This window comes from Hyposmocoma kahamanoa, unplaced genomic scaffold (genome assembly GCF_003589595.1).
Source record: "Hyposmocoma kahamanoa isolate Upper Pololo Valley unplaced genomic scaffold, ASM358959v1 244, whole genome shotgun sequence".
Classification (NCBI taxonomy): Eukaryota; Metazoa; Arthropoda; class Insecta; order Lepidoptera; family Cosmopterigidae; genus Hyposmocoma; species Hyposmocoma kahamanoa.
In genome coordinates, this window is record NW_020653761.1 from 961,238 (window position 1) to 1,012,454 (window position 51,217).

The 51,217-nt window shown below is 36.3% G+C and overlaps 2 protein-coding genes across 6 annotated transcripts in view; both read left to right on the forward strand.

Moving 5' to 3' along the window:
* Window positions 1-6,114: 6,114 nt before the first annotated feature.
* On the forward strand, window positions 6,115-23,972 carry LOC113228816 (probable protein phosphatase 2C T23F11.1). 4 transcript variants are annotated; one of them, XM_026462217.1, is made up of 9 exons: window positions 6,118-6,185; window positions 9,166-9,356; window positions 10,493-10,590; window positions 14,984-15,136; window positions 15,576-15,756; window positions 16,055-16,146; window positions 17,166-17,339; window positions 18,474-18,568; window positions 18,692-19,567. In XM_026462217.1, the coding sequence occupies exons 1-8, from the start codon at window positions 6,160-6,162 to the stop codon at window positions 18,546-18,548; spliced, it is 990 nt and encodes a 329-aa protein (XP_026318002.1). In that variant the 5' UTR covers window positions 6,118-6,159; the 3' UTR covers window positions 18,549-18,568; window positions 18,692-19,567. The 4 variants fall into 4 exon arrangements, with proteins under 4 accessions (XP_026318000.1, XP_026318002.1, XP_026318001.1 ...); XM_026462215.1 differs by lacking the exons at window positions 18,474-18,568; window positions 18,692-19,567 and adding an exon at window positions 22,986-23,972 and having other exon boundaries at window positions 6,115-6,185; XM_026462216.1 differs by having other exon boundaries at window positions 6,121-6,185; window positions 18,474-19,567.
* A 22,144-nt stretch (window positions 23,973-46,116) lies between these two features.
* LOC113228807 (transient-receptor-potential-like protein) overlaps window positions 46,117-51,217 on the forward strand; it is a 41,844-nt gene continuing 36,743 nt past the window's right edge. For both annotated transcript variants that reach the window (XM_026462203.1, XM_026462204.1), the window contains exons 1-5: window positions 46,117-46,208; window positions 47,184-47,305; window positions 48,872-49,109; window positions 49,893-50,035; window positions 50,419-50,599. In XM_026462203.1, coding sequence (XP_026317988.1) covers window positions 46,182-46,208; window positions 47,184-47,305; window positions 48,872-49,109; window positions 49,893-50,035; window positions 50,419-50,599 — 711 coding nt within the window. In that variant the 5' untranslated portion in view covers window positions 46,117-46,181. The remainder of the gene's footprint in view (window positions 46,209-47,183; window positions 47,306-48,871; window positions 49,110-49,892; window positions 50,036-50,418; window positions 50,600-51,217) is intronic.

Consider the following 51,217-nt stretch of genomic DNA (forward strand, 5'->3'; position numbering starts at 1 on the left):
TCGAAATTTAATTTGTGGGTATTATATGGCAGACCAAGGAGTGGTTTTATTTATAATGAAATGTATGAAAGTCGGAAATTATTTAAGTCAAAATTGAAGTGGTGTCAAAATCACGAAGAACAATTAAAAATGGATATGTTGGCAAAAACCTATTCCGAGAAAAATTTCAAAAAATTCTGGAAATTAACTAGTAATTTTAATGGAAAACCTGGAAGACCTGTGAGCATTAACGGTGTCACTGAAAAGGCTGACATTGCTAATCTTTTTAAAAATCATTTTAAAGTTTTATCACCATTGAGTGCTAATGAATCGTCGGAAAGTAACTGCTGTATTAAGTCTAATCCAAAGGACATTATTATTAGAATTTCAGCCAAGGATGTTGAAAAAGCTATTAGGGATATAACCCGGGGCAAATCACCGGGACATGATAGTCTGAGCATAGAGCATTTGCAACACGCTGGGGTGCATTTGTTTAGAGTGCTTGGTATGTTCTATTCATTGTGTATAAGTCATTGTTATTTGCCACATGAACTAATGAAAACTGTTGTTGTGCCCATACTCAAAAATAGAACCGGTGATATTTCAGACTTAAAGAACTACAGACCCATATCATTGGCGACTATCACAGCTAAAGTATTGGACAGTGTGCTTGAGAAGCACCTTAGAAAACATGTCATCATACATGATTCCCAATTTGGTTTCCAGGCCGGCCTGTCCACTGAGTCCGCGATTCTAGCTCTCAAGCACACTGTGCGTTACTACACGGACAGACGTACAAATGTGTACGCATGTTTCCTGGACATATCTAGAGCCTTTGATATGGTATCATATGATCTGTTGTGGTCTAAATTACGAAATACTGGTATGCCACCTGAATTAGTTTCTGTTTTTGAGTATTGGTATGGTAATCAAAGTAACGTTGTAAAGTGGGACGGTACTTTTTCTGTGGCGTACAGGTTGGAGTGCGGGGTGAGGCAAGGTGGTTTGACATCGCCGACGCTCTTCAACCTGTATGTTAATGATTTGATTTGCCGATTGAGCAGTGCCCGAGTAGGATGCCATATCGATTCCGTCAGCGTGAACAACATAAGCTACGCCGACGATATGGTGCTGCTCGCCCCGTCTGTCAGTGCGTTGAGAAAACTTTTAAAGTTATGTGAAGAGTATGCGGTCTCGCATGGACTATGTTATAACGTAAAAAAGAGTGAATTTATGGTTTTCAAAGCGGGTTTTAAAACCTCAAATTATGTACCTCCAATACGGCTTAATGGAGTAGACCTCAAAAGAGTCACTGAGTTTAAATATTTGGGACACATTGTGAATGAACGCCTTAAAGACGACAGTGACATTGAAAGAGAGCGTAGAGCGCTGGTGGTAAGGGGAAATATGCTGATCCGCAGATTTGCTCGCAGTACTAAAGAAATAAAGATTTTACTTTTTAAGACATATTGCCAGTCGTTTTACACGAGCAGTCTGTGGATCTCATATAGCAAATGTGCTTACAGTGCTCTGCGCGTTCAGTTTAATAACATCTTCAGGGCTTTGTTGGGGAGGCCGCGCTTCTGCAGTGCGTCGGGGATGTTTGCCGAAGCCCGTATTGACGATTTCTATGCGATCATGCGTAAAAAGGCGAACTCCCTGAGATGCAGATTGCGTTGCAGCACCAACGGAGTCCTGAAGATGATAGCTGATAGGTGTGAGGGCCCCATCCTCAAATATTGGATGGACCTACAGAGGGGGGTATATGTCCATATCCGAAATTAGATGTGTAGGAGTTGTATATGTGCCCTTCCTTCTTGTAGCATTTTATTATAAATTTATAGATTAATTACTTATGTACTAACCTAATTTTAAGTCAAATTGTTACTAACTAACTAACAATACTATGGACGAAGTCTGAAATAAACAATATTTTATTTTATTTTTTTATTTTTATTTTATTTATTTAATACAAATATGGGACTCATTTCTAAATCCAAGATGGCAAACACGACAGTTCAAATAAAAGCAATATTCGTAATGAGCACCCCCAAATACCTCGAAAAAGATACCCAACTTGCCATTATTTGAAAAATCGTGCCCGCCATCTTGGATTTACAAATAGTGCCATATTCGCATTGAGCATCCCCAAATACCTCGAAAATGATACCCACATAGCATTTTTTTGAAAAAATCGTGCCCGCCATCTTGGATTTACAAAATTTTCTTTTCTTTTTTCTTGTTTTGTGAAAATGAGTGCCATATTCGTAATGAGCACCCCCAAGTACCTCGAAAATGATACCCATATTGCATTTATTTGAAAACTCGTGTCCGCCATCTTGGATTTAGAAATGAGTGCCATATTCGTAATGAGCATCCCCAAATACCTCGAAAATGATACCCGTATAGCATATTTTGAAAAATCGTGTCCGCCATCTTGGATTTACAAATAAGTGCTATATTCGTTTTTCATCGACAAAACCGAGCATATCTGTAGGCACCTGATCGACAATGTCGGGCAAATCTGTAGGCACCTTTAACTTAATGATGAGTTAAGCAAGATACAATTTCCCCACTTTTGAGGGAAATGTTATTCCATGGCATCATTATTTGTATATTTGTGTGCGTGCCGACGAGCGTAGTTACAAGTTGCTTACGCCTACATGAATTTGGTTTTTGCCTCACTTGTGACAGTTCGTTTGATATGAAACTATCATTCTATGCGTTATTATTCTAAGTTTTTTAGTAATTTTTTTTTTAATAAAAATTTTTTAATAAAAAAAAAGTCTGTTACAAAATGGAAACTCGAAGTGTAAACAGTCAATTACTAATAATACCTCGTTATAATAATAAATACGGTAAAAATCGACTGAGTTATCAGATACCTAAAATAATTAATTCACTACCACCAGAAATAAAAATTAACCTTACAACTAACAGCATAAAAATAAATCTTAAATCATATCTATTTATTAAATAAACTCTGAACGTTCTGTATACGTGAGTGACTGTTTTTATTGTAACACCACTCCGAGGGTATTTATCTGTTTCGCTATAACTTATTATTTTCGTTCACAGGTCTTTTACTCGAGTAGTGGTTGTTTTTATGGTAGTGGGTAGGTAAGCGTACGTAAGCAAACGGGTTACGGAGCCAGTTTTGTTACGAGCTCACGTCAATGAATCGCGGTGTACGGATAAACCTATTCAGGTTTTTGTTGTAGGTACCGCTAAGTTTTAATTTATAAGTTTTCTTTTTGTAAAATTTTTTTTTTAATAAACAAATAAATAAATAATCCTAAATTCGAAACAAACAAGTTTAGCAAAAACCACAACTTTCAAATTTTCATTTTAGACTAGTTTTATATCGATTTTTTTTTGTTTTCATGTGTATGACCATGATTCGAAATAAATTAGTTTGACTTTTTCTTTATTTTAAATTTTTATTGAATTGATATTCAATTATTTTTTGTGAAATTACTCCACTAGTTTGTTATAATTATTAATACAAAGTTAATAAAATAATAAAAAAGTAATTAATTATAATAATCATTATTTTTCTCTTTACAAAGGGTACAAAGTTTTATAATGTAATTTTTAACACCCTTGCTCGTAAAGCTGATGTAATGTAATGTAAAGCGGGTCATAAAAAACGCGTGTGTTACCAAAGCAAATAGTTAAGTTATAGTGCATACAAATTCCATAACAGTATTATTTGTGTTGCCATTTCAAATATGGAACTGATCGCCGCCGCACGACTCCAGCTAGTGAGCAGCGCGCTGTTGCTATTCAAACAAATCGCCGCGCGGCACCAGTCAGTAGGCAGCGCTAGCGCGCTGTTAAAATGGCGGGAAAGCAACAGTGTGCATTCACACATTGAGTTTATTTTAAAAAAAAAAACAGTTTATTTGGTAATTTAAAAACTTGGCTGCATGCTCTAGCGTCTTTGCCAACATTTTCACGCAGCCACGGTAGAAAATAATCCTCGCGCCATTTTTCTAAAATTTTCTTTTCTTTGTACTTGTATTGTGAATATCTAAAAATGACAACTTTCAATAATGAAGATGAGCAATATATAAAATGTTTTTTTTCTGTTTCCTCGCAAATGTGTTAAAAAACGTCGTACGATATACATGCGTATTGATTATAACATGCGAGGGGGAGTTTTAGCCCGAGCTTGGGCTTAATTGAGCCGAGCATTACAAACATCAAGTTTTACAAATATTGTAAGCTATTACAGAAACTGATAATATAATAATACAAATAAAATGATGATAATTTAGTGACGTAAGTACAACCAGTAAAATGAAAGAATAAGTACATATGACACATAAAAAATAAATAATAATAAAAAATAAAACAGTAAAACAGAGATGCGGGTATGTGCATGTAATAGCATACTCTCAGGATGTGTGTGTGTGTGTGCGCGCGCGTGTGCATGCACGCGGGGTACATAAATTCCAAATAAATATAGAAGATCTTCTGTAGTCTGATAATCGAGATTGAGTACTTAACCAATTTGTTATTTTATTCTTACACTCATGTCTAGAGGGTAAAAGGCCAGTGCATTATTTATTTTATTATATAAGTAGCTTCCCAGAAAGCAAAAAAATTCCCAGCGAATTTTGTTCGAAAGGTCACTGTTGGGTAGACGGTATGATTTCTTCTTTTTACAGTCATTGTAAAGCGTAATTGTTGGATACAAGCGTCGGAGAAAGTGACTAACTTTCGGTATTGACCTTTGAGCTCTTTCAAGAGGCAGTAAAGTTGATGTGGGCGCTCCACCCCATATTTCAACACAATATGTCAATATTGATTGGCAGAGTGTGAGATATACCATCTTGACAATATTAGGATAACTCACATGTCTCAAATTTTTGAAGATAAACGTTGAATATCAATTCAATAAAAATTTGATATACAGTGAATAGCGACATCTCTCGCCAGGACTGGTAGCTGTTAAGGTATTAACTGGGTGATAAATCTTTCATAGATTTCTCATAAATGGCGCTACGACTAAAAAGTCGTTAAAACCTCAATAACTTGATGTAATATTTTTGACATAAACTCAAACGACATAAGTACAGAATCAAAACAATATATAAATTCAATGAGTTTTTAGTTATTACCTACAGAAAAAAACTTACTTGAGTAAAAATTACACACTCTGATACTATATTATATGTATGATATGATAATACTATTATTATTGGTTCGTACGGACCCGTAAAGTATTTAAGGGCTAGTAAGCGTCTAGTACTATTTTGCGTAGGTATCTTTAAGTAACTTTCGAGCATTTTTTTGCTTAGCAATCCTATAGTTCGGTAACCACAAGACATCGTTTGTTAAACCTCAGTTTATTTGATGTTAAAATCTTAGTTTTCTCATTTTCAACCGTGTGTGATTTGCATTTAATGCAGGGCGCACAGAGGGCGCCGGGACGCGCGGCCGACGCGCGTTTCATTATGGTAGGGTTCATATGAACTCGTACATTACAAAAATTCCTGCGCCCGGAATGCTTCCGCGACAGCTTCTGTGTGGCCAGAGCATTAATATCAAAGAATCAATTTTCTTTTAATTTTATTTTCTTCTCATTAAGGGTTAAGGACGGCTTTATAAAGTCAAGTTAGTTATTCAAAGATGTTAATTTAATGGCGACAAATATATTTTGTCTTCTCATTTTTTTGTTACGTATGCTAAAATGTGCCAGTGTGTGCAATTTTATTCACTTTGTTACGCATAGCACGTCACTATCATCATTTTATAATCATAACATATAATCAATATCAATTGATAACACATAAATCGTTTCTGATGTGTTGTTAAACGGCTGTTACTGTAATTGGTTAGTTACATTTTGACTTGCAAACATTTTAGACCAAAAAGTCGTTTGCGATAAATGAGAATCAAAATCAAGTATCAAAGGTTTGTATTTATTATGAAACTTTTACACAAATCAAAATTAATAATAGGCTGGAAAGTTTATTGACGGCCATTAAGGAAAAATAATAATTTTTTTTTATGACAGCAATCAATCAAAATATTGACTTACTTCACTGTTCATCTCAATAAGATCTATCTCAGTTTTTTTTACTTATTTTTATTTGTTTTGTACAAATTTACGCGTTTTCTTCGATTTTAATAGTTTTTACAGATGACAATACAATTATTTCAATCTGAATAATGTATCCAGTTCCAAAACTGATACGGTTAGTGTAAAGTTTTCATATTTCGGAAGAACCTAAACTTATCACTTATACATTAGGTATGTTACAGTTTGTTTTTACATAATATATGTATATTAAGGAGATTTGTGTGACGTCCAACACAACTGAAGCCAAGTATTTAATATAGAAAGAAATGTCAATGTTACAAAGTAACAAACAAGTTGCACCAAGTGGCTACTTATTAAAAAAACGAGTATTTTTAAGCGAAATCATCGAATATTTATTTAATTGTAAAGAGAAGGGTATGCCTTTAATACTGGAAAACAATATCAGTCAAATGGCCGCTACGGGTGCGCTTGCAGGACATTTTCTTTTCATGAAATTTTCTATCACTAATTCGCACATTTGCGGCTGTATATTCTCAATAACATCACGAATTCCATCGTTGAGGCCTTGAATCGATTGTTGGCCATTGGCATAGACTTTATCTTTCACGTAACCCTAAAAAAAAAACTTCAAAGGTGTTTAATAACAAGATTTCGGTGGTCAATTGTGATCGTCTCTTCGAGAAATCACCCGGTAAAGAAACTTCACGCAAAAGAGCGATGATATCATTACTTGTGTGACCTTACTTTTTCGAAAATGAAGCTGGATTTTTTTTTACATATCAAAACGAAACCTGTTACTGGAAGACCTATTAATTATACACCGTACACACAGTCGGTATTTCATTATAATATTGGGAATATAACCAAATGCCTCGGTCCTATAGCTGTATAAAAAAAAAAAAATTAATTGTCTATAGTTTCTGTCACTTTGACTTTTGCGTCTTTATTTTACGCATTTCTATTTGAAGGAATTTGTTAGAAAATAATAGTACTATTTTGTTTGCTTGAGAGTAGTATTGTTGTCGAAATATCTAAATAACAAAAAAACTGTTTGGAATTGCTGTAAGTATGTTTTGCTATTTATATACAATCTCATTGCCTAGAAATCCGGGAAAAGTAAATAATGAAACGTTATCATGTTTATATTTGATAATTGGCTCAATTGCTGTGATTATCAGCATTTGAGACGTGAAAAATTATAATATATAAGCATAATATAGTACTTACACAACTTAAAATGTTACAAAACACTTAAGGATTATTTCCCTAGAATGACATCAGAAGTTACTAATTTTTTATGATATTAGACGCTGTTTGGTGTTGCATTTCAATATAAGACACTAGTAGTTTATTTGTAACGTTCTAGTTCTAAAGCTGTATTCTCATTCTTTGCAAAAGTACATCAGAATATCAATGCTCCAGTTGTTATATAAACATATTATGTACAAAGGTCGAGATAAATTGTAATAGTATTTTTTGATATAATCTGTGACTCAGCAATTAGGAAGTAAAAACGTTACATTAAATTTTAAATAGTCTTTTATACTTATCTAAAACTTGTCTAAAAACTGCCTCAGTGGTCGAACGGTTACCATGCTGCACTGCAGGCTGCTGGCCTTGCAGAGGTACAAGGTTCGATTCCCGGGCCAGGAGAAATATTTGTATGATCTACATTTATTTCTCTCGTGAGTTTGGGTCTAATTTGTGGTTGTTTATGTGTATGTCCATGGCACCAGCAACATATGGTTTCCCTAGTGTGGGGCTATCAGTGTGTGCACGTTATTATTATTATTATTATTCAATTGAATAAAGGATTTGATACTCAAAACATATGTGGTGCAAAAACAACAATAAGGTCTTCCTGCGAGTTTGATCATCAGTTTACATGCGTCTCTTGCGGTACATAAGCATTGCTAGCTGGACGCAAAATCTGAATGCAATATTTTGCAGATTTACAATTGATTGCCAACTTACCTGCCAAGTGACCCTTGACAGTAAAGCTACAACAACAATTTTCTACTTGTAATGTTGTTTGGCCCCTTTTACATTTTATCTGTTGATATATGAAAGGCATGTCATTTCCATTCAAGACCATGCTATATATTTTAGGCACTTTCTCTTAAGTCTTTGCTACTCCTGCTCTGAACATAATTTGGGACATAACATATGGTCAAGATTTCAATTTAGGAAATTCAAGGACTATTCACGTATCTTCATTGAGGACTATTCACGCATTGAAACAAAAACAGATAATGAATAATTTTATCCCGTCTCTTTCAATGAATTTGTCTCAATTGTGTTCAGTTCCGTGAAATCAAAACATATTTATAAAATGGATTTAGCAGTTGTTCAGGTAGGATAAATTATTCATAGAAACGAACAAAAACTACCATTATAAAAATTGTAAGTCAAAATGTGAGTTTTTGTTCTGATGCTCTTCAATTTTCTTTTAAATTTAGTGATCGTTAATTTTAAGATTTGTGTGGTTATTTTTTTATAATTAACTTATTACCACTAGACTAAAACCTGCAACGTTTTTTAACACCGTCTGATTTTATATTTCTAGAAGATGTGATAAATGTTTAAATGACGATAGTTTTAGTTAAATTTTGACACACACTGTAAAATATTGAAGAACATATCTGTCAGTAGACTTTTAATCACATAAGTGAAAAAAAATCAACAAAATTTATGTGTTCTTTGTTGTGTGTAATGTCAGAAGTAAAGAAAACAATATGGTTGAAGAAAATATCACTAGAATTGAAGTTGTAACAAATTGATTTGGCTTATGTCATTTGTCGGTCAATGTATTGATTTAAATGAATGAATTTTGACTAGATATAGTAATATATAACTTGAGAAATTATTATCATTCTGGGCTCATAAATATCCTTAAACTAATTGTAAGGCAAAGCAATGTTCCTAAATTAAAAAAAAATAGAGTAAATCCTCCTTCCTCACTAGAACATATAATTTGAAGTGCCATCCAGGGTCCATAATGCGCTGTTAACTTAGCTTTAATCCATTTCCATTGAGCGTAACGTTATGGTAAATGCAATAAAGAATTTAATGTAATAGAAAACAACTTGTATAATAATTTGTTATAATTTTATAATGTGTAATGATATTTTCAGAGTGATGGGGCAAACCCTTTCAGAGCCCGTGACTGAGAAGCAGTCTGCAACATGTCAGGACCACCGGTATCTAGTTGGGTCATCTTGCATGCAAGGCTGGCGTGTTTCAATGGACGACTCACATACGCACATTTTGTCGCTGCCGGATGATCCTGGCACGGCCTTTTTTGCTGTCTATGATGGGCATGGTGGTTGGTATCCTTGCTAGTTTATTTGAATACTTGAAGGTGTAACAGTTGTCAATTGCTGCGCAATCTTTTTGTGCCACTAACAGGAATTGAATGCAGGTCTTTTTCTTTCTGTACTGAATGTTGAATACTTAAAAGTAAATAAATAACAATGTTTTTAATCTGTTTATTTCATGATAACAAGTTTTGTTATCTGAAATGTAAGCGCATTTATTTCCTTATATACTAAGATAACAATATTGAATTGTATTGTTTAAATGTAGCTTTTATTCCATGTAATGTTTCATGTTATAGACTATAAACTTGAGTGAATAATGGAAAAGGCCAATATGCTAACTTGTCTGAAGTAAATAATTCATTTTCGTTAAAACACTTTGTTATGTCCATTATTGTTATAAGGAACAATACTGCATGAACTAAGTTTTTAAGTAATGACGGATAATGATTGATTTCAAACTAAAAACAGGACCAAAGTAGTAATTGTCAACAGTTCTGCTCGCCTTGTTGTAACTTAACGCATTTACATTTCAGTAACTTTCGAGTTATAATAAATAAAACACCTATGTTTTATTGTCACCTAAAAATGTCAAGTACGCTAGTTTTGCTTAACAATAAAACTGAAACTAAATAAGGTATAAAAATTAGAGGAGGTTGTAAATCTTGTTTTGCTGATCCCAGATATGTTAATAGCTCAGAGGGCCTAGACAACGTGTCTTTTTGTTAGCGATATAGCCAATGGAATAGAAAGACAATCTATGGGATTGACATAAGCGTATGAAATGTCACGTGATGTAGCGTAACGAACGATAAATTGGTAGCCAATGTTAATCACTTTCTATTCCATCAAACGGAACGTCCAACTCGTACGTACTCGTACTTAACTTTCCTTATGATAAAGAAGGCAGAGCTATTAACTCTGCCTTCTGTCTGTCTATTAGACAACATTTAAACAGGGCTTAGTTAATACAATATTTATTTCTATGGAACTACACAGAGCGGCTATTAGACATTTCTTTATATGTATAGGGACTATTATACTTTTTTTACACAATTGTTGGTTTTCATTGTCCAGTTGTCACAGATACATTAGCATATTGAATTTTCATTGGAAGAGGGCTCACAATATTTTAATATTCCAGGCTCTAACATAGCAGAGTATGCAGGCAAGCATCTCCACAAATTCATAACAGCTAGACCAGAATACCATCTTGGTAATATTGAAGAGGCTTTAAAACAGGTAATTAGTACTTAAACGGTAACCTTAGACGTGATGGAATGTGCATGGGAGTGGGGTATAGGTTGACTTTGACGTCCGTCCGCAACAAGAGTCCTTAGGGCGCATTTATTTGACACGAATTTCATCGCGGTCACCCCGCGCGGTCGCCGAGCGGAGTCTGCGTTGGAGCCGCACAGCTGCAACTGTCAGGGCAAAATACGCTCTATTTTTAGCTTTTACGTTTTAACTTAAATGAGCGTCCCGGACACGCGGGCGAGTCTGGCTTGAATTTGGTCCACGCGGCGGCCGCGGCGCGGTTGTATTATTTACATTAATTTAAATGTTATTTCCTAGTAAATAGAATTCAGATTCGCCTTTAATGTACACGAAGGCGTGGTAACTGGGCGGTCGCCGCGCGTAAACTTTTTCCACGTGTAACTGGGCGCTTAAAGGGCTGATTTAAAACTACTTACAACAGGCAAGCAAGCAAGGTATGGAGAAAGTTTTAAATAGCTGAGAAACACAGATCTCCTAATGAGAGGGCTTCGGCCATAGCCTGTCCCGCTGGCCCAATGTGTTTTTCAAGGGTTGTGAACAGTCGAATGTTCAGGTTGTGACAATGCGGCCTCCTTCATCGCCATCCCACCTTTTTATTAACCTCTCTTCTCGTTCCTGGCCACTTTTGAAATTTTGAATCGTTTTCTAATTCCTTTTCTTCGTAATTCTTACTTTGGTTCGTTCCGTCAAAATTTTTGAAAAGAAAGGACACATTTTAACTGCTTGTAAAGCATGGGATACATCTACGAATACAGACCCTTTTGGGGTAAGTGTCTACTTTATGTTAATCCATTGTAAGGGAGTGTTTTATACTATTGTACCTGTTTTTTATCACTGTATTTTATTCCCCTTTTACCCTTTCCTTTAATACATTTTTGTGGACCGAGTCTTCATTCTTTAATTTCGCCAAGCCTGGGCTGCAAGGTTTGAACACTTGTTTTCCTTTACCGTGAGAGGTATTGTTGCTAATTATTCACCATCGAGTAATAACCAGAAATAGAGACGAAATGTCATTTAATTTGTTTGAAACTTCTGCCAAATCATTACGACAACTGTGCTCCTATTGGCCAGGCCGAATTCGAAACAATTGACGGGGTCATCAATTATTTCACTTCAAATAGACCAGTTTAACTTGAGCTTTGCTGTAATGGACGTAAATTGAAAAATTACATAATTAATAATTAATTACCGATGAAATGTGATTCCGGTTGTTATGTAATTCGAGTTTTGCTGTTTCACACCACCACCGAATGGAACAGCTCCCCATAGTTAGAGATATTGTCTTTATAACAATAAATACAGAATATTCTATATATTATATATATATATATAATATATATATATATATACATCTCTACGTAGACGTACACACAGGTCAGTTGTTGCCGCTGTATTATTTCAGCTTTCTAATTTGTGATTTCAGCGCATACGAGAGTTGATGTTTAAAAGTAATATAAGGCCCATTTGCCTGATGAGTTGTCAGATATGGATGGCCCTTATTTCGTCTCTATTTCTGCTTATATACTCGATGGTTTTCGCAAATAACGTACAGAAATTACTTAAGTAAACGTAGGGATTTGAACTTGCTACCTCTCAATTGGCAAGCACATGTTCTTCCACTAGGCTTCCACGGCCTGCCTATATTTGTATATGAGAACAATGTCCATTGATAACTTCTATTTAAAAACAACATACAGGCTCTAATATAACTACAAATCATATTCAAAGCTAATTGACCAATTATTTCTGTACTCAATTAGGACAGTGTAATTTTAGATTGAATGTATTGCAAATACCACAATAAAATAATTTATATTCTGCGTATAAACTGCCCCTTGTAACACGAGTAATATAATTACTGATACATAAATCTAACAACAACATAGAAATATTCCTTCGATCAGTGGCAGTAGAGCTCCTTGAGAAGGGGTTCGTCCACGGTAATACTGCCAACTTACCTATTTCTGCCGCCAAGCTGTAATGTGAACATTACTGCGTTTTGGATTTGCAGGATAAGAGTGTTAGTGAAATTACAGGCACACGGGATGTTTCAACTTATATCTCAGTGTGACTGGCGCAGTGGCAGTGTCCCCTCAGGTCTTTGTGATTGGCATTGCAATTGTTAGGGCGCACTTATTGCGCGGTCTAACTGTCATAGCAAAATACGCTCTATTTATTTAGCTTTTACGTTTTAACTTAAATGAGCATCCCGGTCACCCGGACGAATCTGGCTCGAATTTGATCTACGCTGCGGCCGGGCGGTAGGCGACCGCGAGTATTATTCAGAGGAATTTAAATGTTGTTGCCTAGTAAATATAATTCAGATTCGCCATTAGTGTACATGAAGGCATGGTAACTGGGCGGCCGCGCGGAAACTTTCTCCTCGTGTAACTGAGTCTGAACTCACCACCGGGTCAGGTGCTCGACTTCTTTAACCCGTCATTTGGTACCATAAAAAAAGACTGGACTCGAAGTCTCGAACTAGTGTCTGTTGCATCAACGGGTTCGATTCCACTGGGATAGAAGGAATTTGAATTTGTGTTTAGTAGAGTATTTCTAAAAAAAATATATGAATTAGACGAAAATTATGTTTTTTTACACAAGTCAAGTAACTCTGAATCGAGCGAGCAAAGTGACATGATGTTTTCATAAAGAAAAATGGTGTCATTTTTTGAATAAAAGTATAAATTAAAATAAAATTTATTTGCTGTATAATGTAAAGGGTACATTACAAATGTTGGTGGTAAAATGAAATTGTAGAGGTTAATCCTACTTAGCCTTAAATAAGAGCATGCAAATATACAATACATTAAGAAATTTATTGAAATAATCAAAAGATGAATATATGCATCGATTTGGGATCAAGCATCTATATATTTGAAAAAATCGTCAACGGAGCAGAATAGATGTTCCAAAAGATATGTGTGCAGATCCCTTTTAAATCTAGCCAAAGGAAGAGATTTTATTAAAAACTTTTCCACATATTATATAAAAGTTAGTAAGTGAATTTAACGTTTAAAATGGCATTTGAACTATTGCCAAATACCAACATTGCATGGTGGAGAACAATGACATTAAAAATAGATCTTAGTAATAACTTAAGATGAATATGAATCATGTATGTTGTAGTAAATACGCTTTATGAGAAAAACGTGATCGTTTATTTTAAATGTTACGCGGAAATCTTTTGATACACCCACCAGTGCAAATTGATCACGAGGTATACAATAACATCGAGAAATTCACCTCATTTAAGCTTTGGGTTTGAATTTAAAACACTATTCTATGATTATTAATTTTTTTCACGTTTTTTTTTGTTCGTTTACGTTGTGGTAACAGACGCAAGTTTGGAGCTCAGTCGAATCGAAGGCATTTTTCTTTCTGTTTGTAAGATCTTTGTAACAATAATAATAATAAACTAGTGCAGTATTAGATTAAACTACCCCCGCACTAGGGAAACCCTGTGCCGCGGGTGCCATGGACAACACACATAGACAACCACATATTACACCCAAACTCACGAGAGAAATAAATGTAGGTCATACAAATATTTCTCCCGGTCCGGGAATCGAACCTGGGACCTCTGTGTGGCAGTGGTAACAAATCTAGAAAACTCTGACCCACTTCGTATGTCGCTTGTGTATTTCTCGGACTCGGAACGAATTTGAATCGACACTGTGCGTAAATGCTCTTATGTATAGGTGAAGTATATTCTTTAAAGAAGTATGGCGAAAGCTGACCCAAAATCAACGAAGTGCCGTTCATGGACTTTGCTAGTATAAATTTTACGTTTTAGTTTATGCCTAATTATTAATTTATCTATTTTTGTATATTTTTAGAAGTCGGGAATAAAGAAATTGCAAAACAATGTATTTTAGAATACTGCCCTCTTGACGAAAAATGGCACAACTATGCGTACTTTACACAGCAGTTGTGCCTTTTTTCGTTCCGAGGGCAGAATAGATGCAAGAGCACAACGCAATTGATTCATTTCGACCATAGATGCTCTTGCCAATGTCAATGGCAATTGCCTCTGATTGTTGGCCGTATCTCGTTTTTATATTATAATGCCAATGACTTGAAATGTCATTCTACAAAGTTGGGTTCTAAATATAATTAACCACGATTGAGTTATTGTAATTTATGTTTTCATTACTTTTTGAAAATATTGATATACGCCTGTATAAATATTATAGTTTCACTTATTGTATTTGGAAGCAATTTTCAGACTATTACTTATTTTTGGGGTAGCACTTTCTGAATGGCACTTAACTGAAGACAGCAGTGTTGATCCACCTGACAGAAAGCGGTTACTGCCACCTATAGACGCTTCTTTGTCAATACAAAAACGTTGCAGGGTTTCCTAGATCTCGATCAAGCGATGTTAGAGGAAGATATGCTGCAAGAGAAGGTAGCGGGAAGCACAGCCGTGGTTGTTCTTATCAAAGACCACACACTATACTGCTCAAACGTCGGAGATTCCCGTGCTATTGCCAGTGTTAGAGGAGCGGTGAGTGAATCAGATAACTCTTAGGATACCTTATACTGTGTTGAGTCAGCTCAATATTTATTGGTTGGCCTTTAACAAATAAGAAAATTGGTGTCTGATGTTCAAGTTATTGTCGACATTACTTTGGAAACAGTACTAACTTCAAAATTACCAGCTGACAAGACGAAACCAGCGTTTACTTAGGTCTTTTTTTTGTAATATCAAGTGACGAGACGAACTACTAATTCATTAGCTAATATGGCAGGTCTTCAAATCCCACCATTTGACTTTAATACCTAAGTTACTTCGTTTTTCCTCGATTAGAGGGTTGTTATATAAAAAAGAAATAAATAAAAATAAAACACAAAATGTTACGAAGCCTATGGATTATTCGGTCATCGTTGATATTGTGCCATAGTCCTTAGTACTTAAAAACACACGAAAATTATTGTTTTACTAGGTGGAGGTATTATCATACGACCACAAACCTAACAATGAAGAAGAGTTACGCAGGATAACGGCGGGAGGTGGATGGGTACAGCTGAACAGGGTTAACGGAAATTTAGCTCTATCGAGGGCACTCGGCGACTACGTATTTAAGAGGAATTACCGACTCTCGCCACAGGAACAGATTGTAACGGGTAATTTATATTAAAATACTAGATAAAATATCTAAAATCTATATTTATCATTTTTTATGTTCTTAATTGGAAATACTATGTAAATGAAATAATAGTGGAACAAACCATGTACCCTATGGGACACCTACTCATATTAAAATTGTACTTTTTGTAAGTTTTCGCTCTACAATAGTTTTGATAATAAACGTGATTAACATAACTTGTAAGATTTATGTAAAGAAAAAGATTTTACTATTTGAATTTTTTTTCTCTTTTATTACCTTGGCCGATGTTGTCAAAAGCCTTGTTGTATTTGCAGCGTATCCCGATGTTCAAGTGCGACAACTGAATGATGACTGGGAATTCATTGTGATTGCTTGTGATGGTATTTGGGAAGTATTATCAAATGAGGTAAGCAGGAAATAGAATTAAGATGAACATTGACTTAACATTTAATGAAGATAATACTTAACATTTAATAATGATAAAGATGTGTTATCTTCGCATAGTTGCAAAACTGAACAGATTTAAAGTATTTTTTTTCATAGACTTTGAAAGTTACGAACTTTTAAGACATGCCGATTAAAGCGACCACTAATGACTAAAGTAAACTGCTCGAAATGATACAGGTTCTCATTCGTGATCGAATTGGGGCCTTCTGCAGACACAGCATGGCTTTGCAAACACTATCTACTTCTTTCTCTTAATTCTCTTCATTTTTCTTTCACGGCAACAATAAGTAATTTAGCATATCTAACAACTACAGGTATCTAAATAGACTTAAAGTTATGGTCAAACACAATGTGACATCGAAATCGAAATTCCTTGAAATACAATATAGTTACGGGCGTTCACAAATCAGGCTGTATTTATTCGTAACGTCACACTGAAGAGGGGCTAAACAAACTTCATATTAACTAAGAAGCGTTTTGCTAAAAAAGACGAAGTATTACTTGGGTTCACCTCTGAATTTATCATTATATTACTGGTGTTATTTTTAGGACTAGCAGACTTGAGCGCGTAAATAAAAAATAAATAAAAAATAAATAAACAGTTTGTTATTTTGAGTTCTTTGTAATATCGGATGATACGAAGAGAAATTATAAGGTTGAATGAGACGCCACTAACAGTTCAAACAAATGAATTTGACTTGTGCATTTATCTGTTGATGTAGTGATTTTAATGAATGATTTTGCCTATAGATTTGACTCGATTTTTGACGATAGACAAGTGTTATCAAACAAAACGAGTGGCTTGTACACCGGTTTTCATGGTGTCGCCTGAGGTCCCGCGTTCGATCCCCGGCCGGGTCAGTGTAGAAAACTGACTTTTCTATATTGTATCGGGTCTGAATTTACAGCAAGCTTACATAAGTTTAGTAGCGTTCAAATGGGACATTGACCTACTTTCTTCATCCTTGTTTTTCACAGGAGGTGATATCATTTTGCCGTGTACGTTTGTTAAGTGGGTGGGAGCCAGCGACTGTTTGTGAGGCGTTGATGCAAAGGTGCTTAGCACCAAACTGCGCGACAGGCGGCCTCGGCTGCGACAACATGACTGTGTTAATTATATGTCTACATCCCTTCCCACGGCCCGCGCCTTCGGTGAGTACTGACCCTTTTTCATACCTTGGTACCTCAAACCCTAACTCTAGATCCTTTTACTATGCTGGTACCCCCAATTCTAAGTCTTAAGTGATTGTTTTGGTCGGTTTGCATGTTTTTATTTGTTGAATTTTGTTGTTTCTGAAATGTGCTAGTTTTTTTTCATTAAAATCATAAGTAATGGGGGCTACTATTATCACTGAATGTCACTGTTGACAAGTATCTTGCGGTTTCGTCAAGTTGTTTGTGAAAAGGATAACAGTAACAAAAGCTTCTACATCAAATGTACTGTCAATGCCACCCTTTTTTATCACAAAAAAGTTGCGTGGTAATCTAATCAAAGAGCTTCACTTTGATTTTTAGTAAAATACTAAATTCTAGTTAAGTTGGCTTGGTTCCAATGCTTGCAGGAATTACAAGTGCGGAAATTTGCTCAACAGTGGTAAGTAAAAGTATATCGTATTTACCGCCTAAATACGGCGCTTTCAATGAGTTTTATCGATTATACAACCAGAATAAAGACGAAATGTCATTTAATTTGTTTGAAAACTATTTTTCCAAACCATTACGGTGACAACTGCGCTCCGATTGGCCAGCCCCCGAATTCGAAAATGTTTCACTTCAAATAGACCAGTTTAACTTGAGCTTGGTATAATGCACGACAATTGAAAAATTACATATTTAATATTTAATTACCGATGAAATGTGATTCCGTTTGTTTTGTAATTAGATATTTTGCTGTTTTTCTCACACCACCGAATGGAACAGCCCCCCCATAGTTAGAGATATTATCTTTATTACAATAAATACATAATATTTTTGGAATATATGGAGACGTACACACAGGTCAGTTGTTGGCGCTGTACTATTTTGGCTTTCTAATTTGTGATTTCAGTGCAAACGAGAGTTGATATTTAAAAGTAATATAAGGCCTATTTGTTTAATGAGTTGCCAGGGATGGATGGCCTTTAACTTTTGACAATCCCGCGCAATTGCGCGCATGTAAGTTCACCCGCGTATTTGCGTTACATTTTTAATGGTAGCCCTCTTTAGCGTGTACTGCATGTGGCTATTTTATATGCATGGATGTCTTGTATATGTGTCGCTTTGCTTGATATTGCATGTTTTCCACAGTCGGCGTTCAAAATGATCGACTCTTCACGGCCCAACAAGTATTGGACGCTGACGCCTTCTCGGCGATTCTCTTAAACCTTCGACTTATGTGATCCTGAATGACAATACACTTGACCACTTAACACAGACTATTGGGCCATTTTGGTTAATTTTACCGTTCTATACTCGTAGAAGTCGTAAAAATTTATTAAATCCCAAATTTATTTCATATTCTGTGTTAAATGGTCAAGTTAAAATTCAAATATAACTTGACTACACAAAAAAGTTTCGGTTTACTTGTACGCACTGCGTTAGAGCACATGATAATGTAAATTAAAATTTTTCGATCAAACGTGTGAAGAGTCGAGTTTTAATTGAATTTTTTAATTGCTATGGTTTCTGTGATTGTTAACTCTTCAATATTTAAGTTTTTACTTGTATATGGAACATTAAAAGATACTAAAAATGTAAGACTGACTTTGTGCCATGGATTTGCTTGTTCAAAAATATAATGCATGTAAAGCTTACTGTGCTATGCATCAAAGGTACTGGTTGTAAGGCTATTTTTTCGCTTTGACAATTGAATATGGTTTCCAAAAGACGGTATTAATACTGCCATCGTAGTGTTCCGTGTTTGCTTCTATAGTACTTTTGGAAGTTTTATTTTTGATGATAGATAATAAAACGTTATCAGAGAAAAAAATTGTGAAAATTATGCTAAGCAAAAAAACGACTGACGACATATAACATACAACGCCAAGGTGTTGACTCTGCCTCTTTCATCGCGACATCAAACGCAGTTGCAAAAGAGAGAGACAGATAATGTTCAGTGTAACCCGCAGATGTTAACTTGAGACTTCGCTTTAGCTCTATATCTTTTACCGTACCGTCAAACGCAATTGCAATAGAAAGAGAAAGATAAAACACAGTCGTGCAGTACTTCTTCTGTCAGCCGTTCGCTGATTTCTTTAAAACAATTTTAAGTATATGTTTCTTACCTTTAATAAAAATCTCACAAGTTTGTTCTTTTTACTAATTATGAAGAAAAATATTATGGTTTGTATTTTTACGCTACGATACTAACAATGTTGAGAGCAGATTCTACTTCTCTGTACGCAGATTGTGATCTGTAAAAACTTCCGCCTGATGTGGCGGTAATAATATTTATAATAAAAAAATTATAAAAAAAATCTTTTTTGACAGTTCGTGATCGATCTGAATAAAAAGGGGCAAGTGATTTTGGAGCACGGAAGGAAAATGTAACAATAGTAGCCCCGTGCCGTTTGGCATACTCTCTATCTCTTCATTGCGCACATTAATGAATATGTATTTACTAAATAATATTTTACAAATTGCGCCAAATTGTTATTGAAACCAGATTACTTACAGATCACAATTTTCCGATATCTAACATTTTGCATGACAATCATTTTTGCATGTGTATATTATTAAAAAAGTATGGTTGTAATGACAATATCGATTGGTTTTCTAGAATAGTGACGTATATCAAAAGCACCTAATTCGTGAAGACAGTTAAAAAAAACAAAAGAATATGATGGGCACAGCCGATTAATTGTATACTGGCTTTATGTTGTCACGTAATTATTTTAACAATAGAAACCTCGGTGTATTATTTAAAATATCATTTTGAATACATCTGTGTAATATGTAAAAAAAATCATTATTTGGTTTTGGCTACTATTCTTGAAAAGCAGTTGTTGTTAATTTATATGGAAATGAATTGTGAACAATCGTAAAGAAAATAGTGATAACTCCGCCACAGACTTACGTATGCGATAGATAGAACAAGGAAACAGACGTTCAACATCAAATGACTTCCGACGCGGTCGTCACGACTGCCGACATGTGTGTTCAGTAATACTTGGAAATAAAAGTGATTGCGACTGTGGTCTTATTAAATAGGTATTTAAAAAAGTGCAAATGTAAGTCGGTTTTTAATGTTGGCAATATTTTTGTAATACAATATTTAAAGGGAGAATAATTAACTCACTTTATTTCAATGTATTATAACATTTATGTAATAAATAAGCCACTGTTCCTATGAATTGACATACAATTAATGTTTTATACAATCCTGAATTAAGTTTCAACATCACGCATTTCAGTTTTTTGTGTCTCCACGTTTGCTCACAATAAAATTGTCTAAAAGTATTTGGTATTTTATTTACGTCTTAATCAGTGTATATGCTGGTTTATTTGTAACAACTTTTGTTCCATGTCTTTTAAGAATTTAACAGATTTTGCTTTGGTACAGAATTAAAAATATTTAAATAGATTACTCGTAAACGGAGTTGGCACCGTATGCGGTAACAAAAGAAAACGTCAGCTTAAATACCGATTCGAAAAAGGTCTGGGAGGGCGTTTACACGTTTTAACTTGTCTCCTTACTACAAAATACAGTTCTAAAACGTATTAGACAGTACAATAAAAACGTTGCATAATGATGGTTCTTAAAGACGTGTACCGTAAAGCCTCGTGGCGTGAGAAATAGGTAACGAGATTTTAAGACCTAATTATGTAATGATTGCATACAATACTTTTTAAATAACAATGAAACAACCAATATTTGTTAACAATCCATGGAGCCTCTTCATATATTTAGACAAAAACCAAACAAACTATAAAACAAAAACCAAAGAGACAAGAGTATAAAGGTCGTATTCTAGAACTCTACTCAATACTCAAGTCAGGACTTGAGTATTGCAGTGAGCACTGAAAATCATACTCAAGTCCTTGCCATTAGGGTCGTATTTCCAGTGCTTGAAATCATACTCAAGTCTGCTCAAATCCTGACTTGAGCATTGAGTAGAGTCCTGGAATACGACCCTTAGAGTTTTAAATCGCAAAAAAAGGGGCACTCAGGGTCGTATTCTAGAACTCTACTCAATGCTCAAGTCAGGATTGCAATTGAAACACAAGCACTGGAAAAACGACCCTAATGGCAGAGACTTGGGTATGATTTCGAGTGCTTTAAACCATACTCATATCCTGACTTGAGCATTGAGTAGAGTTCTGGAATACGACCCTAAGTGGCCAAGTACAGCTTCAATTTTAACCAATCCCTTTTTTAAAAGTTTGTGGCGTGTTTGCTAGATCACCATAGACAATAGAATCTTGATTCTGAATTATGAAGTGCGCCTTTGTGATGGGTTTATGAAATTATAATTGATAGATTATAGGAGTAAAAAAAAGGATAGTTTTGGTAAATTATAACGCGGGGAATCTCCCACATTACCGCTCCACGCATGGTGACTCCACCTGTGAAGAAAGGGAGAAACTTCCTTCGGCTCGCGTCGCGGCTCGGCGCCAATGTTAGGGTTGAGAAAATACATGGCGCGAGCATACGTTTTACCAGTACGTTTTAGAGTGTTAACTTTTCGTAGATTCTGTATTAAGTGTCAAACGTTTAAAAATACTTGAAAATTGATACTGAACTTTTTTCTCATACAAAACCACGGAAACGAAAACTATATGGAAACTATCGAAGACATTTAATTTTTGTAATGGAATCCAAGAAAGTAATTACTCTTAGTCTTGGCTGTATGGCGCATTAGTGCCTTTGCCTTTTCCGATGGAGAAAACAGTACCAAAAAAACAAACACCCATCACAAAAAATATTTTTAAAAACGTCATGGAACAAAAGCTGTTGTTTAGCTTGATGTTAGTAATATGGTTTTGCGAGGTTGTTAGTATTTTGCCTGAGTATTTTACAAATAACTATAAACTACTAGTATCTGGTTCTGATTATTATACTTGAAGAACACTATTCAGCATGCATGTTCTATCCGTAGGAAATTTTACGTACCAATATGTATGATCAATATGTAATATGTGAAAAAAATGTACGTACAATTGAAGAATTACTTCAATAACTCGAAAATATTGCGTAGTGATTTTTATCTAACTTAATTCGTATTTATTTCACTGTATTCTATTTATATACAAAACGGGTTTTGCTATGGATTGTGCTTTCAATGTTTATATTGTCTTGATTTTTGCATTTAATGTGGTACGTATGGTATTTTTTAATTATATTTTCACGATTTTACTTTTATGATATCTTTACTAAGCCGACGACTAAAATATGGACCCTACAATAGTTGCATTGAGCTTTTAACATCAATATTATTGTAGCAATTGAAGAAATTCTAGTTTAGAATTTAAGAAAACCACCTATTGAGAGTCAATATTTCCGTATTAACAGAGTAATATCAATCTAAAAAATAGTAATGAAAATTCTTAGTTGAAAATTGAAATTTGATACTGGCGCTGTGTCTTTAGGGCACAATAATGAAATGATTATTTGATTTTATTACAATTTTCATTACTATTGATATTTGATTTTATTAGAATTTTCATTAGCTATGACATTTGATCTTAGTAGAATTTTCAATAGCTTTGACATTTCATTTTATTAGAATTTTTATTAGCATTGACATTCGTTTTTATTAGAATTTTCATTCAACTGTGACATATTTGTAAGTCTATATTTTATATTAATATCTTTTCCAGGACTCACCAATTCCGGAACAACAAGAGCTAAGTAGTAAGTTAGGCACCAAGATGGAGGATCTTCTTTACGTAGAGGACGACGAGGAAGATTTGAAATGAAAATGCCAATGTAGCATTGTAAATACGTGTACATATATAGCAGAAAAGCGATATGATAGTATGCCAGACTTTTTTGACGCGTTGTAGTGTAAGGAGTAAAAAAATGTACGGTCACATCCTGCCTTCTTCATGTTTCCAGACGTGTTAGGTTTATTCAAAAGTGCACTTTAAAATAATTAAGGCTAGATTTATATTTATTACAATGTTACGTATTTTGAATGGTTTATTATAACGATATTTGTGTTGCATTGCGCCACGGTTCTGGTGCAAATGTGAAATTACAGTTACTCTATCAGTAACGCTGTGACGTAGTTATTAGATACTGACGGCGCATCAAATATGGCTGTGTTCGATTACACTCCCTTATTTCTATAGCGTAGAGTATAGAGCTCTGTTGCGGCGGCAATATCGCCGCACTCCGTACCAGCGACCGTGTAAAAATTTGTATAGAGAGAAAAAAAGAGTTGTGCTCTTTTTGTTAACGCTAGCTAAATTGACAAATACACTGTAAACTCAAGGTACAGATACACAACTCCACATTTAGCATGGAATAATTAGAAATGTTTGGTATAATCTTTTGTTATACTATTTCAATGCTTCTATACATCAAGTTATAGCTGTAACAGCTTTGAATAAGCGTCACAGAAAAAATATTCTTTAAATATTTTTTTTTTCACATTCTGCAAGATGCGTATGCATAGAACGACTACAATGACGTCTTTGAACGTTAGAACAGAATACCACATAATAGGCACAGGCCAAATCTGTATGCAAGAAGCTGCAATTATTTTGAAAACAAAATGAAATTACTTCCTTTCATTTATTTAGGCAACGTTAATATTATAAATCTTGAACAGGAACGTACCACGCACACGGAGATCTAACATGCAGAGCGTTTGTTTATTTTATATAAAAATAGATACTTTTAAACCCTATGTATCTACGAGCATGTCTGCTGTTCGTTTCACTGGCAAGAGCTTAGCTCTTAAGAAATGAACGGCGACGTAAAATTCTACTTCCAATGAGGAATTTCGACAAATTGTCTGTCTTCTCAACGTGGTCTGTCGTACGTATTGACATTGACGTCTCTCATGGTGTTTTGTTATTCCAAAGTTCTAGAGACTCCGTGACCGAAAATAGTGCCATTTTTGGTTATACGTTATCGTGTTTAATTTATAAACTGAGCCCAAGATAAAACAAGAAAAATATTACTGTATTGATAAGAAGATCGACTGAACTACGCGGGCGGCGCAGCACTATTGACACGAATATAATCTCGAATCGATACTCCGTGTCCCGCTCTATTATTGTAATAACAATGTCGTCACCTGCAGAACATTCAAGTTGGTTTGTCAAAGAAGCTTTGTTTCATTGTAATGTATAAGCTACCAAATTCTATGACAGTTTCAGCAAAAGATCTATTCATCAGAACAGTGAAGTACTTCCTATCTGATGTATCATAGCTTATTATTTGAATTTTCCTGACTGTTTTGTCTTGTCCAGTCCTGCGTTTTCTGCACTCATCTTGTGTATGCCACTTGATATCGCAAACCGTGCAGTGCTTTGGCGAACGCCCAAGGCGATCACTAAATGTACTATCATCCTTTGTTTTATCTGGTTTTTCCACACATCCTTGCCTTGTGACCGACTTTACCACAATTAAAGCATTTTATAATTTTACTAGACTTTGCTTGAAAATGAGGGTGAACGGGTGGTTATAATTGCATATAGTCAGTTGACGTTTGCATACTAACCAGATAGTTGAGCAATGAATTTGTGTCATGATAGCCAGCAGGAGTTTATTACTTTGATAAAAACTGTAATTTCACGAAATAAATCTACTTAATAGCACATAAAATACTTAGAATAAATTAGATGTAGAATAAAAAGATGAGGACCAGACGCCATGTTGAATCCAATGACACCATTATCTTTGCTCCTAAAAAAAACATATCTTTGACTAATGATTTGTTCACACTTGCGAAGTCACAGTTTTTTGCAAAATTGTTTAAAATTGTCACATATCTATCCAAAGATTCATGAATTTAGTGTCGAGTGAAGAAATGACATGAGTTAAATTTTGAGCCTAACTTTTCTGGAAGTTGTTTTAATGATAACACTAAATTGGTCTGTCTACGTTAAATGAATTGAATATATCCAAACCATCATCCCCAATCGAATTTAGAAATATAGCCACTTGTTTAACATCAGGTATTTTCTTGAGTTCTAGTGAACTCGATGCGCCAATGCGTCATGAAATATTTGGAATTTTTGTTTCCATCTTGTCCACTTTTGAAAAGCATTTACGTTTTCTTTACTGTTTGCGATATTTAAGGGTTTAAGATTGTTTGAAATAATAAAATTTGTACCTTTTCGGCCATTTTCTTGGTTTCTTTGCCTCCACGTGTTTTTGGCATTGAACAGTTTTTTGTATTAATGCTGGCCGCCTAAACTTTTTTTTGCTTTTTTGGCTCCGATTCCAAACCATAACATATTTCAACGGGTATGATTTTCAAAATTACGTTAGTTTAACTTATTGTGTTTTTTTTTCAAGTATTTGAAAAAAAAAAAAACAATAACAATTGTATTAGGTGCCGGTTTTAGAAATAATGACGATATTTTAATATAAAAATAGACAAAACTATATGTATTTACCTACGTTTTCTAGCACAGGTCGATATTTTCTATTCACATCATTGTAAGTAAAAATAAACATAATAAACCTTTAAACTTGCTGAATACTATGTATGTTGGTGAAAAAAAAAACTAATATTATGAAGCGCAGTTGTATCCACAACGTACAGATTGTTTGGACGCTATTGACAAGACGGCGGCGCGCGCCAAACGTGCTGACGTTTTGCAAGCTTGTTGCAAATGTGTGCGTGAACTGTAGAATGAGTTAGATTATTGTAACTGCACTGAATATTGGACCCTGTTTTCGGCTAAGCCGTATGACGTCACCTACCTTAGGCCTGAAGCCAGTCCAGTTAGTAAAACGATTCAGCTATGTTTTTTAATGGGAATTGGTTTTAAAAACTTGCCCAGCAGAATTCGATATGTTCACAGATTGAAAGCTCTGTTATTTGTTTTGTAAATAATATCTGATGCCATAATGTCAATTATTAAAGTGAATTATGTAGCTATACCAAAATCTAGGTAAGTGCTAAATTAATGAAATAATTTAGAGTTACTGATTTCTCAAAATAAATATGTTAACTTTTAATTGTAAGATTTAAATTTCAAAATTAGATGTTATACTTTGTGAGTTCATAAGTTTTGACGAAGACGAAGTAAAAGTTACATAAAAATGTAAAGAATGAAGTTATATAGAGTTATATAGAATAGATAATAGTCAAGTGGGTTACCATTCTTCCGTCGCTTCATGCATTTAATAGAAATGAATTTAAAAACCAACAAATAGAAAACAAACATTCTAAATTCTAAATTTAAAAAAAGAATTGAAGAGCTGCCAGTACTATTTTGTTTTATTTTATAAGAGTCGAAGTTTATATCAAAACTATGAATACACGAGGTATGTAGGTATAGTTTTGTTTATAACTGTTTGTTTTTTAATCCCCGACGAAAAAAGAGGAAAGTTGTAAGTTTGAAGCCTTTGTCTGTGTATCTGTATGTCTGTCAGTGGCATCGTAGCTCCCAAACTAGTCATTCTGGGGGAACGAAGGATCCCAGATGTTGAGTCTCATACGGCTAATTGCTTGGACCTACTGCTAACAACTGATCCGATACTCGGTGGTTGTGGATGCACCGTTGGGTACCTCTGATCACTGTTTGGTGAAAACTGTATCGATATACTCCCCACCCGATCAGGGCCCCAGTGGTACGAGACGGATGTGGCGATACAGGTTAGCAGATTGGGACGAAATTCGCAATTTTTTTGCTTCATATCCCTGACAGGCTTGCTTTACTTCAGGAGATTCGTCGAGCTGTGCTGATGCTGTACTTGAGGTCTTGCGATTGGGCATATACCGTACTTCGATGTACTCAATAGACCCCAAGCGCATCCACGGTTTAACGCTGACTGTAGTTGTGCTGTAGCACAAAAACAGTCTGCGTACCAAACTTGGGCAGATGCTCGACTACGCAAAGCTCCGAATACTCGGAATCTTAAGAAAGCCTTTAATAATGCCGCCAAGAAGAGCAAAAATGTGTTACGCAGGGCCAAGTTCAAGGCCAAGCTTGCCTCTTTTCCAGCAGGCCTTTTGGTCCCTGGCCAAAGCGGTCAAAAAAGACTTTAGTACCCACTCATTACCATGCTTGCAAATGTGCAACCAGTGCCTAAAAAAGGAAGCAGAGCTGACCCTGTCAACTATAGACCTATGTATACCAGTCACTTCAATACTCTGCAAGACTATGGAACGTGTACTCAACAACCGTCTCCTGTCGTACCTTGAAGACAACGACCTCCTCAGTGATCACCAGTACGGATTCCGAAGAGGGCGATCTACTGGGGATTTTCTTGTGTACGCTTCTCACTTATGGAGCGAGGCTCTATAGCCTCGGGTATGGCGAAGCCATTCCAGTGTCTTTAGACATTTCTAAAGCCTTTGACAGGGTCTGGCACGCAAGCCTTTTAAGCAAACTTCCCTCTTATGGGCTTCTCACTGATCTTTGCAATCGGATTTCGGATTTCTTGAGTGAACGTTCGATTCGAAGGCTTGAAGGCTACTCTTCCGAACATCGGGCGATAGTTTCTCAGGGTTCTGTACTGTCCACAACCCTCTTTCTGCTGCCTATAAACGATATCGTTTATAGGCAAAAGTTACCCAAAAAAAAGTTACCCAAAGTTACCTGGAATCAACATATGTTGATGATAGCACAGTTGTGGACAGGTACTAGACCAAGGAGAAGAAATCCTTGTCGAGAGTACATGGTTAGTCGTTTGAATTTGACACTTAAGGCAGTCTCCTATTGGGGCGATGCCAATCTTGTCAAATTTAATGCTACCAAAACGCAGGCGTGTCTTTTCTCCACTAAACGGAGTCCCTTTCACCTGACTCTGACTTTTTGTTATGTATCCAAACCGATGGCCGACCGACTTCACCTACTTGGAATGGACCTGTCGTCCAATCTGAACTTCGGCAGATACATTGTATCCATGGCCAAAAATGCAGGCAAGAAGCTTGGCATCCTTTCCAAGGTGAGGCGTTACTTCACACCGGGACAGTTGCTTCAGCTGTACCAAGCATAAGTCCGGTCGTGTATGGAGTACTGCTGCCACTTATAGGATGGCTCTGCTAAACTGGCCACCTTGGACTCAATAGACAATCGTGCTAAGAGGCTTATAGGTGACTCGGAATTAGTAGAGGCGAAGCTGCAGAGCCTTGAACACCGCCGTAGAGTTGCCAGCTTATCGGTATTCTACAGGATTTTTCATGGAGAGTGTGCGATGGAATTGCATAATTTGATTCCGCCTTCCCCTTTCTATCATCAGAAGACTAGACGTAGGCAGGGGCTCCACCCCTATGTTGTGGATATTCCCCGGATTCGCACGCAGCGTTTCGCTTCCACATTTGGATGGCGAACGGCTAGGGAGTGCAATTCCCTGCCTGCAGACTTATTCCCCGGACGCTATTAACTTTTCAAGGCGAGAGTGAATAGGCATTATTTAGGTGTGCATGCTACATCCTCGACCTCATCGTCACTTTCCATCAGGTGAGATGGAGGACAAATGCGCACTTATTTTTTATATATTAAAAAAACTGATTGACTGATCACAAAGCGATTTTCTTTTCGCGAAGGATAACTTAAACGGGATAGTTCTTAGCTCTTGTTGTTTGATTAATATCTGTTCAGTTTTTTCTTTCCCAGTTAGTGTGAGGATCTCGGTCATAAAATGATATATTTATTTTTCATCACACTTGCACGTCAATAGTATGATTGCATGCAGGCTAATTTGTTTATAATGCCTCAAATAAAACCTTCTTTTAACCGACTTCAAAAAAAGGGGGACGTTCTCAATTCGTCTGTATGTATTTTTGTATGTATGTTACGCGATAACTCCGCCATTTGTGAACCAATTTTGATGATTCTTTGTTTGTTGGAAAGAAGGTACCTCAGATGTGGTCCCATTTGTGGTCAAGAAAATATTCCACCTCTAAGGGTAGCAAACTAGGGGATGAATGACTTTTGAGGTCGGTTTTTTAACCATTGCCTGAATTATAACCTATTCAGGCAATGGTCGGTTTTGGTATGCAGACGGCTGTACATCAATCTATACACTTTCGCTCGAATATCGCCTCCATGCTCCAGTGCAACGGAACAAAATCTTTTCAGTCTTTAGCTTGATGTGCTGCCGTTTGTATTGGTTTGTATCAGGGTATTTTTTTATTTTATTTACACACATACTTTCACACTTATATCCCACTAGGACAAATAGATACTATTCCTATTTAACTGCTTCCGTGGTCGAACGGTTACCATGCCGGACTGCCACGCAGAGGTCCCAGGTTCGATTCTCTTTCTTTTCTTTCTTCTTCTAATTTGTGGTTGTCTGTGTGTGTGTCCATGGCACTCGCGACACAGGGTTTCCGTAGTGCGGGGCTATGTTGAGTGTGTGCGTTATTATTCCCATCCATCCACGATCCATCCACTTGTATCAGTCAGTACGTTTTGCAAATTGTTATTACCTAGGTATGTAAAATATTTAGAAAAACTATGCCTGTTTAATAATTTTACTTTACTCTATGGAATTGAATTGTTATATATAACGTCAAAATATTTCTTTATTGTCGATCGTTGCGTCGATCAGTAGAGGTATAGACGGCAGTATATCAAGCTACACATTGACGGATCTTGTTCCGCAGCTCTAGAAGCGATATTTGAACAGAAGCGGTGGCCTCCTTATTATTGAGTTATCAATATTGTCTAGAATCAGTCAAGCGGAATCTACAATCCCCTATAAGTGTTTTTATATATTATTTAGTTCCAGTTTTATTGCTAAGCAAACTCAGCGTAATTGATATTTTTCAAATAAAAAAAATTGTTTCCAATATTTCGAAAGTTATTGAAATGCAAGTGCGTTAATTGTGACAATGAGGATAGAGTGTATAGCTTGAATGTGCTGTTGTACCTTATGGTTAAATGTTGTTTATCAATTGTATGCTTCAAAACGTCTAATACTGGCTTCCCGCGGCCCGTGTTTTCACGGGCCGCACCGCGCAAGCTCGCAACAAAGGGCGTGTGGCGGTGCGGTCCGTGAAATCACAGGCCGTGGGAAGCAGCTTTTAGAATGAATACCTCGCAATTGATTTCTACGTAATTATTCCGGACGGAGATAAAAACGTATTGTAAAATATAGTAAACACAAAAATGCTTTTGCCAACCTTGTAAATTTCGAGATTTTCTCGAAATTTACAAGGTTGGCAAAAGCATTATTGGCACTTGTAAATTTCGAGATTTTCTCGAAATTTACAAGGTTGGCAAAAGCATTATTGGCACTTAATAGTTTTATTGTATCATTAAAAAATGTTAATTGCGCTGATTTAGTTTCACAATAAAACGGAAACAAAATAAGGTATTAAAACACTGAATGGAGGGGATCGCGGACCTGGTTTCGCTGATCTCAGATAGTTATGATAACAAGTCAATTTCGCCAAAATGTTGATTGTAATAAGGAGGGCAGCATTTCATTTTCATTAGTTAAATTGTTATACCTCTTTTGATGTTACTTTAAAAACACATTTACGCAAGATTTATAATTTCGCTTTCATAAAATCTGTACTTAAAAACACACTATTTAAAAATGCGTAATCGCAGTTTTCACCCAGTGGCGATGTAAAGTGTAGCATGTGAGTAATTTCCAGATTAGATTTATCTATATAATTTGGGTGGCAATTTTGTATATTATCGTAAAATATTAAATAATATTTCAGGATACTATACTATAGGATCAGGATACTGAAATAATGATAATATTGTAGAATATTTAAATAATAAAAATTGCCACCGAAATTAGATTGAGAAAACTAATCTGAAAATTACTTATGTAACTTTAAAAAATCTAACATAAGTTATCTTTACGCACGTGACACGTTTAGTTAATTCATAATGTAATGGGTTGTTTTAGTAGAATGTAGGTAAATATTTGAAATGTTTATTTATTTTTTTGTGATTATTATTTAATTTCATATTTTATACTTGCATTTTTTGTTATCAATGCGCAGAGGTACAGCGCTGTGCGGCCTGATTTTTTATTCTATGTTGCTAACAGAGGGTGAAGTGGATAGAGTTTATATACTAGATATAGAACTTCAAGGAAGTAATATACCTAGAGTTCATAATACCTCCCTCTGAAATTCTGGAATGATTGTATTTTGTTTTAAAATTAGTGTGTTTAGATTTTCTTCTAAACACACTAATTTTAAAACAAAATTTTGTAAGTTACAACGTAATTATTTTGTTTTGATTTTTAACCATCTTCAAAAAAGGAGGTTCTCAATTCGACTGTATTGTATTGTATTGTGTGTATGTTACGCGATTATTCCGACATTTGAGAACTGATTTCGGTCATTCTTTTTTGTTGAAAAGGGAGAAGAAAAGAAATTTGAAGAAGGTATTCCAACTTCAAGATTGGCAAACAAGGGGATGAATCCAGTTTATTGAATTACAGCCATTTCAGTAAAATTTGGCACGTAGATGTAACTCCTGTGAAAGTAAAATATTATGGTGATCTAGAATTGATCTTATGACGGAAATGGCAGTTGATGAGAGGAACTCAACAGTGTACAGCAGCTATCTTGTGTTTGAGTTCATATTATTTATTTTGACGAGGACATAAAAATTTTATAATATATATTATTCCATTTTTTCTTTAATAATTACAGGCTTAAACATAAAAATTTAGAAGGAGGTATTGTTCACTCTGTGTGCACTACTTCATGTTTAGGTAAATATACTCTATCTATTCTGCTTTCTAGCTATTAATAATGTTATTTAAAATAATCAGTGGAAATGTATTAGACACTTGCGAGACTCTAAGGAGGCATCTTTAATATCGCTGTTGTATTGAAGTCTCCTGTTCTCCCTACCCTTTAGTAAGGAACACTACAGATATAAATAAGTAGAGTGGTGGTACAGCCTACGGTACGTCAAGCTTGACTCATTGTACTATATATATTGTTGCCATATAAATCTACTATTTATTTAGATTTCTGTGGTTGTTGCCGTAAAGGCGCGTTCCCATTAAGTCGTCACATTTTTTTAGACGTTACGACGACAGACTGTCGTGACTATGGGAAGAGCTAGACCGCCAATAAACAAAACGTGGCACGATAAAAATGTGATGACAGATAATCGCAGCTTCAAACGATTTTGTCGTGAAAACGACCGTGAACCTATAAATTGTCGTTACGATCGAGTGGGAACAGCTAAATACCACAGTTGTTCAACGATAGAATAAACGTCCACGACACAGTCACGACAAATAGTCATAATATGGGAACAGCCTAGACGCGACAGTCGTCCAACGATAAATAAAAAGTTACGACATAACATGGGAATGGGCCTGTGACATAGTTAAATTGATTTCTTAAGTGTTATGATTGAATTGTTGAAGCAATCTTGACTGTTCATATCCAAGTGGTTTTTACATTCAGAAACCGTACCACCAGTAGATTGTTTGCCGTTTTGTAAATTATAATTTTGTAAAAAAAATGTGATTGATAGAACAGAAACAATAATAGACAACCATTCGTTGCCGGACTCACTGAGGGTTGATGTTTTCAGTACTGTTTTCCGATCACATAAATATTTCCCATTTTTAAGTAATGAATGTGTATTTTTAAGATCTCCAAAAAGACTTATGAAGTCTGGTATCTTTATTATTTATTACCTTTATTTAAAATTTTAAACGAGTTTGATAAACGTTCCAAGCATTTACGTAGGTATAGTTGTTTATTCCACGATGAATGCCTAGTCTGAATTTTATACATTATTTATTCTTTGACATTTATAATGCTGTATGTTATTGAGTTTATGTACGTTTTATATAAAAAAAGTTAAGTAGAAATTATTAAAAGTATAATCGGGGAAAGACGGGGCTTTAGTCAAAACAATGCATTAATGTAGTATACTACGTCTAAAGAAAGTTAAAAAGTTTGAAGTATTTAATGAAACGAACTTCTTTCCTTGATTGATTGTAAAATTTTCTGTCTCTAGACAAAGTAAGAAACACAGTAGAATAGCGGATCTTAAATTGTTGTAAGGAAAATAACCACTTTATATTTTTTATTTATTTATTTGTTTGTATTCAGGTTACAAAGACCCATAAATACATACGTTATAGACTAACATACATAATAATACAATTCTATATCAAAAAAACTCATATATTATATACCTTAAGGAATAACAACGGGCAATATAATAAAACACTATTTCTGATTAATCTACACGAATTGCACTTGTCAGTGACGTGTGGCGCAATCTGGTGTCAGGTAACCGCCCGCGGAACCGCCGATACATGACACGCTTCGGCCAAAATTCTTCCTCCATGAAAGTCGACAGATGTTCGGTCGGTACTCTCACCATAAACGAATTAAAATTTACGTTGTGGCGTGACTCCAACCGCTCGACCTTCAGGGTGTATTTGACTTTATATCTGATGTACTCCACTATCTCCTCAGACTTCGTGGAGTAATGCAGTCGTGACAGGTACAGCAGCGTTGTAGGTATGGCCGGACGCAGCAGGAAGTTCGGTCCTGTCGGTGCTGTGCCACATCGGTTACGGCTGGTGGGCTTCCTCCTCGTCCTCATCACCTTTGTGAAGCCGTCTTCATCGCACCGATCCGTCTGCATTTGTGGTTTTGCAACTTCAGAGACAGACTCACGGGTATTGTTTGTGTTCTTAGCCGATTGCCGCCGTTTGAGTTTCGAAGTGGCGGGTCGGCAGGTACAAGCGGCTACAGCGGCGTATGCACGTGCAGGGGCTGACATGCACACGCGTGACGTTTCCGCCGGGACGGAGGTGCGGGCAGCAGGGTGCGGTGACGCAACCGTTTGTGCCGACTCGACACTGTTGATGGATGCATTTTGCGCCCCACGTCGCGTGTTTATATTAGAGGCCTCTGGTCACCTACATACCGTAGCAGCGTTGCTTAATAACGCAACTTGGGTACGCAGCTCACTTATGGTGTTATCTGAAGCCTCCAATTTAAACTGCAACTCGACCAAGCTTGACTTCAGGGAAGTAATATCCTTCAGCAGCCTGGTGACATCGACGTGATCGAACGTGACTGGGGGTAGCTTGTGTAGCTCCTTCAAACACGAATGTAGGCACGTCGTCCGGGTCAGTCCCCTTCAGGAGTGTGATAATATCCTGGAGTCTTCACGCCTCCATCCCTCCGGCGATTGCCGAGGCTCTGGAACAGCAACATCTTGCCACTGCAAATCTCATCCTCGTTGAAGTTGGATTTGCAGATCTGCACAATGCTGACCTCGTCCATGGTATCGATGGCGTGTTGGATAAACGCCAAAAGCTCATTGGCTATGAGTTGTTGGGAATCCATTGCCACTTACGCGCAGCGGCCTAATATGCCGCGCGAAATTCGAATTGTAATAATAATTCTCACTGCGTAGTGGAGCGCGTTCGTTTTGTGAACGAGCACCAAACTGCAACTCAATAAATTAAATTCAAATTTATAATTATTATAACAAAGATCTAGGAAGAATTAATTCCATCTGGCTGGATTCGAACCAGCACCCTTAGGCCACGGTACGAATCAGTAGACCTTACGTTGAATAACCATGGTTGTCTTTCTTGAACGTGTCGGCTTCTTGTAAACCAGTACACGCTGTAAATTATCTGTCGTTCCTGTGAGTTTAGCGACTTTCCTCCCATTGTAAAATAAATAAAAAATGTAATAACTCTATATATTTCCAAGTCGACTGAAAGCATCCGGTCTGTACTAAATGCAAAGGGCAACTGAATAAACCCGACCACATCCAAAACACGAAGTTTGCCGAGAGACATTGATAAAATAGAAGCAAAGGTACTTCCAGGCCATTGCTCAGCGCCATCAGATATATAACGGAATTTTTACTCTTCTAGAGTTACGATCTTTATGTATATTTATATCTGTATGTACGTATGGAAATTAGCAGACTTGTTGAGTTATAGGTTCATGACTACCAAGGGTATGAATTCAAGGGGCGACCGCGTATCTTCGAAATCATTATGATTTTCAAAGTCATAGGCATAACCTCACATTTCGACGTGGTCGCTACGGTTGTTGTTTTTAATCTAAGTAAATAATTCTCGTCTTAAATATGTAGAGCACATCGGAACCTCTTAGAAATCGTTGTTTTGACATCAATCGTATTTTTGAAGCGTCACTGATAGCAATTTTTACTCAAACATTCGTTAATTTCATTCTGAATTATCAGGATGAAATTAAATTCTTCAATTCTTGGATGGAAGGATGAGCCAAACAAAAGAACAACACATTCACCGTCAATCAGCCTGCAGGCCCGTTTGCAGGCCTTCTTTCATTATCTTTTACCTTTAGACAGGTAACATGATAAAAAAGTGGTTTATTTTCATAGGTTTTCTTTTGTGGGCACGTAGTTACGTGACATGGTATCTTTAAGGCACTAGTCAAAAAATAGTCTCGTGTGTACAGTACCTTAACTTCGTATTGGAATAAAGTTATTTACGTTTTTAAAAACTATTTTTTTTATTATTTCCTCCTCGTATTTCACATTACTAAGGGTTATGACTTCCCCGCGGAAACAGTTTCTGCACGACGACGCTGCGCCATCTGTGGCGGTCTTTGGCACAAATCAAGGAGACTCATGCCGAGAGCCGTACAGACTTGGTCGGTTCATCTTGTGGCACAGCGACCCCTCAGACATTTACCGTCGATCCGTCCGGTAACTATAGAAAGATATCTTAAACACTTACTTAATTTAAAAAAACCATCGGGTAATATGAAGTCAACATTCGGAAGAAATGTAATGTATTTTTAATTATTTTTTTTAATAAGCTACTTAAAAAGTACATAAAACGGCTAGCGCAGCGTTTAGCTCGGGGACGTGTGCCTTGTGTTGGATACAAGCAACCGGCAAATAAAAGCGAATATTCTATTTTCATACGAATTGCGCTTGCGGCAACCGGCGACAGTGTCCGACTGCCGCAACCGGCGACTGCGTCGATTTAATACAATTTGTGGGAAAATAGATTATTTAAAATAGATTATTCATTTCTAGTTTCCGGTTGCATAGGTTCAACACAAGACACACGTTCCAGGTCGTGCCCTTCATTCCTGGCTTTCTCGTAAATCTTAATTTTGTGACACAATAACATAATAAGTGTGTGACACACTAATTAATATAATGTGTCAATTTTATTGGGTGACAAATTAAGTTTGAACCCGTGACACGTAGGAATGATTTTCTTTATTAGGAAAGCGAACGTGCGTGCGTTAATCCAGTATCACTAAAATCGATTTAAAAAAATTTGTCTAGTCAGGTAAAATGTTGTGACGACCTATAGTCGATCTTATTTGCAAATACATAGATTTAAACGGTCCAACGTTTCAAATCATATTTTATATTCACCAGCTTAGGATTTTGGTTCTGGTGTAAAATTGTGCCCATTTTTCAGTCGGGAAACCACAGCTTCTGGCCTAAACCTAGTTGCACCTCTCTTGACGCGGACGGGACGGTATACCGTGGTCGCAGGTTCGAGTCCTGTCGGATCGAAAGAATATTTCTTTGTGTTTAGCAAACTAGTGGAGTCCTTTCACAAAAAAATATAATTGTGAATATCGCGGTGGTTAAACATTGTGAAAATTCAATGAAAATCGATAAAACAATTGCTCTCCCACTGGGCTACCATCGCTCTGTAAATCTTATCATCTTTAACCTTTTTATATATCCAACTGCTGGGCACGGGTCTCCTTTCCGGCGAGGGTTTAGGCCGTAGCGGAATCTTATTATTAAAATCTAAAATTTGTAGTGTTTATGTTTGGCCTAAACAAGCGTTCACGTGCGTGTTTAGTGTTCGTATTACCGGTTACCGGCTCTTACCGGCTGTCTCCCTACGTAATTGGATAAAGGGGGTTGTTTGTAGGGGGAAGTATAAAACTGACGGTGGTGTTTGGACGCGCAGGAGTAGCGTTTCGCCAGCCTCGACGTGGATTGTCGGTGAGTATCATTATATTTTTCCACCGACGTAAAAAATGAGAGCGTAAATAAATAACCACATTACAAATTCTTGGTTAATGAGGCGTCTCTTATTCTAGCATGACAGTGCTCGAGTTTTTGAGCTTTTACTAGTCGAAAGTCGCCATTTAGTCGGTCTAAACTTTTGGGTCTAGAACCAGCGCAAACCGGTGGAGGACAATGTAGAGGGCATTCATTTTATCAATGCATATTTTATGCTATCATAATTGAAATAAGATATAAATTTCAATGCTCTTATGCGTAAAAAGAAATGCGCCGCGATGCTCGGAAGCCGGTGTTAAAACATTGCAATTTATACCTTATCGCAATTGAAATAGTGTAAATATACATTAATAAAGTAATGTCTTTCCTTGTAATGTAATGCCTAGACCTAAGATAAGAGTTGTGGTTATTGAGATTAAAAAACGGTGCCGCCGGAATACCTAAGCTTGTTTCTGTGCGAACAGTAAAAGATCGTTATAATTTGAAAACGGTATTACATAAATCTATTTTTTTTTACGGCTAGAACAGACTAAATCACGACTTTTATTTGCGGCAATCAGAATTTTTTTTATGATACCAAGTAACAGGACGAAAAAGTCATGCGGCTAGTGGTAGCGACACGCCTGTCCATAACAGTTGCAGTACTCAGAGCTTTAAATCACAAATATCTGAGGGGCACTGTCACCGCGCACGACACCCTGAGACATAAGTTCACAAGTCCCATGTGCCTGTAATTTCACGTGCACCGTTAGGGAACGCGCCCTTCCCATTATGTCGTGACGACAGATAGTTGTGCAATTTAAAGTATCGTGACTTGTATATTTAAATGAAGTTGTTTATAGATAGAACAATACGATTAATTGTCGTTCACGACTTTTTTGACGTTGCGACGACAGGCTGCCGTGATTATGGGAAGAACTAGAACGACAGTTGTCCGACGAAAAATAAAAGTCACGATAAAAATGTAACGATAGATAATCGCAGTTTCAAACGATTCTGTCGTTCAAACGACAAGGCGATGTAGTGGGAACAGGCTACACGTGACAGTCGTCTAACGATAAATAAAACGTTACAACTAATGGGACCGCGCCCTTACCCTTTGGAAACAGAACGCGGTATTTGTCACAATAGTGTTTGCAGACAGAAAAAGGTAAGTTGACAGTACTTCCTTTTTACCTAAATAGCAGAGTTATAAAATTTCATACCTATATACCACAGACCACATCTAAATAATTTGCAGTTCGTAGTAATATTAGATAACATCACATACTTACGTTACTCTGATTCCAAGATAAATAACATAATTATAGGACTTATGTTATGCAAATCGGAACAACGACGGTACCACAAGCACCCAGACCCTAGACAATATTGAAAAGTTAGTTTCTACATTGACCCGGCCGGGGAACGAACCCGGGGCCTCAGAGACGGCGACACCATGAAAAACTGTGTGTAAGTCACTAGATCATGGAGGTTGTTAAAATATTATTAATTTTAAGACTTTAAGTTCATAATGTGGAGCTCTTTTGATATATGGCATATGTTGAAAGTTACCTATTTTAATTTTTTATGTTATTAATGAGTCCTTTGCGTGAAGCTGGACCGCACGGCTCACGATAGCCTGGCTGGTCTTTAATGAAGTTCAAGTTCACACCCGCCCACAACTCATCATCGTGTTGTCTTTTCAAGTGGACGTTTTTATTCACTGGGACCATGCAATTTTTGTGATGTTTTGTCACCAATAAAGGAGGCATCGCAACTACTGTTGGGCAATTTTCCGAATAGTGGAAAATTTTCCGGAAAAATTCCCGAAAGTGTGAAATATTTGAAAAATATAATTTTCGAATGATCATAATGTTTTACGTTTAGAAATATCTTTTGAAGTTTTATATAACGTGAAATAAAAAATAAACTTTTTAGCTAACTTTCGGTTAGCTCCATCGTTTCCTAAATTTTTATTGAATTGATATTCAATTATTTTTTGTGAAATTACTCCACTAGTTTGTTATAATTATTAAAACAAAGATTGAATACTTAAAAAAAATCCTTCGATCCATCGTTTTCGTTTAGTAATTCAACTTTTGATTGGTGTCAACGTCAAATGTGGAAAATTACAGGAAAAATAACTGGAAAATTTTTTTTTTTCTTGAAATATATGTCCATGACCCTTGATAGCGAACCTCTAGCAGATTTTTATGGAATTATAAAGTAAGCATTGTTTTGTATTCACATAAAAAGCTGCTAGATGGCATTAACCCATTTTATGTAAAATGTGGAACGTGGTTTCCAATTTCACCTCGAATGGATGTAATTCGCCTAAATTTTGATTGCATAAGATAAAGCCATGCTATCTATATGATAATTAGGAGTCGAGTCCTTGTGGGTACGGCTACCAATCGTTTATTACTTTGACAAAAAAGAAACTTAGTTTCAATGGCAAATTTAGGCTTGACAATAAAAAAAACTTTGTTATGGGTGCCAAATACCTCTGTGGGTTCAGAGTCATTAAAGTTTTATTGCTGGTGCAACAATATTTTTTTCAGCACAAATGCAGATCGTTTTTGTCGGTTCGTTGTTGTGTGTTTCCCACGCGGAACTGAAATAAAAAATTGTGAAATTAACGTTTGTAGGATAGTAGCTGATGGCACGTCCTTGGCCACTAAAGCGGCTACGGCGGCGACACATTAGAATTACCCACTTGCACTCGGTTTTTTGTATAGACCAAATTATAATCATTGGATTATGATTATGGATAAGAAATATAATTGGTCCTTGTATTCACAGCTTTATTTTAATACATAAACTAGCTACGTTCAGTGTATCTACACTCTTTCTCGTTCGACGTTCCGTTCCAGACAATTATCGGTAAACAAAGCGATTAAGTCCGAACTGTTCATCATTCAGCAAGGCACTACAATGATTGTATTTTAATGAATTATTAATTTCGTATGCTATGTTATTCATTAGTTATTTACAATTATTATTTACCTTGTAATTCTAATTATTTTCGTGTTATGGAAATATTTTTCTGAGTCTCAACATGCTCGTATTTTGTTTACACAATTAAAATCTTCAATTAACTGGCTTTTTATCAATGTTATGGCATTGACCTAATGTAAGTATTGATCGACAAAAACATTTTAATTGTCGCTGACTAAGGGGGCGGCTTTGTCCGGCAGTGGGAGAACAAAGAAAATTTGTAGCCGAAACCGTCGGTATTTATGTCAAAACGCGATTTGCTTAAATGGCTTTGCCGGCTTGCACTCAAGCATAAAATATTGTCTTCTTGTTTTTTTCCTTCTCTTCTTCTTTTCTAGCGAGCAAGGAATGAAGCCTGGATATTGGTAGCAAATTCTATGGGTCAGATTGCAGCAGTCTCGTGTCTCCAAAATAAATACCATTCGCTGTATTTTGCACGCTAGTTAGAATTGAAGAGTACTAAAACCGTTTCTGGTTTTGACGAGCGGAATTTTATGATGGAAAGGTCGGTTCAAGAAATCAAGGCAATGACATTTTCAAGTACACACTTGTATGCGAGCTCGTTGCGGAAGTTGCCGATGTCAGTGTACTGGATTTGTCACTCGGAGATATTTTGTATTTATTAATGGGACTAAAACAGCGAAAAAGGGACAAGTGCGTAGGTTGTTTCACGATAGTTGGATGGTTCAACAAATGAAGACAGTGACCAGCTGTGGACAGTCGCGTTCGAGATGCAGATATTTATGTTCGATTTCAGGGTTTCTGAAATTATCAAGATTTATCTTGATAATTATCATTATAATTATCTGTCTCTTAAATTTTAGAATAAAGTCCTAAAAAACCTACCTCAAAAGTTCGTGGAATTACATTTATTTGCTAAGTTTTATTGAAATTGATTACCGGAAAGTGCTCGAAACCGGGTTCATCCCCAAGTTTGCCACGCTTAGAGGTGGAATATTTTCTTCTAATTGAAATGGGAACACTTCTGAGGTTATACTCTTTTCAACTAAAAATGAATCATCAGAGTCGGTCAAATAAGATAGAGAGTTATCGCGTAACAACATAAAAAAAGAAAAAACATACAGTCGAATTGAAAACCTTTTTTTGAAGTCGGTTAAAAAATGACAAACCATGAGAAAACTAAATACACACAAAGGAAAATCTTGGGAAAACGATATAGATTGTGACTTTTTTATGAGATTGCTATTTCACACGTTTTGATACGTCTCTGACACAAACGGATGGCACGACTTTACAAGCATCAGCATTTCGTTGCTCCAATTAGTTTTATAATTCTGAAAATAATTGTTAATTAAATTTTTTATTGAATTGATATTCAATTATTTTTTGTGAAATTACTCCATTAGTTTGTTATAATTATTAATACAAAGATCGAACACTCAGAAATGTCATACTAAAAAGTCGTTGAAAGACCAAGTACAAAGACACGACGCAAGCACATAGAAAAATTCATGAGGTCCGTTGGTTCGTTCCGTGGCTTAGTTGGTATAGCGTCTGTCATCTTTACACATTACATTACATCTTTGTATTAATAATTATAATAATTGTTAAGATAATTATTGTGATCATTGATAATTATCACTTTGAACCCTGCTGGATTTATCCTACAGTCTCTCACTCTATGATATTCGTCAACGGGAACAACAGGACACTCGGCTCAATTCAGAAAGTATTCTTTAGCTGTCCGTCGCTATGTAGGCTGTCGATAAGGCAACGACGCGTGAGCATAAGCATCAATTGAATTAAGACCGGTAAGGTTATGTCAGCGGACATACAACTGGGTGACGGTCGTAATCGGGTGTCAGGGATTACGATTCTAGGGCTTCCTGCGTCACCTGGCCTTACGCTACTTGGCTTATGAACTGAGATGTTAGTACTCTGAACATTAATACTCTTGGATGAATTAAGGGAGGACCTGGAAGGTTGAGTAATAATAGACAGTAAAATATAATCTACGAACCGTGGTTACTTAGAATAGGATTAAGTTTTGAATTAAAAAAAAAGACGAAATTTGGGGAAGAAGACTTGGTTTATTGTACAACAGCTTACAATACAAGGGATTCGTCTCGTTGGATGCAAGCGCGGCGCAGAGTCCGCGATAAGTCCCGGTGGGTGCGAATCTTACAAAAAGACAGTCACTCAGAGGTGTGTTACTAATGGGGATAACCGTAGAAATGCAATCGTTGAATCGATCGTGTTAATTTTATGATATTGTTACTTTTTTCTTTGTAGGTAATCTTCCGGTTTTAGCCGTACATTTTTTCCATCTTTTTTAATATTTCATTTCTTTTTTCTTTTGCTAATTCTCTTCCGCAAGCATCTTTCTTTTTGTCGTCTCTTCCAATTCTTGTTTGTATGGTGAGGAAGTAATGACTGTGGATTTTGCGAGGTTTTCGTGTTGCTGGGAAGGGCTTAAGGTACTTGTTGGGGACTAAAACGAGGTATGAAGTACCCTCATCTTGCCTTTTTAAGCCGAATTTAATTTAAATAGATACTAATAACAACAATATACGATATGTCAACGAATAAGCGCTTACCTGTTGGCATAATAATTGGCACTTAACACTAACTTTAAATCAAATTCGAAATGGTATTACTGGTCCAAGGGACATGTAGTAAGTAAAACTAAAATTCATTAGCAAATTGTAAAAAAACAGTTTTTTCTTTCGAAAACAGACAAAATAAGTTGTTTCAAGACTCGGTCATTCCTGTTACTAATAGCTGTCATGGCGGTACGACGACGTCTGGTGGTAAAACGATTGTGATTGGTCAATTTGTTTATAATTTAAAACCGAGTGCCCGTCTTGCCCGTCACTCCGTATTGCCCCCCTTTCCCCTGACAGTAGATAGCATACAGGTTATTTTGGGGAACAAAAAATAAAAATAAGTAACTTGGGGCAAGATGATTATGGTTTTGGCGTACGAGATGATCCGTGGGGATCATCTTGTACTGTATACATTGTTAGCGGACTATTTTTTATAATTTGTTTGTTTTTCTGAGTACCGAAACGAATACGAATAACTTAGTAGAAGACTGGATTTCGTTGACATGGTCGATCTCGATGACCCCCTGGATCATCTTACCCATATCTTTAGGATCCTTATATATAACAGTAGTTTATGTGACTGTTACATAAGGAAAGGCATTACAATACGAGTGAAGGTTTATGATTAAAATATCTCGCGAGCGTTTCAATGCCTAATTATGTACAGTTACATACACTGCTTTATCTACACACAAATTATAAGCTCTCTGCGATGTGTTCAGGAACCGCATGTTACGACTTGCGAAATGGCGGTAAATAAAAACTTTAGTCACGCATGTCACACAACAGTAGGTACTTTTTATTAGATTCATGGACAAACTAGAGTCGGCCCCAACTATCATACCGTTATCATAACGTGTAAAATTGTCAAAATTGTTTGCTATTGACCATTGACTTACAATTATATGGACGTCGGGTCCGCGCTAAAAAGTGTCCGCACTTGTAAGGCGCTAAAATCGTATACAGAGCGCCAAACTCCGCTTTAGTCTTCATTTGTTCGACTGACAGCGCGATACTGCGATGACATTACAATTTAAATTTCGAATAGGTTGACTTGGGACATTTTTTTCGTGGTTTTTGTATTAGACCCGTCGTCAATTTATTTGTAAGTCAATGCTATTGTCATTTCATTTTGAATATATCTTCATTTCGAGTGATATTAGAATTGAGGTCGAATCAAATTGTTTTGTTTTTCAGAGATGTTCGAAATTTGAGTGTAATAATAACAACATCGAATTCGATGTTAATACGAAGCTATAATAACATTCTCACAGATAAGAAATTTGTTCTAGCAAAACAGTTTATCTTTATGCTGGTCGTAATTTGCGGTTTTTGAACACATCATAGAGGGTTTATGATTATGTTCGTAGATAAAGTCAATTTTTGGTATATTTATCGTGTTTTGTCAAAAGTCATGGAACAAAAGTTGTTGTTTATGATGTCAGTAATCTAGTCTTGCAGGGTTTCTAGAATTTTAACACATTCGCGCGAGAAATGTGCTTTTACCGGTTGCTTTGCTTTTGGAGCTTTGGCGGATATTTTTTTCATACATTAATGCAAACGTTTATAAACGTTTCTTCTAGAGGTTATTAAATGAATGAATAACTAATAATGATACTAACGTCAATAAACGTCGACGCTGCGCTTGTATGCCGTATGGTCATTGGTATGTGTGAAATACTGCGTGTCGTTACAGATTCAATATTTTGATACAACGTAGAGCAATGACGTCGCTTTTAAGATTTTGTTGGGTCAAAAAGTGTTCTCTTACGTTCTCTGATGAAATAAAATAAATTAAACGTAATAGTACGTTGTTCTACATCACTTATGCGTCAAAAATTACCCAGTATAGTACAGTCCCGGACTCATTTTATCATTCAGTAGTAGTAGAGCTTGAAAGATTTATGAAAGAGCTTGTCCAGTGAAAAAACTGCCACGTTATCTAATTCTGCTGCCAAGCGATAATGTGAGCATTACTGTGTTTCGGTTTTGGAGGGTAAGGGTGCTGGTGAAATTACAGGCACGTGGGACTTGTCAACTTTTGTCTCAGGGTGAGGGCGCAGTGGCAGTGCCTCTTAGATCTTTGCAATGGCACTGCTATGGGCAGGCGTGTCGCTTAACATCAGGCGCACGATTAGCCCGCCCTGTCATTTGGTATCATAAAAATATAATTCGGACCACTTTGCATTTCTAATATTAAATGCCCTAAAAAATGTTTGATGGATCTAAAACTATTATATACTAAACATTATGTTCATATCCTTGTCGAAATTTTTAATTTGTAAAACCGAGTAATTTTTGTATTCTAGACCTTAAAATTAAAAATACTAGGTGCCTCGAATATACATATGTATATGTTCGGATGTATACCTACAAGGGTCATAAATACTCCATCAAGTTTACATCTCCGTCAAGGCACAGATTACTTAATAGTTACTACGTAACAGATACACCACTCACACAAAATCGAAAACACTTACACTATAATAGCCTTCTAAATCTTACTAATGAAACCAGGCGTTCACTACAAGGAAATAGGAACCTACACACGCGTTCAGAGAGCTGAAAATAATGTTGCCCGCCGTGAGCAGTCGCGCGGAACCGAATGCTGGCTTTGTACAAGGATTGTAATGTAAATGAAAGACTTGTCTGAGCGCTTGCACTGTCGGCGATATAGTCAGCGGCAGCGTCATTACTGGTCACTTGAAAAAACCAATTGATTTTAAGAGAAAGAAAATGCTTAATGCTTAAACAAATATAGGAAATATTTGTTGTAGATTTCATAATAAACGCTTGCTATTGATGGACGATATCTACAAAAACATGTAAGTGACTAAGAAATACTAACAAAAATGTGACAAACAGTCACACCAATTCCTTGGGATCAAACGAGGAAATTCACTGTACTATGAGTACCCAGAATAACAAAACCGATTTCGAACAGCTCAGTTCCCGTGTTAGTTCTATCGGATATCGAACTCAGGATCCACTCACCCAGCGCCTACAGATCAAAACGTTCAAACGGCCATCAAGGTCTCAAGTATAACCGCAAGAAGTTTGGGTGTCTCACTTTGAATTTCCTACTACTCTACCAACCGTTCATTTTGGCGCTGACCGTACTTCTCCGAATAAAAATTGTTTGAATCAGTTCATTGACCTACCAAAATCAGGCGTACCAAGTGTAACCGAGACTGAAACCGATTTAAATCAAAAGATTCGAGAGATCATCGTTGCAGCTTAACTTTGTTTGTACCACATGATCTTTTTTTGAAATCAATCAGGACAACAATGTTACATTACAGATTTACATCAGTACGTCCGAGGGGACGGGCGCTGCTCCAGAATACAAACGGGGTGAACCACCACCATGGCCGAAAAAACGGACGTGGAGTGCGTGAGTACCTACCTATTCGTTAATAATACACACTATGAAGCAATTTTTATTTTCCTCTAGATATCCAGGTAGTTAGACCACCTATAGCAGAGAACAAAAAAGTAAGAGAATGGACACTCTCCGCCTCTACCTAGAGTTAGATACCATACCACGCTCCGCACACTGACGGTCACATTGACTGAACGACATCAAGGCGGTCGGTGAGCCGTTTTCGCATCTTAAAGGCTTTGAAGAACATAGTTTTCATTTATTCATCACGAAACTTATACGTTAATATATAATATCATTGTACGTTACTATTTATAATGGCCGTGAATTGTGCTGGGTACGGCTGTTTATTGTCATCTAAACGGGATAAAGAGAGGAGTTTCTTTCGTTTCCCGAAAGATGAAACGAAGATGACGAAAACTTATGTCTAAGACTCATTTCGATAATGTTTTCTTCGTTTATCTAGTGCAGAGTGATGTACAATACAGATTTATTATGTCAACATAATGAGACGCCATAACTTCGCGAGTTAGTGGACAAAGGTTCTCGAATTTTTAATTTGTATACCCGTTAAATATTACGTAGTGAATATACCTAATTATTAACTAGGTAACGATAAACTTGGACACGCAATTTCAAATACCTTGGTTACCTTAACCACTGTCCAAAATACAATCTTTTAAGTGTTGTTAATATATTTTTTAAATAAATCTTCAATACTATTCTAGTTACTGAATTAATGGAAAATATAATATTATATCGATATAAATAAATACCTAACGAAAAAAAATTAGAGAAAAATTTGCAAAGTCTGCTGGTTTATTCCGTAGCTCTCCCAGCGTCGGACACTGTATGCTGAAGGCACTGGTGCAAATCCAGCCGGATCGAAGGGATTTTTCTTTGTGTTCGATCGTTGTATTACCTTACTTCCTTAAGAGGTACCTACATAAAGTACCTACTATAAATAATTGTTAATTTCATATCAAGGGTAACCCCGTCCTTGAAGGCCGAAAGAAATTGGAGCTACCTGAGTTGCCGAAATCACTTACATTCGAGGAGAAAAAGTACCTTCTGGCCGTAGAGAGAGGGGACATGGGCAATGTCAAGAGGTAAGAGAACTACCATCGTGTACTGAATTTTTTTTATTATTTTTTTTACTTTTAACAGTTATTCTATTGAAGAAGAAGCCGTGGCAGTCTAATGGTTTGACTTACTGTCTCTCAAGCAGAGGTTGTAGGTTTGAATACGTCGACTCATCCGAAGAACAGAGTCCGATGGGATTATATGGCGAAAAGAGAATAAGTACGTTACGAGAACAATTTCGTTATTCAAACTAAGTCCTATGTAAAGGTGTTTTGGGAATTTATATATCTTATTTCGTTTCGGAAATATAAAATCGAACAAAGGTCGATTTGATATCCACAGCGAAGAAGAACGAACGAAATGTACTATGTCCTGAGAACAAGTAGTCTTCCACATAGAACTTTGTTCTACGGTTGAGTCGACATGCTCGCACGTTTGAGTTTTTCGGAATTTATGTGCAACATTTAATTTGCTTACAGCTTTTCGGTGAAGGAAAACACCGTGCTGAAACTAGCACGTGGAAGAAGATTCATAAACCTTGGTAAACGTGAGAAAACTAAGGCTGAAACCCTAGCCTGAGGGGTGACCCGTATCCAGTAGAGGGACATATAAATGTGTTGATGATGATTATTCTATTGCCAAACCGGTTATAGTAATATAAATTACAGTTAAAAGGTTGCTTAAAGTTCAATTAAATTTGGCGAAGAAACAGACAAGCAATGTCGAACTTAATTGAATTACCGTTTAGTTATAATTAGATTGTTTAGGAATTTGCCAATTTTGACAGCAAATAAACGGTTGGCGACTTAACTTCGATAAAATTTGAACACTGCTTGAATAGATTTTGTCTTCCTTGAAGGTTTCGGGTACATTTTTATTCTTAAACGATTGGTGGTACTTGGTCCAGTGGATTTAGGTTTCAATTACATCAACCCATTTATACGTCCCAATGCTGGGCACTTTTAGACAAGGTTTCAGGCCATAGTCCGCCACGCTGGCCCGAACACATAAATTCCGAGAGACTCAGACGTGCGAGTCCGGATTCGAACCCACGACCCTCTGCTTGAGAGGCGGTAGGTCAAACCATTAGGTTACCACGGCTTATGTAATAGGAATTAGGGTTGAATTATTCAATTAAGACCTATTCTCTATAATATTATTTTCCCTATTCTCTATTCTCTTTAGTCTTATTCTATAACAAGACAAGTATTACCATACTTGTCTTGTTATTATATTTAGTATTACCATACTTGTCTTGTTATACTCTCTTGTTATGCTCTACCGAGCTTAACTTCTAAGATCAGGATTGCATGTTTTTCAATCTTCGTTAGGAGAGGAACCCCAAGAAGAAGATGCATCCAGGATAGCGGTAGGTTCCTTTCCTTCTCAAATGGCCACTATATCACAAGGTCACCAATACCACCCATACTTCAAGCTAAAGTGATGAACCCAACAAACTAGGAATAAGCGACCTCTAGTTATTTGTTATTTTTAGGGGTCACACAAATACGAAAATGAGTGAACAGTATTTAATAATTTTGTAGTGTAATTTGAAACAAAGACTTTTTGTACATGATTATTAATTTCTCTAGAATCCTACAAAGGGCACATCGGCATGCAAACATAGATATCAACTGCGTGGATTCTCTCGGCCGTGGTGCGTTGACACTGGCTATAGACGGGGAAAACATGGAGATGGTTGAACTTCTTGTTATCATGGGAGTGCAAACGAAGGACGCACTGCTGCAGGCCATCAATGCGGAATTCGTGGAGGCGGTGGAACTGCTGTTGGAGCACGAGGAACTTATCCACAAGGAGGGGGAACCTTACGTAAATATGAAACCAATATGATAGACAACATTAAAACATTACTTATTACTTTTATTTAATACCTATCATCATCATCACCTCGAGCCTATCGCAGTCCACTGCTGGACATAGGCCTCTCACAATGCGTGCCATTGCGCCCGGTCCTCAACTTATTGCATCCATCTGCTGCCAGCAGCCCTTTGCAAATCGTCAGTCACTCAAGGACTCGCTTTCCCCATCGGATATCGGTTCTTCGACATATATGGCCAGCCCACTGCCACTTCAGCTTGCTTATTTTGCCAGGTATGTCGACAACCTTACCTGTCGGATAACCTCGTTCCGTACCTTGCCCTTCAAAGAAACTCCAATTATAGCTCGTTCCTTATCTCACTGTATGACTTTCAACTGGTGAACTAACCGTATCGTGAGTGCCCACGTCTCGGCTTCGTATGTCATGTTATATTATATTTAATAACTATGTTAGGCCGAAAACGCTCATTGACCGAGAAAAGCGTCCACAACATGATAACACTTGTTATGGATATTTCATAACAAGTGTGTTATTTATGTGGAGTTGTATTATTAAAATAGCCAGAAAGTGTTGTGGCTAACTCAAAAAGACCACAATACAAATTCGCGTCTTGGCTCTCATGATGTTTGACCTTTATGAATTAAATTTGAATTCTACTTTAGAGCGTTAGACGTCGATGTAGGCAGCTCTAGAATGTTGATACTTATAAATTAAATAATAGAAGGTTATATTTCTTTTAAAACTGCAATTAATTCCGTCCATCTACGTAACAGAGTTGGCAGAAGGCAGATCCAAGCACAGCGATGTTCCCTCTGGACATAACGCCACTGATGCTTGCGGCGCACAAGAATAACTACGAGATCATCAAGATTCTGCTCGATCGAGGAGCTACACTGCCCGATCCTCATGACGTCAGGTAATAAACCATACCGGTTAAAGTTGTCTTATACCAGTACAATAAGACAAGTCAAATAACTCAACAAAATTAAGCAATCAGCAGCTTGATTTTGATTGTCTCTCCCGATCGGAAACTGCGTCTTTTCCGAGTCGAGACGCGTAATTGCGATTCACAACTGCCGATCAGAAACTTTTGACATTTCTAATCGGAACAATAGTTGATTTAACAAACAAATTAGAAAGATATAATAGGAATCAGGTTCATCTTCAAGCTCGGAAACCCATTTGATTTCGAGACTCGGTTGGGCTTCTAGATTGAATGTATTCCGAATTGAATGCCTGCTGGAATTTCGCATCCCGATTGACACGCTGTAAAAATAAAAAACTGTGTTTTAATCCCAGGTGCGGTTGCGACGAATGTATCCGGCTGTCCACAGAGGACTCACTCCGTCATTCCCTCGCGCGACTTAACGAGTACCGAGCCCTCGCTTCGCCCTCCCTAATCGCACTGTCTTCAACCGACCCGCTTCTCACCGCCTTCCAGCTGTCCTGGGAACTCAGGAACTTGGCTTTTGCTGAACAGGTTTGTGCGATAGCTTTTTATAACATTTCAAACAAAGGAGGGCTTTTAATTTATTTTCTGTCTGATTTGCGAATTATTTATTAATATGAATAATTTGTTTATTAAATATCTTTGAATACTGGAGAAGTATTTAGATGTTGAACATTTAGTTTAGTGTAAAAACAATGGACTATGTCCTTTTATTAGTAGAACACGTATGCAGCAATCGATACTGCATTAGGATTTATGATGATCACAGTAGTTATTTATTTTTTGAATTTATTTCATCTTTCTATGTTGTACATATTAAAATAAAGCAAATGTGTCATTATTTAGATAGCCGTTAGTAATTTTTATAAATATTAAAAGTAATAATATAATAGTAAATTATTGTAATTGGTAATAAAATAGTAAAAGTAAAGATTTTTTGGAGATTGATGTAAAATTATGAATTAAATTTAACGTTGAACTAAACATATATTAACATAATACTATACAAAATCATTTATTCTGTAAAAAAAATCACAGAACAGTACCTATACACACACTATTATACTACAATAAATAATACTTTGCGACTACAACACAAGACCTAAAACAAATGAAAGCGCAACCTGCCTCATTATAATACAAATTAAT

Coding starts and splice junctions, on each gene's coding strand:
- LOC113228816 (XM_026462215.1), top strand. CDS start 6,160: ATGTATCCAGTTCCAAAACTGATACG. Junction 10,591..14,983: donor TTGAAGAGGCTTTAAAACAG/GTAATTAGTACT, acceptor AAAACGTTGCAG/GGTTTCCTAGATCTCGATCA. Junction 15,137..15,575: donor TTGCCAGTGTTAGAGGAGCG/GTGAGTGAATCA, acceptor TTGTTTTACTAG/GTGGAGGTATTATCATACGA.